Raw genomic sequence first — 72,089 nt, 5'->3', positions numbered from 1 at the left:
ATAAAAATAAAAAATATCAAACATGGAAATCAAATACTCAAAATTCTCACAGTTTGGAGGAGAAATAAACTAGAAAGAGGCATATTGCAATTATTTCACTATCCCTCCAACAAATAATATTTTATTATGTTCTTAATCATGCTTAAACAGTGAATGCCATATAAAAACTCATTGCACAGAAATCCTAACTCGATAAATGACAGATTCAAAACCATTAGGTTTAAAAAATGCTAAACTAACTGAGACATCTCCAAGTTGATTCAAGAGGAAAAATAAACTGAGGGAAGGTCTGTAACGAAAACTAAATAATATTAAAATAAAACTCATGACCATGAATCACTAAATAAACAAATTGGGAATTAGAGATGACTTTAGACACACAAAAAAAAACACCAGATAAGAGAATTTTCAGATCAATAAAGGACAGACCACAGTTAAACTTCACATCAGAATCGATTCAACATTCGATGGACGGAGAAACATGTTAAAACAAATACTTTAAAGTCCCCAGGCTCAGAATCTTCAACTTTTAATAAGATTACATAATAGTCATATACAAACATCACATAAAGTAGAAGAAAGATTCATAACTAATATCAATTTATGCACAAGGATTCCAACATATAAAGATACACACTCTTTAGAACACTGAATTAAAACTCATAAAGAAGACTAAAAACAAACGGGAAAAGGCTAAGGAAAATTTACCTCTTTCGGGGCAGCAAACGGGACAACGAGAAGGTGACGACTTCAACTTCCAAACACCACGCGAAAGCCTCAAGAATTCCTGCAAAGTTCGCAACCACGAACAAGAATGTAAAAAAATGTATATTGGGTGTTTCTTTTTTAACAACCTACTGTAATTTCAAGTTTTATAAGATGTGCCCTTTCTACCTTTTCTTATATTTTTTTTCCCAACTCAATATTAACTATCTCCAAAACACAGAAATAAAGAGAAAATGACCTTAAATAGAAGAAGAAAAAGGTTGATTTGGGGGGAACGGATGATTTCCAAAAATTTGAAATTCTAAATCTATTTTAAGAGGTAAGGTTACCAACTCGAAATTGTACCAAATTGTACAATTCTCAACGGATTTGAGAGGCTGGCCGTTCGATTCGGAACAAGGACACTTGAATCGCGGAGATCGGGACACGTCGAGAGGAGAGAGAGAGGATGACACGAGCTGTGCGAGATGGGTCGGGTCTGCGATTCTCGGCTGCGATAGTGGACTGTTTCTCACATTTTCTGGGTTCTGCTCGTTCTTTTTTGCGTGAAGGAGAAGCTGCCAGCAATGGGTCGGCTAGTACTGTTGTTGTTGTATGTATTATTATATGGGCAAATCACATAAATATGATATATTAAGAAAATATTTACCATCTATGGCAATATAATTTTTCTAACTTAATATAACAATTTTTTGGATTAAAAAATTGTACCGCTTCGCCTCTTTCTCTGTCCTTTTTCTCTTCCTCATCTTCTTCTTTTTATGTTTCTTCTTTTCGTCTCTTTCTGTGTTATTCTCTCTTCCTCCTCTTCTTTTTTTATTCTTCTTCTTCTTTTAAAATTTTCATTTAAATAATTATTCTCAAATCAATTTTTATCCATATTTCACTATTTTTATCCAAAAATACGACGAGAAGAGAAATAAAAAAATAATATTTTTTTTACAATATCATAATCTCAAACAAAAATTTCAAATCTCTAAAATTACAACAACAAGAATTCACCATTGATGGTCACTATAAAGCTTCAAATTTTGAATTCATTTTATGAATCTTACGAACTCGTGATTAGTTTGGATTGGTTGATCCTAAAAATAATTGAAAATGCAGTTTAAAGTTTATATCTCAATTTTAAGAGGGTTCAGTTAAGTTTATAATTGATTTTAGGAGAAATATAAGCTTGAAACTCAAAAAAGGTAAAGTTTATGGAACTATATCGCAATTGTATTAAAGTTGAATTAGATATGTTTTATAATTGTATTAAAATAATGAACAATATATTTATAATACATATTGCAAACTTTACTCTCTTCTTAGTGAGACCAACCAAATGATTTAGGTAACACACTTAATAATACATTTATAATACATGCACACTACATTTTTAATATATATTGCAAACATCACTCATGTTCTTAGTGATACAAACCAAAATAATTTATAACACATATAATACATGTTTTATTCATGAATAATACAAGTTTAATTCAGTCTATAGATTATTGTCTTGTCTTTCGTTAGTTACGTTTTTCATTTATTCTTAATTTTCTCTTGTAATTCAACTTTAATATTGTGTATACACTTTTAATACAAATTTAATTCATTTTGTAGTTTATTATGTGTTACTATTAGATTACTTGTTTAATTCATTTTTTTTATATAAGTTTAATTCACTTTGTAGATCATTGGCTGCTCTTTCATTAGTTAAATTTTTTATTCGTGCTTAATTCTCTCTTCTAATTCAATTTTAATATTTGTGTAATACACTTTTAATATAAGTTAATTCATTTTGCAGTTTATTGGTTGATTTGTTACGATTGAATTACTTGATTATTTCATTATTGATACAAGTTTTATTTAGTTTACAAATCACATAATGCTCTTTAGTTTGCTACATTTTGCATTCGTGTTTAATTCGCTTCTAATTCAACTTTAATATGTGTGTAATACATTTTTAATTCAACTTTAATTCATTCGGCAGTTTATTATGTTTCTTCATTTGTTATGATTAGATTACTTGTCTTCTCTTTCGTTTGCGATTAGTTTGGATAGGTTGTTCCTACAAATAATTGAAAATATCTTTTGGAGTTTATATCTCAATTTTAAGAGGGTTGATTAAGTTTAGAATTGATTTTAGGAGAAATACTAGATTGAAGCACGAAAAGGATGAAGTTTATGGAACTATATCGGGTTTGTATTAAAGTTGTATTAGATATGTTTCATAATTGTATTAAAATTGTATAAAATTCATGAACAATACATCCTACATTTATAATACATATTGCAAATTTCACTCCCTTTTTAATGATATCAACTAAAACAATTTAGGTAACACACTTATAATATATGCACAATACATCTTTAATACATATTGCAAACATCAATTACGTTCTTAGTGATACAAATCCAAAATAATTTATTAGACACATATAATACATGTTTTATTCATGAATACTACAAATTTAATTCAGTTTATAGATCGGTGTCTTGTCTTTCGTTAGTTATGTTTCTCATTCATTCTTAATTTTCTCTTCTAATTCAACTTTAATATCGTGTAATACAATTTTAAAGCAAATTTAATTTATTTACTTGTTTAATATTTGTGTAATACACTTTTAAATACAATTTTAATTCATTTTGTAATTTATTGATTTGTTACGATTGAATTACTTGTGAAATTCATTGTTGATACAAATTCATTCAGTTTACATAGAATGCTATTTGGTTTGCTACATTTTGCATTCATATTTAATTCTCTACTAATTCAACTTTAATATTTGTGGAATACATTTTTAATGTAAATTTAATTCATTTTGCAATTTATTATGTCTCTTCATTTGTTACAATTATATTACTTGCCTAATTAATTAATTATTGATACAAATTTTATTTAGTCTACGAATCATTAACTACTCTACAAAAGAAAATAGAGAGAGAGAAAGGGAAAAAAAGTAAGAGAAAGAGCAACAAAAAAAAGCAGCAAAAAGAAAAACAAAAGAGAAAGAACAACATAAAGAAAAAAAAGGGAGAAAGAGCGAGAGAGAAAAGGGAGAAAGGGGCAAGAGAGATAGAAATCTAATAAAATATATAGTATTGTTATTTATTGCTATAAATGGTAATAATTAAAGAGTATATTTAAAATAAGTAATTATTTTTTAAAAGGGATCCACTCAAGTAATTAGCCCTTATTATATTGTTGGGAATGGGCTGGCAGCTTTTGTTAGTATATTGTTGCATGTTATTGTATTGTAGAGGGTCTTTTGGTGTGGAATAGTGGAAATGGGCTGGCAATTTGCTGGAATTAAGGCCCAAAAGTTGCCTGAAAGAGTTGAAATAATTGGCAAGGAAGGGATTGGGTTTGTAATTTAAAACTTGGCCAAATGAATTGCGAAATTAACCAACTTAAGTAAAAAAATTAAACAAATTGAGTTTAACTACTGAATTTGGCTAGAATTTAAATAAGACGAATTAATATAATCAACTATTGAGCTTCTTAATTTCAACGAAAAATAAAATAATAATCTCAATTACACTTAAATTACTCAAAATTAAAACCATAATTTAAACAAACTAATTCAAACAAAATATATAACTAAAAAATAAAATCTTTTGAGATGATTTTCAAATATCCATAAAATGACATAATTATATAGATAATTGTAAAAATATATACATTAGTTTAAAAATCATAAAAATGACGGAATTACTTAAAATGACTTGGAAAATATCTTAAATTTTATAAAGTCAATTATTTCAAATCGTTGGGAATTTAAGAAGTTCGATGATTAATATATATTGTAGAGATCCAAAATTGGGTGTCAACAATAGGAACTATAAAAATAAGCTAGAATGTTTCACATATGGAAGTATAGAACACCTAGCAAATATATGTCCTAAATGAAATAACAATAGAGCTAGAAACTCGCAGTTAATAGAGGATTTTCAAGAAACGTTGATTAATGTAGATGAATATATGTCAGATAATGAGAGTATATATTCAATAGTAAGTATAGAAATAGCAGAAAAGAACCAGTCTGACGATTCGATTCAGATAATGAAGAATTAATAAAAGAAATTGGTTTAGAATTGAGAAACATGGATTTAGAAGAAATACAAATAAATACAATGATGAATATTTCACAAGAATGTAATCATGAATTCCAAAGAAATAAAGGAATAGATAGTAACCAATGTATTCTATGTAGATGGTATCCACGTAGAGATAAAATGGCAAAATGTAAGTTTTGCTATGCTGAAGGATGTATCACATGCATAGAAAATTTATTAAAAATTAAAGTAAAAGAAGGGCGTGAAAATAAAGAGGCAAGTAATGATACAATAAATTTACGAATGATAACATTAGAAAGCAGGATGAATGAATTAGAACAGAAGGTGATGTTGTTAGAAAAAGGAAAACAAAAACTGGAAGAAAATAGGACAGAATCAGTACAAAGAACAGAAGAATGGAGGATGTGCAAAACATCCGCCCAAGAAGCAGAACTAATGAATATAGAGCCAATAGTAAATCATTATGAGAATTTGATATGTAACGAAGATAAAAAATTTACTATTATAAAAGTACTAGCTAAACTCAAAATATAAAATATCGAATTAGAAACCTTAGTGTTGGTAGATACAGGATGTACATGAGGTAGTATAATAAGCAAAAACATCTTACCACAAGAATTAATACGAACCTTAGATAAGCCAATTGCAGCAATGCAAATGGACGGAACGTATAATACATATCAACATTATATTGGAAAGACTAAGGTAAGTTTTATAAATACATGTAATAAATTTTGTAAACCAATTTACACCCTCGACAGGGTATGGGTAAGAGACCTAAACATAAATGTAGATTTTGTATTAGTATTAAAATTCATGATACAAAACAATGGAGGAACATTGATTACAAGAGATGTGGGAATATTCTTTAAAAATTTAACCTATACACCAGTACGAACTATCAATTTTGAAACAAATGGAAGACAAGCTAGTATATCTCCCAGCACCCCAGACAACTTACAGACATGTTGTAAAGACAGTAAAAATAAAAGTCAATGTTGTAAAAACCAAGTACATAAAGAACAATACAAAGGAGAAGAGGAATAATATGATATAAGGGAAAAAAATTATACCCTGATAGAAATAGAAAGTGAATTCTATAATTTTCAAACAAGAATCGACAAGATAGGAACAATTAGAAGTCCTAAAGACTTAGACAATATAGTAAAAATATTAGATGGAATGGAGATAATAGGAAAAAAAACCCTTAAAACATTGGGAAAATAATAAAGTAGTCTGTAAATTAGATATCATAAATCCAGAAAACATAATAAAGACAGCTGCTATTGAAGCAACTAACCAAGATCTAGAAGATTTCGGTGTACAAATAAAAGAATTATTAAATTTAGGAGTAATACGGAGATCTACTTCAAAACATAGATCATCAACATTCATGGTGAGAAATCATAGTGAGATAGTAAGAGGTAAAGCAAGAATGGTAATTAACTACAAAAGACTTAATGATAAGACAAGAACATATGCATATAAATTACCATATAAAAATGAATTAATCGACTGAATCCAAGGAAAGAAGGTATTTAGTAAATTCGACGGTAAGTCATGATATTGGCCGGTTAAAATGCATGAAGAAAGTATCGAGTGGACAACATTCACTTGTCCTGAAGGACATTTTGAATGCCTAGCCATGCCATTTGGACTAAAAACTGCCCCGCCAATATTTCAAAAAAAATGGATACTATATTTGGAGATTATAAAAGGTTTGTTTTAGTATATGTAGATGACATTTTAGTATTCAGTAAAGACATCAAAGATCATCTAGGACATCTACAGACAGTATTTAGATTATTTGTACAAAATGGAATAATAGTAAGTAAAAAGAAAATGGAATTATGCAAGAACTATATAAATTTTTTAGGAGTAATATTAGGTGACGGAAAAGTTAAATTACAACCACATATAGCAACAAAAGATAGACATGCCTGATAAATTAGATAATACAAAAGACTTACAAAAATTCTTAGGATTGGTAAATTATGCTAGAAACTTTTTAAAATACTTGGGAAAAATAGCCGGACCGTTATATTCAAAAACAGGAAGCAAAGGGGAAAAATATTTTAACCTAGAAGATATAAAATTAGTACAACAAATTAAAGGAAAAGTTAAAAAATATTCCAGAACTAAGTATACCACTAGAAACCGATTATTTAATAATTGAGACAGATGGCAGTATCCAAGGATGGGGAGCCATATTAAAAGCCAAAACAAATAAATACAGTGATAAGACAGACGAAAAGATTTGTGCCTATCAAAGTGGAAAATATAAAGAGAAATGAAATATGAGCAGTATAGATGTAGAGGTTTTAGCAATAATATATGGTCTAAATAGCTTTAAGTTATATGTTTTAAATAAAATGAAGTATTAGTAAGAACTGACTGCGAAGACATGGTTAAATTTCATCAAAAAATAAACCAAAAAGCTAGTAGCAAGAGAAGATGGCTAAACTTTATTGATATCTATCTATCCAAATGTTATATTTGAATATATAAAAGGAAAAGATAACAATCTATCAGACCAGTTAAGTCGACTAAATATAAAAATGACCTAACTATACATTTGTTTCAGCATGAGACCAGCAGGTCCAACTCCAATAGACAAAGGCAAAGGAGTAGCCTCAACATCAGACACATACGCTCAGACTCTATTAGGTAATATGAAGTTTAGACCCTAGACAACATCAGTAGAAATGATGGAACACATGTATTTAGGTAAGCACAATTTAATTTGTTATCCAAAGTCAAATTTATCATTTAGAAAATTGCCAGAATGTGTGTTAGATAGACCTCAGAAATGTTTGGTAGACAACTTATGGATGACATATAATAAGAAAGACAGTAAATATTTCATAGCCTCATTAAATGAATTATGTCAACATTTTACCTACAAAAGTAGAGAGAATAAATTTAAATATTATGTTGTAATACATGGCAAAACTAATGGTATTTTTTAAACTTGAATAGAAGTATTAGACTCCATAAATGGGGTAAAAACCCCTCTTTTAAAAGGATTTAACGATTTTACTGAAGCTCTAGATTATGCAATAGGGATATTTGGTCCAAACTACTATATCTCCCAATCCCTCAGGCAAAATCCACCAAATACTCCTCAATACAACATCCAAAAAGACACCGATAAAATAATTTTCTGTGACCACTGTTCCTCGATGACCGAAGCCTTCAAAAGATTAAATGGAAAAGCCGAAGCCTGACTCCAAAAAAATGCCAAATTAATGGAGCAGGTAAAATTATTTAAAGGTAAGGATTCCTCTCAAAAGGCTCCCACTGATACACATATTTCAGCACCGAGTTTTCCATCTCAAGATAAAATGAATAAGAAGGGTGTGCATTCCCCAACGAATGCAATAAGATCTACCATATCAGATGAGAAAGATACGATTAGTCCGGTTCAAACGGTAGCGGGTAAAGACACTTCAAATCCGTTTGTGGCTGTCACTTTGCCAAAAAGTGAAGAAGAAATTTCTTCATCCAGACGGCGACTACCCATATCCTTTATCCCAGTAGAGACACTAAAAAAGAAAACTATGCTCCACAAAAAGAAAAAAATGATAAATTAGAGAGCATAATAAAACAAACTTTAGAGAAGTTTTTTCAAAAGGGACAGGACAAACATGTAATTACTACAGAAAATTCAGATCCAAGTGAAGATAGACTGATACCAGATACAGACCGAATAAATACAAGCTCGAGAAGAGACAGTCCAACAAATAATAGTCATAGATCCCCTAGTTCCGGAGAAGAAAATTATGGAGAACATTTATATTACCAAGACGCCCAAAATCCGAATGAAGATGATGATTGTGGAATGAGCTTCGATTCTATCGCTTTGCACAACTTGGATACCTAAAGACGAAGAACGCAAAAAGACAAACAAGATGAAGACAATAAAATAAAGTGTGAATAAAGGTGTGTGCCATGTGGGTATGGCCACATTTGTCGTGTGAGTGCTTACTTTATAACTATCCTCTAAAAAGGAAAAAACTGATAAACACGCGTCAAATAAGTGACAATAATGCATGTGACAATGGGTCCCAAATGTGTACCCGACGTGTATTATTCGATCTTATCTTTACAGTGTCGGCTAATTTTAAGCCACTACTTTTTATCTTTTTATCTTTTTATCTTTTTATCCTTAGAGTGTTGGCCAAATTTAGGCCACTACTTTATTTCTACTTTAAACCTTAAAACCTCTATATAACGAGACTTCGAGGAATAAAAGAAGGACACACAACAGATTCCCCTTACTAATGTTCCGACAAATTCTCTCCACGACCCAAAACAAAGACCTCTAAAAACCCTTTTGTAATATTAAGTTTGTATAAAAGTGTGCATTTGAGCTTGTAAGAGTCAGTCGGGGTTCCCAAAAGGGAAACCTCTCTCCGTCCAAATCATGTAAGTCTCCTATGTTTACCTATATTTTTCTCAAAAAATCAATCTTCTATGTAAATTATGTTTGTATTATACCATGTTATTATGTCTTGAACTACCCTTAGTATATGGTTAAGCTCTTAATTTCTTGATAATAACGATGGAATGACCTGTAAATTCCTAGAATGTTTTACAGGCATTAAGAAGTCCGCCATGATTAAAGGACATTGTGTGCCATTTCTGGGGTAGGATTAAAGAAGTAGTTATCAGGAATACAGGTTAAAAGAGAGATACGAACGGGGTTATATAAAAAGGGGAAATATATATATATATAAGTGGGAGAAATATAGCAAAAAATCCACGACAAACATGATAGGACACAGCGTGAGAGGGAGTACTGAGTATGATTTAAAAAATCAATCTGCATATTTATTCATATTTATCCAAAACTCGTTAAACTCGTTATTTTTAGTTAATTTTAGTATCAGAGCGAGAAATTTTTGGAAAATTAACCATCGAGAAGACCTCTACGAAATACACAGATACATCTAAAAACAAAAAGAAAGTTAGAAAGCATGTATCTAGAATATAAGATACTACAAAGTAATAAAAGAATACAATGTAATTCTACCCAACAAGAAGAACGTCTTAGATTAGATCATTTAATTGATATAATATCTAGATTAGAATACAAGTTGATTACACAGCTAAAATCTAGATAGATATAATATATGAAAAACTCCCTTTTGCTAACCAATTAAGATTAAGGTATTGGTATTTATATAGAGAAAAACAGATAAAACTAGAGTGGCTAAAATTAAAAAAGGCATTAAGCATATATTTAAAAGTACTAGAAACAAGAGATTTAGTAGAAAGACTTTGTAATCATGGAGGTTTATACTCATCAACTAGGCCAACATTAGTCAACCCAGAATTATTAAGTGCGATAAAGTGGGAGTTACATAACATAGATAGTGATATCCAAAACGCAAATAAACGCATACTAGTCCAAAATAAATATATAACGGAACTAGCTTTTCCGCTAGGATAAGAATAGTAACTATAGATCCATTAAAACAATTAGAGTACTTAGATCTAAGAATCTACCCTGAAAAGAAATATAGAATATTAAAGGAAAACACAATAATAAGATGCAACTTTAGCCAGAACATCTTCTACATTCAGAAGACAAGCAATATAATACAATAATAGATCTCATAATAAACTTTAGTGAAAAAACATAGGAACAAGATAAAAATATAGTAAAATTACTAGAAATAATAGAAATAACTCAAAGTAAACACAAAAAGATACTGGAAAAATTGGAACAGAACTTTGATTTCGTAAAATCACAAGAACTAGAACTAGATAGAAAAATTCAACACTTGAATAATAAGTTTAATATAGAAAAGATACATACAAAAGTTGAAATAGAAAAGCTAATAAAAACCATAATCGAAAAGCCTAAAAAATTAGAAATAAAAACAACTGAATTAGTTACAAAAACAACAAGACAAGTAGAAATAGTAACTACTGAAATTAACGAATTAAAAAAGACATTACAAAGACTAGAAGAACAACTCCTTTCATGAATGACTTATGCCAAGATCCAGCATATACTAAAGCACTAAAATTTACAGCAAGCATTCAACCAGATCTGTAAGGATTGTCTGATCACCAACCTGCAAGTAAATCAGATCAAGTAATAATCAAACAAAATAATACTATAAGGGCTCGTTTGGTGTGAGGTATAATAACAAATAGTCCCGGGATTAAATTATAGTACCGCTTATTTTGTTGTTTGGTTGGCAAGTTCGGGATAACTTATCCCGGGATTAATAATTAGTACCGGGATAAGTTATCCCTCTCCTTGGGTGGTATAGTAATCCCGGGATAACTTATCCCGGGATAAAATAGGTAAATGACAAAAATGTCTCTTTCAACCCTTTTGTTATATCACTTTTTACATTAATGAAGGGCATTTTTGTAAACAAATAAATTGTTCTTAAAATTTATTATTTTGAATACAACAAACCAAACACTCAATAAAAAATAATCCCAACACAACTTATCCCATCATAACTAATCCCAACATAACTTATCCCAACATAACTTATCCCATTATAACTCATTTTCAAACCAAACGACCCCTAATAGCACTACTGTTAGATTTAAATAAAAAATTAGATAAAATAATAAAAGAAAAAGAAGTCTTAAAGGAACAACCTAAGAACTCTGAAATAGAAGAATTAATAACACAATTAAAAAATATTGAAATCAGTCCATATAGAGAAAGACAGATAACAGCTAGAAAACCTCAAAAACGAACTTTCTTTCAGGTAGAAGAACAATAGTCGAAGAAAGACCATGAGTAAATTTTTCTGATAATCGAATAGGAAATAATCTTAAATCAAGAATATTAACATGAAACAAACAAAATGACAAACAAATTCAGGAGTTAAACCAAGTAATAGATATAGATAAAAACCTAAAAATAATTCAACAAAATCAGTTAAATTTACTTAACCCAAAAATACTATATGCTACAGGATATTTTGCCAGAAATAATTAGCTATATAGACATTATAGAGAAGAACAAATATCAGCCATAGGGAAAGAAATAGCTACTATGAATCTAGTAAATCTAGAATGCCTAAGAGGAATAACACATAACAGAATGACATTAATGCACGTGGGATTAATAGTAGTAGGATTAAAAGGATTAACTAGAAAGAATCTAGAAACTAAAGTATTACTAATAATATACGATGATAGATGGTCGGATGTAAAGAAATCCATTATAGGATTAACAGAAGTAGATATGACAAATAATAGAGGAATATTTTACATTAGTCCAGATTTTATGATTAATCTAGCATAATTTGGAAATCATATAAAAATAGGAATACAGACTAAAGGGTACGAAGAAATGAACAACAGAAATAATTTACTTATGTGCGTAGGTTTCATTGGGAAAATGGCACTAAGTAGTAATACAAGGTTTAGAATAAAAGTGGAAGATGTAGTGGAAGTAATGGGAAACAAAGGCATAAAGTTAATAAAATCAATAAAAATAAATCCAGAAAAATACGCATGATTAGAATGGAACTTAGAACAATTTAACGAAAAGAAAGTACTCACACCAGACTCTCATCTAATGTACACTAATACAAAAGGAGAAACATCTATAAGATTTACAAATTATAGCTACTCTAACCAAACAAATTTGGAAGACGAAATAGAAGTAGAAGCAGAATAGAGCTCATGAACATAGAAATAATACAAAAAGGATATGAAGTAGATGAAGCTTTTCAAGAAGCAAAAAAGAGATATAGAGATGATGAAACAATAACATTTAAATATAAGGGTGTAGAACAGGAAATATGGGTATAACAGAGGTAGAAAGACATTTTAAAACATGCAAATTCAGAATGGATAATTTAGGATATAGAGAAGACTATAATAACCAAAAGAAATTAGCAAGCCTTGATGAGATAATGGAAAACATATATGTTAGCGAAGATGAAACAGAAAGAAATTCTATAATAAGTCAAAAAGAACTCATGGAATCCACCAGTTCAAATGCTAGTCCGTTCCAAAGAACTGCCCAACCACATACGATATATACAAGTACAGGAAATGTACCAAGAAGAAAAGTATTTAGGGTAAATCCCGACACGACGATAAAAAATGTAAGACCAATGGGTAGAAGAATGCCTATAGAAGAACCTATTAGGTTACAAGAAGGGGGAAGTAAATGAAAAATATTAAATATAGCTGCACATGATCCGCAAATGTGGAACGTAGTGATAGACCTATGGAAAGGAATAGTAGTCGCAAACTATATAAAAACATACCAAGATGCAGACGCAGAAACAATGTATAAATACATGGAAACCTTTCTAGGAGAATCCGCAAAAGCTTTATGGGAAGCATATAAATCTAACTTCCCACAAGAATTCCAAGCATTGGTGATTATGGGAGCGAACCCATACAATTTTACTAATAAGATACATAGTCTAATTACAGGAGAAGACCCAAATAGTGGTTTAGTAGTACTACAAAGAAATGCTTTAATAAAACTAGAACAGTTAAGTATTACAATTTGGTTTCACATAAAAAACTTTCGAAAAGATTACTATTATTATTACACTATTAGCGGAAATTCTTTTGATGAAGAATTAGGGAAAAAGTTGTTTAATAAATTACCAGGAGCTCTAGGTAGAGAAATAGAAGAAAAATGGTATAAAAGAGACGGAGTAATACAAAACCCCAATGGTAGATGGTCTATAGGACACAAAGTACAACATATAATAGAAATATTAACAAAAAAATGTATAAATATACAAATACAGAAACAACTAAATCAGAATGAAATGGGCTTTTGTAAAAATGTTATATATACAACCCAAAGTTATGAAAAAGAACAAAGTAAACCAACTAAGAGATACAAGAAACGCCGACCTTACTACGATCATCACTATAATAATAGAAGATACTATCTAAGAAGGTCTTCAGCCAAAAAACTATATTTAAATAAAGATAGACATGTTAGAAAATATAGAAACGATAGGAACTATAAAAATAAGCTAGAATGTTTCACTTGTGGAAGTATAGAACACCTAGCAAATATATGTCCTAAATGAAATAACAATAGAACTAGAAACTCACAATTAATAGAGGATTTTCAAGAAACGTTGATTAATGTAGATGAATATATGTAAGATAATGAGAGTCTATATTCAATAGTAAGTGTAGAAATAGCAGAAAAGAACCGATCTGACGATTCAGATTCAGATAATGAAGAATTAATAAACGAAATAGGTTTAGAATTGAAAAACATGGATTTAGAAGAATTACAAATAAACACAATGATGAATATTTCACAAGAATGTAATCATGAATTCCAAAGAAATAAAGTAATAGATAGTAACCAATGTATTCTATGTATATGGTATCCAAGTAGAGATAAAGGGGCAAAATGTAAGTTTTGCTATGCTGAAGGATGTATCACATGCATAGAAAATTTATTAAAAATTAAAGTAAAAGAAGGGCGTGAAAATAAAGAGGCAAGTAATGATACAATAAATTGACGAATGATAACATTAGAAAGCAGGATGAATGAATTAGAACAGAAGGTGATGATGTTGTTAGAAAAAGGAAAACAAAAACTGGAAGAAAATAGGACAGAATCAGTACAAAGAACAGAAGAATGGGGGATGTGCAAAACATCTGCCCAAGAAGCAGAACTAATGAATATAGAGCCAATAGTAAATCATTATGAGAATTTGATATGTAACGAAGATAAAAAAAATTACTACTATAAAAGTACTAGCTAGACTCAAAATACAAGATATCGAATTAGAAACCTTAGCGTTGGTAGATACATGATGTACAAGAGGTAGAATAATAAACAAAAAGATCTTACCACAAGAATTAATACGAACCTTAGATAAGCCAGACTGCAATGCAAATGGACGGAACGTATAATACATATCAACATTATATAGGAGAGACTCAAGTAAGTTTTGTAAATACATGTAATGAATTATATAAACCAATGTACACCCTCAACAGGGTATGTGTAATAGACATAAACATAAATGTAGATTTTGTATTAGGATTAAAATTGATGATACAAAGCAATGGAGGAAACATTGATTGTAAGAGATAGGGTAATATTCTTTAAAAATTTAACCTATACACCAGTACGAACTATCAATTTTGAAACAAAAGGAAGACAAACTAGTATATCTCCCAGCACCATAGACAACTTACATACATGTTGTAAAGACTGTAAAAATAAAAGTCAATGTTGTAAAAACCAAGTACATAAAGAACAAGACGAAGGAGAAGAGGAATAATATGATATAAGGGAAAAGAATTCTACCCTGATAGAAATAGAAAGTGAATTCTATAATTTTCAAACAAGAATCGACAAGATAGAAACAATTAGAAGTCCTAAAGACTTAGACAATATAGTAAACATATTAGATGGAATGGAGATAATAGAAGAAAAACCCTTAAAACATTGGGAAAATAATAAAGTAGTATGTAAATTAGATATCATAAATCCAGAAAACATAATAAAGACAACTGCTATTGAAGCAACTAACCAAGATCTAGAAGATTTCGGTGTACAAATAAAAGAATTATTAAATTTAGGAGTAATACGGAGATCTACTTCAAAACATAGATCGGCAACATTCATGGTGAGAAATCATAGTAAGATAGTAAGAGGTAAAACAAGAATGGTAATTACTACAAAAGACTTAATCATAGTACAAGAACATATGCATATAAATTATCAGATAAAAATGAATTAATCAACCGAATCCAAGGAAAGAAGGTGTTTAGTAAATTCGACTGTAAGTCAGGATATTGGCAGGTTAAAATGCATGAAGAAAGTATCGAGTGGACAACATTCACTTGTCCTAAAAGACATTTTGAATGGCTAGTCATGCCATTTGGACTAAAAACTGCCCTGCCAATATTTCAAAGAAAAATGGATACTATATTTGGAGACTATAAAAAGTTTGTTTTAGTATATGTAGATGTCAGTTTAGTATTCAGTAAAGACATCAAAGATCATCTAGGACATCTACAGACAATATTTAGATTATTTGTACAAAATGGAATAATAGTAAGTAAAAAGAAAATGGAATTATGCAAGAACCATTTAATTTTTTAAGAGTAATATTTGGAGACGGAAAAGTTAAATTACAACCACATATAGCAACAAAAGTATTAGACATGCCTGATAAATTAGATAATACAAAAGACTTACAAAAATTCTTAGGATTGATAAATTATGCTAGAAACTTTATTAAAGATTAGGAAAAATAGCCGGACCATTATATTCAAAAACAGGAAGCAAAGGGCAAAAACATTTTAACCTAGAAGATATAAAATTAGTACAACAAATTAAAGAAAAAGTTAAAAAAATTCCAGAACTAAATATACCACTAGAAACTGATTATTTAATAATTGAGACAGATGGCAGTTTCCAAGGATGGGGAGCCGTATTAAAAGCCAAAACAAATAAATACAGTGATAAGACAGACGAAAAGATTTGTGCCTATCAAAGTGGAAAATATAAAGAGAAATGAAATATGAGCAGTATAGATGTAGAGGTTTTAGCAATAATATATGGTCTAAATAGCTTTAAGTTATATGTTTTAAATAAAATGAAGTATTAGTAAGAACTGACTGCGAAGACATAGTTAAATTTCATCAAAAAATAAACCAAAAAGCTAGTAGCAAGAGAAGATGGCTAAACTTTATTGATATCTATCTATCCAAATGTTATATTTGAATATATAAAAGGAAAAGATAACAATCTATCAGACCAGTTAAGTCGACTAAATATAAAAATGACCTAACTATACATTTGTTTCAGCATGAGACCAGCAGGTCCAACTCCAATAGACAAAGGCAAAGGAGTAGCCTCAGCATCAGACACATACGCTCAGACTCTATTAGGTAATATGAAGTTTAGACCCTAGACAACATCAGTAGAAATGATGGAACACATGTATTTAGGTAAGCACAATTTAATTTGTTATCCAAAGTCAAATTTATCATTTAGAAAATTGCCAGAATGTGTGTTAGATAGACCTCAGAAATGTTTGGTAGACAACTTATGGATGACATATAATAAGAAAGACAGTAAATATTTCATAGCTTCATTAAATGAATTATGTCAATATTTTACCGATAAAAGTAGAGAAAATAAATTTAAATATTATGTTGTAATACATGGCAAAACTAATGGTATTTTTCAAACTTGGATAGAAGTATTAGACTCCATAAACGGGGTTAAAACCCCTCTTTTAAAAGGATTTAACGATTTTACTGAAGCTCTAGATTATGCAAGATAGATATTTGGTTATATCTCCCCAGCCCTCAGGCAAAATCCACAAAAGACCCCTCAATACAATATCCAAAAAGACACCAATAAAATAATTTTCTGTGACCACTGTTCCTCGATGACCGAAGCCTTCAAAAGATTAAATGAAAAAGTCGAAGCCTTACTCCAAGAAAATGTCAAATTAATGGAGCAGGTAAAATTATTTAAAGGTAAGGATTCCTCTCAAAAGGCTCCCGCCGGTACACAGATTTCAGCACCGAGTTTTCCATCTCAAGATAAAATGGATAAGAAGGGTATGCATTCCCAAACGAATGCAATAAGATCTACCATATTAGATGATAAAGATACGGCTAGTCCGGTTTGTATGGTAGCGGGTAAAGACACCTCTAATCCGTTTATGGCTGTCACTTTGCCAAAAAGTGAAGAAGAAAGTTCTTCATCCAGACGGCGACTACCCAGATCCTTTATCCCAGTAGAGACACTAAAAAAGAAAACTATGCTCCACAAAAAGAAAAAAAATAATAAAATAGAGAGCATAATAAAACAGACTTTAGAGAAGTTTTTTCAAAAGGGATAGGACAAACATGTAATTACTACAGAAAATTCAGATCCAAGTGAAGATAGACTGATACCAGATACAGACCGAATAAATACAAGCTCGAGAAGAGACAGTCCAACAAATAATAGTCATAGATCCCCTAGTTCCGGAGAAGAAAATTATGGAGAACATTCATATTACCAAGACGCCCAAAATCCGAATGAAGATGATGATTGTGGAATGAGCTTCGATTCTATCGCTTTGCACAACTTGGATACCTAAAGACGAAGAACGCAAAAAGACAAACAAGATGAAGACAATAAAATAAAGTGTGAATAAAGGTGTGTGCTATGTGGGTATGGCCACATTTGTCGTGTGAGTGCTTACTTTATAACTATCCTCTAAAAAGGAAAAAACTGATAAGCACACGTCAAATAAGTGACAATAATGCATGTGACAATGGGTCCCAAATATGTACCCGACGTGTATTATTCAATCTTATCTTTAGAGTGTCGGCTAATTTTAAGCCACTACTTTTTATCTTTTTATCCTTATAGTGTCGGCCAAATTTAGGCCACTACTTTATTTCTACTTTAAACCTTAAAACCTCTATATAACGAGACTTCGAGGAAGAAAAGAAGGACACACAACACATTTCCCTTATCAATGTTTCGACAAATCCTCTACACGACCCAAAACAAAGACCACTAAAAACCCTCTTGTAATATTAAGTTTGTGTAAAAGTGTGCATTTGAGCTTGTAAGAGTCAGTCAGGATTCCTGAAAGGGAAATCTCTCTCCGTCCAAATCATGTAAGTCTCCTATGTTTTCCTGTATTTTTCCCAAAAAAATAATCTTCTATGTAAATTATATTTGTATTATACCATGTTATTTTTTCTTGAACTACCCTTAGTATATGGTTAAACTCTTAATTTCTTGATAACAACGATGGAATAGCCTCTAAATTCCTAGAATGTTTTACAGGCATTAAGAAGTCCGCCATGATTAAATGACATTGTGTGCCATTTCCGGGGTGGGGTTAAAGAAGAAGTTATCAAGAACACAGGTTAAGAGAGAGATATGAACGGGGTAATATAAAAAGGGGAAATATATATATATAGCAAAAAATCCACGACAAACATGATAGGACACAGCGTGAGAGGGAGTACTGAGTAGGATTTAAAAAATCAATCTGCATATTTATTCTAACTCGTTATTTTTAGTTAATATATATATATATATATATATATATATAATTTTCTCTCGCTTTATACAAACACAAACACATTTTATACATTTGCGTTTGTATGAAGCGAAAGAGGCGAGCGAGATTCACCAGAAGAGATACGATATAACAACAGTTTGCTATGGGGTACAATTAAATCAAACTATGGTTATAACATTTAATTTGAGTTAATAATTTGCTATTATATACAATTTTCCCTTTAAGAAAAGAGGGCTGACCCGATAAAGTCCGTAGCCCACGTACTTGTGGGCTAAACCAATCATTTTTTGGTCCACACCAAAAATAGGTTAGCCCGACCTGATCCGTCAAATTTTAAAGCCTGTATAAATTAATTCGAATTAGATAACCCAGCCCATATTGATAGCTCTAGGGCCTATGCTAGCACGGGGGACATGTGTCTAGTCCCATATAAGTGAGAGGATCCAAACCCGGATTTGTTTGCATGAAATAAACCGTATTTGATAATGAAGGATACATCCGTAATATTTGGTAGTAATCTGATTATAGGTTATATGAATTAAAGTCCAAAAGGTCGGTAATCTCAAATATATATGCGAAAAAGAGAAGCTAAATCGCCGTGAAGCAGCAGCTATTTGCTGATAAACCCTAGGTGATTTCAGGTTCATCCTGAAGGTAATTTCTTTTCTCATTTTTTGATTAATACTTCAATTCTAATTGTTGTTTTTTATTTTTTTGTGAATTTTCCATTTTATGATCGGTTTTTTATTTGAAACTTGCTAAGGAATTCCATTGAATTTTTTCTTTTTAGGATTTTGATTTTTTCTGGTAATAATTTGGATGTGAATTGATGTTTTCATGTGTTGTTTCTGGGTGAATTTGTGATCAGGCCACAACATTCTGTAGTGGAGTATCATCAGGCGTGTGAAAATGCTTAGCTGCAAGGTAATTAGGGTTTATCGAATGTCATTGATTTTTGTTTTCTTGCTCTGTTGCTGGCATTGATTTAATCACCTTTTGTTTATCAACTGTCATTGAATTGGTTGCTTTCTTTTATAGTATAAGTGTAAGTTAGAGTTATTTTCCTTAAAAAGGTGAGTTTTTTTTAATGCAAGAATGACATACATAATACATTGGTAAATTGATATGATAGTTGATTGATGAGGGCAGAACACCAATACTGAAAATAAAGCCTGTGCTAGTCAGATATAGTATAGTTAGGGCTCGAACCCCCACAGAGAACCTAACCTTTAAAACTAGGGCTGAAACAAATTAATTGAACTCATTTTCAAAGAAAGAAGACTAAAAAAGAAAGAAGAAGTGAATCACCTAGGAATAGGAAAGGAATGGATCTTCACATGTACAATTCATCTTTTGCTAAATAATAAGAAATAAATTATTCCCCAACAAGGACGTGTATTAGGTCCTTGCTGATTCCTTGCAACATGGTGCATCTCTTAATAAAGGGGCGTGAAAAGTGGAGACTTTGGGACTAAATAAGCTGTCAAATCAATTTATTCTTGGTAGTTGAAACTTGAAAGCAATTTAAATAGAATAATTTGTTCAAACATCATCAAACAAATATTTAAAGTGATCTAAAGTTTTTAGCTAAGACTAAAGAGATTTACTGAAGGAAGAAAGCAGAAACCTGATTTTAGATGATTAGTGTAGATTTCGCTCTTTGATTGAAAACATAAATATTAATTAGTTTCCACAGATATAATTGTCTATTTCTGTCCCCTATATGCTAAGTTTTCTCTCAAATAACTATAACTTAAAGATACCAGAAACACATTGAGAATTCAATTTATGTGTGTGTTTAGAAACGGCATATTTTAGATAACAATGAAGCTTCTCTCGAATACTCCAACTCTGATAACAGTCTCCTACACTTGCTCAAAAAAAAAAAAACCTTACTCAAAAAAACAGTCTCCTACAACCAATTCTTCTCTCAAATTAAACAGCTTGTTAGAGAACCACTAGTGAAAATACTTCAAGCACACGATTCCCTCTGAATTCCTCTCTTGAGTAAGTTAAGATACAATCTCGATGAATTCACCATAAAAAATACACAATAGGTATTAATTCAAGAAACTAAAATCTAAACTAATACATCATCAAGTTTCCATAAAAACCGTTACTCCATAAAAGAGTTCATATCATGAATCATAGAAATTGAACAGCTAGATTGCAAACCAATTAGGATAATGTAATTTCTCTTCCAAGTTCCTTGGCTGAAATCTGCAATATACAGTCCGTAATTAAGATCCCTAACTTGTGGAACAAATACGTGTACTTGAGGATATGTCAAAAGCACCAAAATATCCTAAACGTACAACTTCTACGTTGGTGCTTTGGTGCTGGATTTTGTACATTCTTTTCACACAATACTCCGTATGCGCCTCCATTTAATCCACCCCACTCCAATACAATGTGTGACATCCTCGGCGACCTCACCATTTCCAGGCAATAAGCATTTGGTCAAGGGAATTGGAATAACTATAATCAAAATATATGCAATCATGTCAATCAAGTTAAATAGCCAGTTTAAAATACTGATTTAGATGAAAAAATAATAGTTTTATGGCTTTTGAAAAAAAAAACTAACTTTTGGGTTTTTCTTAATCAATAAAAGTTCCTTCATAACATTTTAAAATAATTAATGTATCAATTTACCAACTGTATTTACCGTCTGCTGTTGCACTCTTATAGACAGAGCCCATAGGTAATGAGGCGCACACATTGGCACCTTAGTGTCCACACTGAAGCGCCACTGAAGCCAGGAAGCACACAATTTGGCTTTAAGTGAGTTTTCAGGGCTGTAGTGTGCCTCAAACGAGTCTTTAAGAGAATGATTGGTCCAACCTCTTCCCGTCTATGAGGAGCAAAGACTATGGAGTCTTGTGATAGTTGATCTCATCTCATCTTCTCAAGCAAGACAGTCTCCTCATTGTAGTCCAACCTCTTCCCGTCTACGAGGAGCGAGGACTATGGAGTCTTGTGATAGTTGATCTCATCTCGTCAGAGTTTGTTATAGTCTAATAAAAAAGTACTGCGACGTGAAGTAGGAAATTAATCTTGGCATTATCTCATATAATGTCCTTCTGGGGTACAATATGGTATAAGGGAACTGGATGCACCTGTCTTTTTTTATTGACAAATAATTTTCTCTTATAGGATAAATTGGCACATTTTCGAATAAAGGAGCTCAAAGATGTGCTTACTCAACTTGGTCTCTCAAAGCAAGGAAAGAAGCAGGTTTGAACATTTTATTTGATTGTTCGTGGTTTTATATGTTGAACTTGACTTCTTTTTAATTTCATTCTCATATTTCCTGATGTGCCAAACAGTTTCCTCTTACTTTGTTACATCTGTGTTGTGTTATAGCCATATTGTTCTGTATAAGTCCAACAATTTGTTTTTTGCTTTCTAAGTTATTTATATCATGATCTTTCTAGGGTTTCAATTACATTTTATTCAGTTGGTCCTTTTCATCAGTTGTTGACAAGAATGTGTAGTAAGACTTTGGTGTTGTCTACTATTCCTTTGAATAAGGCCTTACTTTTGGAATCTTGTTATCAGTTTTAGTACGAGTGAGAGTATGCTTCTTTAATTTTGTGGGGCTATTTTACTTTAATGATTCACAGGTTTCCTTTCTTTATAACAAGTTGGTTTTCACTGTAACCCAACTTTGAATTAGTAATTATTTTTTATTATCATGGGTATGTGTCTGACAGTCGTATTTGTCATGATGTAGGATCTTGTTGATCGCATATTAGCTATTCTTTCAAATGAACGAGGTGAGGAAGCCACATATCTTGCGTGGAGAAATTCCAGGGAACTGTTAGACCTATTCTACTTGTAGATATTGTTTTATATAGTTTTACTATCTATGTTTGTTCTCAACTATTTTTTCGTTCTTCATACCATTCCTACAAGTGATATGCACTCATTTTTTGGGTGACCTTGTCAAACTTTGTCTTTGTAGTAAATTCTTATAATGTCAAGAAATTCATTTTAGTGTATCTAGAACTGCCCTTCCTCCAAAGGCTAACCTTTCCTATTTCTTATGTACTTTTTTTAGTGTGACCTCATCAAACTTTGTCTCTGTAGTTCATTCATGTACATCAAAAGATCTACTTTAGTACGTCTGGAACTCTCCTCCTCCTAAGTGTAGGGATGATAAATGGGCCGTTTGGACTGAAGTTTGGTGGGTCAAGATGGGCTGAACCAATAGATGAGTTAATGCCCAACCTTGCCCGAAGCCTGTTTGTGCTTAAGATGATGGGTCATCACCCAATCTATTCAATTTGACTCAACTTTTATTATTTCCTTTTAGAGATAGAAATAAAATTTTCAATAATTCTATTGTTAGGAAATAATAATGTTGTTTTAAAATCAAATATAGGGGTTTAAATGGGTCTTGATCTATACGGTTCATTGCCTTAAGATTTTGGATTAGATATTCAGATTTTCACATAATATCAGGGCAAGACTTGGGAAACTTGTTCCTATGTAGTGTCTTTATCCTTCTAGCTCAAATTGTATATAGTCTCTACCTGTCCTATTGTTGTGGGTGGACTAGTACTTTAAAAAGCAAAGGCACAAATTATTTACTTATCATGGGACTAGATGGGAATCTTGAGGCCAGGGTGTAAGTCTCACAAATTTCTAATTTTATTACTTTTAGAAATAAGATTTTGAAAATATATAAATTAATATTTTCTTTTATCATTTATAGATAAATACATTCATATGTTTATTATTTTAAAAAATTAACATTAAAAATATACATGTTAATGTATAAAAGTAATAGAATTTGACATGTGAAGCTTTTCCATTTTGCCAATTGTGAGCCTTTTCATATAGGTCGGTGTTGTCTTTGTTACTATTTTGTTATATTCTAAAGAGTAATAAAGTGTTTCTATCTAGACATTGAAAGCGTGTTTAGAAATCCAGACTCCAGAAGCATCCTCTCGTCTTGCCTCTTCTATGTGACTCAATGCCCTCACTCTTCTCCGGGAGAGTTCTCTGGTGTCTCCTTTGCTTCCTTCAAACAATGGCTTCCTAGATTTTAGTGGTGTTCTTAGGTTATTCTCTTTTATACGGGCTTGTGAGGACTTGTCCTGTCTCCCTAACTATGTCCTCTAATTAGATTGAAAGATATTTTTAGATCAGGGTGAACTTTTGGTAATTAGGTTTTCAACCTAATGGTCAAAATCTATTGAATTAGATTGGCGCTAAATATCAATTAGGGAGATCCAGTAATGAAATTGGGAAGTGTTACTGGCTTTGCTATGTAAGTAATGTGCAAGGTGCCATTCGGTTCCACCTCAATAGTCTAGGCGTTCGCTTCAAAAAACACTGCGCTGGACTCCTTTCTATCAACTCATTAGAATTGCCCTTGGTTCATTTCTCTTTCAATTTTGGGAGCAACTCACTTTGCTTTTATCACACTTTTGCCTATATAATCTACACTCAGTGCTCTAGGCCCACTTTTAGCTTGTAGAATCACTTCAGTCCTCTAATAAAAACCAGTTGACATGCTGAAAGTAAAGAAAAAGTAAAAAAATGAGTTATTAATCCTTGTTAAGACTTAGAAGCCAATTACACATGCGGGAGGATGTCAGAATATATAATATTTCCTAGAGCGGATATATATGGGCATCCAAACAAGCTTATAAAAGTTTTACTACTTCATTTATTGCCTTAAGATTTTCACTGAGATGCTTACTCTGATAGATTTCTAGTTTACAATAATGACAAACTTCCCTTTTTGAAATTTGATTACTAAATAAACTATACCTTTCCTTTCAAAATTTAATAACTGAGTAACCTCTACCTTTCCTTGGACCCTGCACAAATGTCAGATGCTTCGTGCATTGGGTTGCTCTTTAAATTTTTTATGTACATAAGCAACAATGTTTTTGTGTTTTTAACAACAAACCCAGTGTAATCCCACAAAGCGGGGTCTGGGAAGGGTAGGGTATGCATACCGTACCCCTACCTTTAAGGTAAGAATTACCCACAATTTGAAAAAAGATTTTGCAATTACAAAACTCCATCAACCCTGAGTGAACACAAATACTTTGTTAAAGTTTTGTGACAAATAATTATGAAGAGAAAAGGTTACAAAGGTTGAAAAAAGCACCAATTGAATCTAAGTGTACGCCTTGGAGGTGGCTCCTGGTCTTAGCTCTCTTGACAAAGGTTGAGGGATTTGAGGCTATAAGTTTGAGTCCTACTCCAAGTGAACCAAGCCTAGTATTGAAGTGGAGAAGGGTAGAGGTGTTGGCCCACTGTGCTTGGACTAAGGGTTGACTCTAGATGGATTTCTCAGTATCAAAGAAAGAAAAATAGTATATGCTTGGAGGCACTCAATGACAAATTAATATATGTCCACAAGGGGAAAATGGGACAAGGAAATAAGTTTGTCTACAAATCCTTCTTCGGGGTGGCCTAGTGGTTTGAGCTTGGGACTTCCATGTTGGAGGTCTCAAGTTCGAAACCCCTTGCCAGCGAAAGCAAGGGATTTGCCTTCTGGGTCAAGCTCGTCGCACCAGGCTTGCCTAGTGCGGGTTACCTCTCCTATGTGGTTTGCGAGCTATTGCATAGGAGCGGGGGTTTTACCCTGTGCGCTCCCAAAGGGTAGCGGCTGCGGGTTTCCCTTGTCATCAAAAAAAAAAAAATCCTTCCATTGAATTTTGAGTTTACTCGTGCAAAAGAAAAGACTGAGATAGATACTACATTGATTGTGATTATCATGCTTCTTACTTAGCTGGGTCCCTTTCTGTGTGCACACAATTCGGGTTGAGAGTTCCTTCTATTTTGTTATTTTATGTTCAACTTTTATTATACTCGAATGTCCTGTTTTTAATGTAGGATTTAATTCCTTTCATATTTGTGCAACAAACCAAACCATATTTCTAAGTGTAGCCTATGAAACAACTAATACTAATTTTGTTACTTTTTGCTTGCCTCGGTTATCCTTTGAGTGCACAATTAGAGTAAAGAGTTCCTCCGTCCTTTTGTGTAGTTTTCTATGTGAAATGCTTGCTATACTTTTTTAGTATCCTGCTCTTAGTTGTGGTATTTGTTGACTTTCATGCTTGAGCAGAAAACCATGTTCTTAGTCGTACTGTTGTGAATAGCGAATGCTAACATATTTATGTGATTTCGAACAGTTTCAGGAATGTGTGCAAAGAAAAATAGTGTTGGAAAGGAAGAGGTTGTCAAACTTGTTGATGGAATTTACAGGTATAAAACAGCCCTGATCCTGAGTACACTTAAGTAACAGGAGTGAAGGTTCTTTTATAGGGATTTACCGGGAAATAAGCTTGTATTACTTCTTCATTTCAGACTTCCATTTGCATCAATGCGACATGATTATGTGTAATTCATTTTGTCTTTGTTAACTTAGATGAAACAGACATGATAATTTTTTACCTTGTACACTTTACTCAGGAATTCTTTGATTTTTTTCCATAGTAATATTTGTTGCTTCTTCCAGAAAAATGCAAGTGAATGGGGCAACTGACCTAGCATCTAAGTCGCAAATTGTCTCAGACAGCGGTAATGTAAAGTTAAAAGAGGAAATTGAAGATACTTACCAGATGGAGATTCGATGTCTCTGTGGAAGCTCGCTACAAGCTGAAACGATGATTCAGGTTTCTCTACTCTTCTGTGCTGATCCTTTCGTCAGCCCTAATTGTGAAAATACACTTGCACATGCAGAAGTATCCTGTGTATATTGCCCTGATTGAGGAAAGGCTCCTCTAATCTTCAGATTATCTTTCAAACAAAGTGTGTAGTAAATTTTGTATGCCAAACATCTTCAATTGTACAAGGTTTTTCTAGTCTAATATTGGCCTCTACCAATATTGAGATTTGAGATGTTTTATTGTTGACCTTTGTTATATTCTATGAGCATTATTATGGTTTGAATGTAGACATATTTTCATCTTCTTCGTCGCTGCATGGCTGTGATTTGTGCAGAAATTATGTGTTCATTATTCTATTTCTGTTGCAGTGAGGGGTATATGCGTTCCTTGTATGTGATGATGTATCAATATATGGTGTCATCCCTAGTATTTAAAGCTTCTGTTTCTTTTTATTCAATACATTTCATTTTTGAGTCTAAAATGGAATTTTTCATGCAGTGTGAAAATATAAGATGCCGCGCATGGCAACATGCAAGCTGTGTCATCATTCCGGAAAAACCCACAGAAGCGGGTTCTCCTCCAGCTTTACCTGAAACTTTTTACTGTGAATTGTGCAGATTGAGTCGCGCAGATCCGTAAGTTGTCACTTCTTATTCTGTTTACTTAGCTTCATCTGATTTTCTAAACCATAGGATGCTACAGTGCAAGTACAGTACATTCTGTTTTCTTCTTCTTCGTTAAACATCATAGTCCATACGGTCATGCATATTCAATTATACTTTCTTCCTTTGTTCCTTTTTGGGATTTGGTGGTTGCAGTTGTGGGAGACGGGTTGGAGAATTTGGCTTTAAAGAGCCTGCAGATTAATCTGTGACAGAGCAAGTTATTGCCACTTCATATTTATATCCTTGTTGTAGGTCTGATATCCTTAAGCATAGGATTTAGATGTTCAGGATTTTCCGAGCAGGGAGCTTTTCAGCTAATTTGGTTTTGTTAAGTCATCACTGTTACTAGATGTCGATAAGCGGTGTACAGAAGATGTGGGTGCTAACCTGGTGATTGCCAGTGTGGGAGTAAAATCTTAAAAGAGAGGCTGGCGTAGTGGTGTTAATTGTACCCAGAACTGACACTTCATTTTCTGTGCATATATATACTCAAGTGTTGCCTTGTTCTTTACATGATTGTAAGTGCTTTGACCTTCACTAATGGGATTATTTATATGCAGGTTCTGGGTGACGCTGTCAATGCCTTTATTTCCTACTAAGTGGGCTGTCACTAGTGCACCTTTAGATAGGTGAGTTACTTGTATCCTTTTAGTCTTGTGAAGCTATTATGTCTAGGAATAGGTCTGCTGCTGTTCCTTCTTGTTTGGATATAAGTTTACCTTGTTTGTGTTATTAATTTCTTTAAAGCAAGTCTTTTTTCTTCAAAATCCTAAAGCACAACAAAGGTGATAAGGTCATGAAGCAAAAAGCAAGAAGTGATGCACATAGTTTTGGACATTTTACAATTCGATACATATATGAATTTAGTACTACAGTAATAACATTTCAGTTAAAAAAACTAATCTCATCATCTGATGTCGATTTGCAATAATGTCAATATTAATCCAGCTTTTCAAAGTTTAGATTCAAAGAATTGACTGCTCTTGTTGTGATCACTTTCCACGTCATTGTTTGGAACACACACTTGTGTAAAGTGCATGGCTTTGCCCATGAAGTGATGACCGCTCACTTCGTATTGCTTCGTTGTTTGAATCGACGAACTTATGGCTTTTAATTACACCGCCTTGAACTGTGTCAACAAAGTCAGAGTAGACAGTTTTTAATGCCTATTTTGGTGGTTATTAGAAAGGAGAATTTTGTTTCTTTCCCTCGTACAGATGGGATAGGTTGGGGTTTTTTTCTAGCATAACAGGGTACTATTCTAGTTGTCTGATGCAATAGAGAGGCATAAAGACGGAAATAATTGGACACGATCTTATCTTTATCTCTCCCAGTGATGGGTTTGGTATTTGAGTGATTAAAGCACTTTGAAATGGGCTCATGACACGGGCTTAATCTTGCATCTTTTGTGTATGCATAGTTAGTATATTATTAAATGACAGATCTTCTGTTTGTATTTGTATCTACACCATGTCAGGTCCGAAGTACCAATTAAACATGAAAAATATCTGAAAATGTAAGATTGACATCATCTAGAAATATGTTACTAATTTTAATCACATTCAGTTACATCCAAGTCATGTTGTGGCATTTAATGTTACTAATTTCAATCACATTCAGTTACATCCAAGTCATATTGTGGCATTTAATGTAGGGATAACACATACATACCCCATCAACTTGTCCCGAATTTTCAACTACATACCTAAACTTTGCAGGGATCTTATTATCTCCTTAGACTTCTCCGAAGTAGAATAAATACTTGCTTTCTATGGACAACCAGATTTGGTGTTGAGTGTTGTAAGAGACGGCAGTCACACATGTATTTTACCATTTAAAATTTTCCCCATTTTTTCTCTTCTTTAAGACCTTCACTATCACAACAATGCCCATTTTTTCCACGCACTATATGCAAATGCACAAGGCACCATCTTCATCCCTCCACTCTCGACACATCACAACATCTCAACCACCAATTTTCTATACCTAAAGCCCCATCCCATTCGTCTTCCTATACACACCCATTGATGAGTGATAACCATGCACAATAAACCACCCAGCAAAATGCTCATTGCCATATCCACCACAATATCTTCACCACACCCCAGCAACCCATCTCTTATTTCACTTCAAAGCTGCACCTTTTCCTTCACTGTCATAACCAACATCCATCCACACGTACAAAGACACTATTCACAAGAGGATTCTTCCCATTTCCATACTGGAATGGAGATCCTTCTATAGAGTTTTCTGGCAATTGATTTTCCATTTGACCAAGTCTGCAGAATCATTTTAGATCCGATTCAAGGGAGTTTTTTGAGGGGTGCTGTAGAGAATAAAAAGGAAGGAAAAAGGTCTCGCAGGAGAAAATTTTTCTGGTCAAAGTTTCTTTGTTACAAATCTGTGTTAAAGGGGGTATTATGAGGAGTTTTTGAAAATAAAAAGAGATAGGGACAGAGGAGATAAAAGAGTAATCGCCAGAAAACCTATTACAACTAAGCTTTGTTTCCTTTTCTCAAAAGTTTGTGCTGCCGACAATGGGAGAAATAACACTAATTTAAATGGAGAGAAATAAGAAAACAGTGGGAAAATATATTTGATGAAAGGAAATGTTGTAGATAATAAAATTTTAACCTGATTTTGCTCTTTACACGCCTAAATGGAGTGAATGGACTCTTTATGCCATTGCAGCAAAAGATGGTGTGATTATTCCACTTCAGAGCAGTCTGGAGTCATAGGACTGCCACAAACTTTAGGTGTGTATTTGAAATTTGGGACAAGTTGAGGGGGTGTTTGTGTCTTATCCCTTTAAGTATATGACTTCCTTTGCTTCGTTCCCACTCTTTATGCTGGTTTGTGATATGTATTTGTGTACGTTATTAAGTTGTAACCACAAAATATGATGGGTGTATGGAGTATGAGGAACAGCGCATCTAATTTTTGGTGTGGAATTGGATTGAATTCTTAGCTTTTTCAAAATTAGATTTACATTTACGAATCTGCAAAGAATACAATTATCACAATTTATTATGGTTAAAACATCATATTTGACAATGACGGTCAAAGAAAAATTGTTGATTGCTCAAATAGTAATAATGATGTTCTTTTGGGGCAAATGGGGTATTCTGTAGAACTTATTGTAGACATATTAACTCACTGAAAGGATCTATTATGTGCTTTCTGGGCATGGTTTAAAAACTCTTCCTTGTCCTCTTCATGCTATAATTTGAAGAGTAGCATGCTTAACCCAATATAATTCGCAGAAGAAGGGAAACCATGTTAAGTAATAGATGTTATCTTTGTGAAGAGAATCTGGAATCACTCGGTTTAACGACTCTTCTTTGTCCTCTTCATACTATAATTTGAAGAGGAGCATGCTTAACCTAATATGATTTGCAGAAGAAGGGTGTTTCATGCTAAGTAATAGATGTTATCTTTTTGAAGAGGATCTGGAATCACTCAATCACCTATTTATTCATTGCAAAGTGGCTAAGCTGCTGGGAGCTCCTCCTAAATCTGTGCCGTGTAGTCTGGGTAATGCCTTCAGATGTTAGAAGTCTACTGGAAAGCTGGAATGGGCATAAGATTACAAGTATCCAGAAACAGTTATGGAAGACCTATCCCTGTGTATTTTCTGGACCATTTGGAATGAGAGAAGAACCATATTTCTGGAGTCAAGAACTTGCATCTTCAAAAACTGTTACTTTTGGTGTGAGGGGAATCTGCTAGACAATATGGATCAGAATATGGATTTCTTGGATTCTCTTGGGAATTATGTAACTTGAACTTATTGTATGATGTTTGTTTCTGTACTTTTCTGCACCTTCTTGGTACTTCTATTAATAAAACTTTTACCTTGTAAAGAATTGATTCTGCCCTTTTAAACTGCCTGTTCTATTGTGAACATACTGCCTTCTTCATATTGACGTTATAGTGTGTTGATGCAACTATAATACCATTTATGAATCACTTTTAACATTTTAAAAATTTTCAGCACAAACCAAATGCAAAGGATTGAGAAATTATTTCAGCTCAGTAGAGACGACATGGAGTTATTGGCGAAGCAGGAATACGATGTTCAGGTTGTTCGTTGAATATAATAACTTGCCCTTGAGTAGCTATTCTGTATTCATGGTGTTTGTTTTGTTAAATTTCAGGCTTGGTGCATGCTTCTCAATGACAAGGTAGAATTTAGGATGCAGTGGCCTCAGTATGCTGATTTGCAGGTCAATGGTATGCTCTACTCTGTCTTGCTTCAGTTATATAATCTTGACCCATGCAGAATTAAGTGCTGAAAATATATCCTTCTCCAGTAATTCATTCTGGGTCCGGCAACATATTCTGTATATTATGTGTTAAATATGTTTCATCTTTCCGATGCAAAGGCCTGGTCAGCCTTGTTATAGAATACGCAGTTGTAGAACTCACAGGCACAAGCAAACTTGAAACAGTGTTTTTGACTTTTATTTGTACCCTTCTCATGTTAAATATATTTTCTGTCTTTGTTCTTGTTTATTTTCTCCAAAAGCAATCTCCATAGACATGATAAAAACTGTTTCACTTCTAATTTTGTTTAGGAATTTTTTGCCAGTTCAGTAATTTTTATTATATTTGAACCAACAGGAGTTCCAGTACGTTGCATAAATAGACCTGGCTCACAATTATTAGGTGCAAATGGTCGAGATGATGGTGCAATAGTGAGTATTTTATTTATGCATACCTTTCTATCTTCCTAGTTTTTTGGGAGGAGCAGATTAGTTGTACGTTTATGTGCTGCTCGTGGTTGCCTAAGGCAAAACTATCTGTGACTATACTTTGTAGTTGTATTTCATGCTTGCTACTTGCCATTTTTTGGTTTTTGTATCGACATATATACAGGACAGCTTTTGTTTTCCTGAATGTTCCTCTCAAGTTAATGTCTTGCTGTTTTGACAGATCACATTATGCTCCAGAGGTGGAATGAACAAAATTTTGTTAACAGGATGTGATGCTCGTATCTTTTGCTTTGGAGTTAGACTTGTACGGCGTCGTACTCTCGTACAGGTAGGCAAATTTCTCCAGTTACACGTAACTTATTTGTTTCAAAGGCTGTTGCATTTTAAGTATTTCGCAGAAGCTTGTGATTATATTTTTGGGAACAATTTATTGTGTATGTTATCATTTCATCTCATCATCTTCTCTCTTTTATAGTATTGCACCATAGCTGCTTTATGTGTTTCTAAGAATTGTGCACTATATCTTCCCTAGTGAGCAGTAACTGCTTTTATTTCTGAGATTCTCAAAAACGAGTCAGAGAACTTCTGTTTCTCAGACATGTCTTGAAGTAGGCTCAGGCAACTGCTTGCTATTCATCTCTTGAGCAAAGTTCATCTGGGGGATGTGGAGTTTGGGCATATGTAGTTGTAATTGAGTTTTTTTTTTCTAAATTTTTTTTAAAGCTATTTTCTATTATTACTTTTATTCCCCTGCTTGTAGTATATTTCTGATCACTTTACATCTAGTTTGACTATTAATAGACATGTACATGCACCTGGTCCTGATGTATTAACCCTTTATGGTGGTGTCTGAATAAAATTTTGTTTTCTTTTTAGGTTCTCAATATTATCCCTAAAGAGCTAGATGGTGAGGCATTTGATGATGCTCTTGCTCGCATTCGTCGTTGCATTGGTGGGGGAACTGCCACTGAAAATGCTGACAGCGACAGTGACCTCGAAGTGGTTGCGGATTTTATTACAGTCAATCTTCGATGCCCTGTAAGCAAATTCCGACATTGAAATCTTCTTTTTTTTCCACTGCCCTTTTCCAATGTTCTAATGTTTAATTATTGCATAATCTCTGCTCCACTTTCCTGTGGTGTTGGTCTTCTCTTTCATGTATTCTCTCTCATTGCCAAAAGAAGAAAGTGATTGATATTTATTTAAAATTTGGCATTTTCCTGATGAGTTTCACTATCTTCACCTTCGTAGCCTGCTTTTATGCTATGGTTGCATCACACATAGTTTTCTTTTTATGGGGTATATCCTTACACTCGCTCTCTCTCCCCCTCTTCCTATTTACCTTTGGTTTAAAGTAGACAGTCAAGCTGCAAAGTTGGCAATAGCTTACTCCTAGAAATCTTCCTCACATGCAATCAGAGCAATTGTAATGCACATTTTTCCAGCAGTATGCATGATTTAGGTTTTGATTTGATTGTTGAAACAAGAAACAATGGGGTCTATTTCTTCGAAAAAGCGTTGACTTTTCTGTTTTTGAGGCATCACCTTATCAAGTCAGATGATGAACCACAAATCAGCAGAGGGTTTAATAGATGCTGTTGTTTCTCCAGCAGCCAGAACTTAGGCTTAGTGAAAAGAACACAACATGCGATGTCTGGGGTAGGTACATAACTCACATCATGAGTTCAATCCTGCCACGGATAAGTTGGTACTTAAATGGAGGACAGTTTTGGAGCCCCCCCCCCCCCCTCCAAAAAAAAAAAAAAAGAAAGGGAAAGAGATTTATTGTTGACTCGCCTCAAAATTCCAGCTCCTGTTATTATCTGGAAAAAAGAGAGATAATTGTTCCTATCTTAAATTTGTATAATTTGCTTCCATTGGATTTGGTTATTTTGTTTGATGGTTTCTTGCATGTTTACCACTTTGTGAGGCAGCATGAATCGCATTATGATTTTCTCATGTGCATCTATGTGCAGATGAGTGGTTCAAGAATGAAAGTTGCCGGAAGGTTCAAACCTTGTGTACATATGGGCTGCTTTGATCTTGACATTTTTGTTGAAATGAATCAAAGGTCGAGGAAGGCAAGTAACTATGCCCCAGGTTTACGTGTCTGTCAGGCTTAGATAAAAATCTCTGTTGTGTCTGCTGTTATTTAGTAACAAATGTTATTGATATGATGTAGTGGCAATGCCCAATCTGTCTCAAGAATTACTCTCTGGAGCATATCATTATAGATCCGTATTTCAATCGGATCACTTCTCAGGTATGTGTAGTAATTATCTGTGATTTTACACTTTCTTAGTCTTGTTATTTATTATTCACTTCCCAGGTATGGCTAGTTTTGCTTGTGATCTAACTATGTTAACCTCATTATTCTTTTTTTTGTTTCTTTTTGGCTTTTCTGGTGCAGCTGCAAACTTGTGGAGAAGAAGTGTCGGAAATTGAAGTGAAACCTAATGGTTCTTGGCGTGCAAAGGCAGAAGGTGATCGAAGGAGTATTGGTGATCTCGGACGGTGGCACTTACCTGATGGTACTCTCATTGAATCTCAAGATATAGAGTCAAAACCCAAGCCTGGAATTCTTAAGCACGTTATACAGGAAGGAGGCTCTGAAAGCTGTGGACTTAAAGTTGGGTTGAAGAAGAATAGAAATGGTTTGTGGGAAATTAACAAACCTGAAGATATGCAGACATTTCCACAAGGAGATGGAGTAAGAGAGAACGTAGAAAATCATGTTCAAAATATCATTCCCATGAGCAGCAGTGCCACTGTGAGTGGCAAGGAAGGTGAAGATCCCAGTGTTAATCAGGATGGTCTCGTTAACTTTGATTTCCCTACCAATGGGTTTGAACTTGAAACCATTTCTCCAAATTTTGCCCCAGCATATGGTTGTAATGACCGGAACCCCCCAGCACCAGCTAGAGGTGCTGAAGTTATTGTCCTAAGTGATTCTGACGAAGAAAATGAGCCATTCATCTCTTCTGCATCCATTTACAATAACAACCATACCAATGCACCTGTAGTCTCTTTTGCGGGTAGGCCTAAAGGAATTTCAGCTTCTTGCCATGACAACCGAACACTTGTTAATGATGGGAATTCATGCCTGGGGCTGTTCAATGCAAACGATAATGAATTTGTGATGAATATGTGGCCTTTGCCTACTGTTAACCAGGAGGGCCCAAGCTTTCAGTTATTTGGTTCAGCTATGCACCAGGGTTCTATCAACCGTGCAAGCTCTACCAATGGCTACTCGTTGGCTGCAGACACTGGCATTGGATCTTGTACTCTTCTTCCTGAATCTTCTGTTGATCATATGAATGCTGTAATGAATGATGGTTTAAATAACAATACCGTATTATGTGACGGTATTCAGGGATCACTTCATATATTTCTTCCTCTACCATTAAATGTATCAGTTGAGGCTGATGTGCGTCAGCCAGGTGTGTCAACTGGCGTTCACACTGAGGATTGGGTTTCACTTAGGCTTGGCGCAGGTGGGGGTTCTGCAGTTGCAAATGGGTTGAGCTCAGGGAAGCCGCTGCAAACCAAAGACTCTTCCTTGAACGCATTGGCTGACACTGGTATGTCCCTATTTATAGATATTGTGTTGGAGATTAGAAAGAGAGAGCTGAGAAATGTCAACATTCACATTATATATGCATTTACACTGTATTAATACTTCTAATTGCAACAAATATTATTTAGGGTAAATAGACCACAATTATTTTTTCTGTGACTAGTCATGTTTGAATGCATAATATGATAAGTTGAAAAACTCTAATATAAGGACATACATGCGCCTACAGTAGCATTACGGAACTCCCATCCTATTATTACTTTTTTGAAGTAGTTCTCAATGTGATGAAAGATGTTATAAGTGAGATAAGATATGTTGTCACAAGTATTCTTCTCCTTTGTTCTTCTGTTGAAGTTATCTGAACCTATTTTTAATGATGCTACTTTATGCACAGCTTCATTGGTTGTTGGTGTGAATGACGAAGTATCAATGACGAGCAGTAGGAAAAGATCAGATGGTCCATTTAATTTTCCTCGCCAACGTCGTTCTGTTAGACGGAGATGTCTAAATAATGATTCAGACACTGAATAGGGAGCCAATTGCACATATGAGGAATAATGATACTTGCTGCAAAAATGAGGATCCAATCACATGATATCTTGTTTGTAAGATCGATCTTGTCTGAATCGATCTTTTTGTCTTGGAGATGAACATGCATCTACCAACAGAGAAACTACCTTCAACTCCTGTGCTGGAAGTTCTCCAGCTTTTGTATTCTATTGTCTGGACTCGGAATCCCCCGCTCCCATATCCTGCCTGGCCATATTCTTCATTTCATTTTGTTGATGATGCAAGTGAATTGTACATTTGGATAGCTTGAATAGGGCAAGCTAATAGTACATTTTGATAGCTTAGCTAGGTTTAAAAAATACTAGCAACAGCAGTTGGTAATTACTGCTGGATGTAAAGTAGCAAAGGAATAGGGGCCTATAGCCTGTAAATCTTACTACATTGAGTAATTTATAGACTATAGCATTTTGGAATTTGTGTTTCTCCTGTTGAGTACTCTTATAGTTAATCATTGAGATGATGGTTAAATCTCAACCATAATCAAAGGCTAGCCCCAACCAAATGTCAACTTCCTCAGATTAGGGAACCTTGGGAGAGCTGTAGAGACTCCAACTATCATTCCCTAGATCTGACAAACTCATTCTGTTTTTACCTTGAGATATTCAGATTATGAGTTTTAGCAAAACTTCATCATGATGGTAAACTTTTATCTCCAAAAATCACTAGTTTTCAACTCAAGTATCCGTCCAAACTATTCAACTAAGTCCTGAATAACCCTAGAGACCTATAGCAATTTTCAAGCCTCGACTTCGACTATGTTAACCCAAAATATTGACATTAGCCAAATTCCAACTTTTAACTTTTTTGGTTTTGTCTACGAAACACATGGATCGACTAGTGTCACCCATCCCACAAGTCATAAAACATGTATTATGCCTATGGAAAGTGCCATTTTAAGGGGGGAAAAGTCCTAATACTTGAATCATTGCGCGGATTGTTAGACTTCTTGACGTTGTTCACCTTTAAATTTTAATTAGATCAAGCTTCAAATCCTTGCACCATATTTTTTTAAAAGAAAAATTTGCACAAAATTTGTTCATCATCTCCTTCAGTAGTTCCTGATTGAAACATCTAAGCATTGATGACCTGGGGTTTAAAATATTATGCATGTTCAAAGACTTAAATCATCTTTAATTTTAAAAAAGAAATATAAGACTTAAAAGTCTTATTCTTGCACTGTGTATCGGTCGGTTCGGTTTGGTTTTGAACTGTGTATCGGTTTGACTTATTGGTTATCGATTTGTAGAGATGCTACCATTAAAATATTGACATATCGGTTATTGATCATTATCGATTTAACCGTTAAGATTTGACACAAAAATAAATTAATTAAAAAATCACTTAGAAACAAGGTGACAAATCAAATGAATCATGTACATGAGTACACAAGTTGCATCTTGCTCAAAAACAAACACTTTTACATTGTAGAATAACCAAGATTTTGAGATAGCTAGAAATCTTTTTAAATATCGATACGGTTTAAAAAAATCTTGCATACGCCACTGCCATTAGGAATGATGATAAAATAAGTTAGCTAGCTACATCACAAGTGGTCATTGGTAGCTCTGTCTTAAATATTATATTATTGTCTGCTGCCATTTCTTACTCGTCTAGATGATTTTGATCTGTAAACCTATTTGTAAATTAATTAATGATCCACTTTTTTCAACCCTTCTCTTTATTATGATCATTAATTTTAGTCTAGAAGAGAAATTATGTTTGCATGTGTAAGCAAGATTGGATGAATTTTACACTATAATCCTTGCATACAAAATCAAACAACCAAAAACAAAAAATAATGGCTTTCTAGAAATTTTGACCCTAGTTTAATAATTTTTGAGCGACGATTAGAAGTTCAAAATCACTTATAGAATTTACTAAACAAATAGAATAGGGGTAGAATATACATGGTATACCTGGCAAGTCAGCCATTTATATAAAGTGTTATATTATACTATTTTTAGTCAATCAACTCCCTCCAAATTGTGGAATTCAAGTTAAAGTCAGCAAAACAACTACTTCAAATGCCTTTATCTGGGACAGTCATATCTCATCTCATAACCCAGTCAAAAAACCATAATAAGACCTTCACTAGTATTGTTTTTTCTACAAGAATAAATAAAAATTTTCCAACGTATCATATGATTTTCATTCTTTAAATTAAAGTAGTTATTTTTTTTCTAAATTTAGAAAACAAACGAAATTCTAGAATTCTTCCTGGAAGCAAACAATACTTGTGCTAGTAATTGGTTAGACCATTAATAAAAACTTAGTTAGAAGCCTAAGTCAAGAAACTACGAACCAAGTGATGGACCCCTCTACAAGATTGTGGGGAAAATCTTTGTGATAATAATTGCAACATCTCAATATCATTTTTTCTATGTCCAATTAGACTTTGTCGTCATTTGATCTCTTCTACTCAACCCCGTCTGTGATTCATTCAACCTCTTTAACCTATAATAAACCGAAGATAAGATTTGCTTCGTCAAAAACTATATGGCTGGAGGAGGATCCAGTTCGAGTCCTTCTCGCACTCTTTTAAACACTCCAACTTGGGCTCTGGCTACTGTATGCTTCATCTTTATTTTCCTTGGAATTTTCATTGAACACTTGATCCATCTTCTTTGTCATGTAAGCAACTTAGATTTTAGTTTAGTTTATATTGCTCGTATCCTTTTAAAAATATTGTTGAATTCTCTAAATATACATAACGTTTGGATGATATCTGACAGACATTTAACAATATTTTTTAAAAGAAAATAATATAAAGTATATGAGATTTAATTATGAGTTACTTAATTTGCATTTGCAACGTTGGTGAAGTGGCTCAAAAAGCATAGGAAGACCGCTTTGTTCGAAGCTGTGGAGAAACTCAAATCAGGTCATATATCTAATTTTACATTTCTTTAATTTGCTTACTCCAAAAAGTGAATAAATTGACTATTTATGTGAGAGAATTTTTTGCATCTTTTTTTTTTTTTTTTTAATGTGGACAAGATAAAGAAAAAGTTTCTTAGTCTATCATTTTTTTGATGATATCTATGTATAAAAAATATATATATTCGTCAAATATTTTAATCGGTTGAACTAGATCATCTATTTTATTTTTCAGATTACTTATTCCACTTCTTAAATGTAGAGATTATTACCCTATTTGGCCATACTTTTGAAAAGACAAAAGTGTATATTTTCTTTACAAAATCTTTATTTTATATTTGGAGTATCAACTATCAAGGTGTTGACTAAAGCATTTAAGTTGGAAAATGAGTAGTAATTGTTTTAATAGTAACATCAGTTGTTTTTTCAAAAAGCTTAAAAGAGGTAATGGTAATTGCTTTCAATTTTTTTTTTTAAAATCTTGATCAAACACAAAATTTATGTATTATGGAAATTGATAAAACTCTTTGACCATTTAATTTGTTTTTTATGTGCAGTGTTGATGCAACTAGGATTTTTATCTCTATTATTAGCAGTAATACAAAGGCCAATATCCAAAATATGCATACCAAATAGAATAACAAACTCCATGCTTCCTTGTAATCGTGTTCTACTCGATTCTACAAAAAGCATCAATTCAGAAGATCATTGTGGCTCCAGAGTATGTGACACTTTCCAAATTTCGAGAGTCAAAGAAAAAAAATCATGATTTTTCATATACTCTTATGTATTTTTGATTATCAATTCTTATGAGTTTACACAGTACATTTTATGCAGTATAATAAAATTTAGAATTTTCATGTCTGAATTCACAATCGACACATTAAAGAATTTGACTATTGACTTAATACCAACGATGACGTATAAATTATAACAAAGATGGTATATGTTTTGATTGTTTTAATTTTTGAATAAACATGTTCTCTTTCTTATTTTAATATTTTTTTTAAAAAATTATTTGATAATTATTTTCCAGGGGATGACTTCTTTCATGTCACAAAGTGGAATTAATCAGCTAAACAACTTCATATTTGTGCTAGCAGTCATGCAGATTGTGTACAGTGTTGTCACAATGGCTTTAGGAAGAGCCAAGGTACACTATTTCTAAATAATACTCCTTCATCTCATGAAAATATTATTATTTAGAGAATCTAATATATAGTTTTTTTTTTATTATAATTATAATTTTTTCAAACTAAAAAAAATAAAAATCATTGGCTATGTCTAGTTATACTATTTTTTTGTGTAATGTTTAAATATATAAATTTTATTTTAAAAAAAATTTAAAGGATATATGCTCATTATACATATTAAAATTAAGTATTTTAACTCTTATACTTTGAATTTTTTCGCATATATTAATATAGAATATTTGTTCTTCTTAGTTATTGCACTTTGCAATTAATTGGAAAAATCAATATCTAAGAATTAAATGTTTTAGTTATTGCGCTTTGCAATTTTCAATTTTTATTTTGGAACGCATACTTTCCTTTGTAATCATAGGGGAGACGAGAAAAAAAAAAAAGATTAGATAGTTATAGAGTAGATTTAGATTTTACCAACACGGTATACATTCTTGAACACTTGATCAAATTCTTAATAAGTTGATATTTTGCATTGATCTTATATATTTTGTTTTTCTTAACTTTTGATTGATCATGCAAAAATATAGAGATAGCGAAATTGATCTCAATCAATCAATTTAAACAATTAGAGTCAGTAATATTTTGAACAATTCTAAAAAGAAAATTTTGTGAATCAAGTATATCCATTAAAAAAAACTCAAAATAAGGGGATATGAAAACCAAAAATAAAAATAATAAGAGCTAGGAATTGGGACTATAGTTAATGGGTCGATACATTAAATTGTCTGGACCAGTTGATTAATTCAGCTGTCAAATTAATTTTTAATATTGATTGATACTAAATCTGTCTGTATCAATTTATTTATGTTACTTTACTTTTAAATCTGTTTCAAACAATTTTTTTTTGATAATTCAATTCTAATTTTACATATGATATATTTAAGATCACAAATTTAAAAAATATTTTAATATATTCTAATATCTTTATTTAATTTAGAGTCTGTTTGACATTACTGTTAGGAGCCTAAAAGTGTTTTTTTGAAAAATAAAATATTTTTTTCGAAAAATTGGATGTTTGACGAATCCTTAAAACTTCTTTTAAATTGAAGTTGAAACAGTTTTTTCTGTTGTGGGGAAGAAGCTTAAAAATTCTGCTTCTTAAAAAAAGCAGAAACATAAGCAGAAAATTATTTTTTTGAAGACTAAAATACCCCTTCATATATACATATTTACCAATATATCCTTCATTAATTTATTAGCATATCTCATAAGTTTGGTAAAATTTCATTCAAAAAAAATATTTTATATTTTATTTTATGTTTATATATTATTATTTTATATTTTATGTTTTATGTTTTATATATTATTTTAGTTTTATTTTACAGAATTAGAAATAAAGGTAACAATAAAATTTTGTAGGATTAAAAATATGAAGAACTTTATTTATGTTTGTGGTAAATATTCGTATATAGTGTTTTAATTTGTGGAATGATTTTTAAATTTATTTTGCTGGATATTTTTAATTATTTTTAAATCATCATCTTAATATTTAATTAATTAATTTATGTATGTATAATATTGATCAGAAATTTGAATATGTACATTTTAATTAAAATTTATGTAATAGATATTTAAAATAGAGTTACCCTTCTTCGTAATTTGACTCTCAAAAATACTTTTTCAAAAAGATTAGCTAAACACAATTTGTTTATCAAAAACACTTTTCAAATGAATTAGCCAAACACAAATTGGTTTTTTTCAAAGTCATTTAAAAAAAATCATTTTAAAACTTCTAGAAATAAACAACTTTTATCAGCAATGTCAAACATGCTCTTAAATTCATAAGATTTAAAATATTATTTATTTTATCAAACTTCGTGTCAAATTAAAATTAGACAAATAAATTAAAACATACAAAGTAATTACTACTAACAAGTATTAATATTTACTTAAACTTCTATCTATTTATCATATATATTCTTTTGATTAATTAATAGATGAAACGATGGAAAAGGTGGGAGGACGAGACGAAGACCATAGAATATATGGCAGCCAATGGTATGAATCTTCTACTTGCTTATAATAAGACAGATCGAAAATTTTAAAAAAACTTTAAATTTTTGAATAAGTTATATATTTGGTTGGTTAGTCAAAATATTTATAAATTAAAAAACTTGCTAAATATAGAAAAATACAAATTTTTAAACCAATCAAGTAGAAAAGTAAAAGATTTTAATTGAGATAGAGAGAGTATAACTTTTGATATATATATATATATATATATATATATATATATGTTTATTGTGTTTTATTTTATATCCATTCTTTATCCCATTTCATTGTTCTTAATGTCTTGTTGATGTTTTTTCCCCCACGTGTTTAGATTGCACGAAGTCATTGAGTCGAAATTCATTTATGAATCATCGTAGTTGAACCATCTTAGTAGTTGAATGTTACAACAAATTAAAGTTCCAATTTAAAATATAGTTACTATCTCAAAGGGTTACTGAACATCAATAATTTATCTATGAAAGTCAATAAATTTTATTTTATATTATTAAAATCACTCAACTTAAATATTTATATCAATAAAATTATCCGACTAAATTTATTAATAAAAAAATGTCATAACCAATTTTTTTTTTTTTTTATGCCATGTAATATGAAGCCCAAAAATAAATAAAATTAAAGAAAACTCACTAAGAAGCCAATAAGAACTAGAACAACGTGGAGAAGGCAGTAGTAGAAGCAATTCTCATTTTGCTATGCTAGATTTGTTTTAATGACAAATCTAGTTAGTGATTTTATTGATATCTATGTTTAAGCTGAGTGATTTTATTGGAGTTTTCGGCTAAAATCATCCCTCAATTATGACTCAAATCTAATGTACACCCTTATATTATCTAAGTGAGCAAAAAATATTCTTATACTATCCAAAAAATAACAAGAATCATCCTTCGGTCTATTTTTGTTAAGAAACTGATTGAACCAATAACATTTTTTTTTATAAATTTGGTCATGTCTTAGCCACGATGAGAAGATCAAAGTTACCTAAAAAGAATAAGGATATGGATAGAAAATGAATATTTTATTCTCATAATTTAAATTTTGTATGATGTTAGTTTATATGTTTTTGCATCATCAAGTAAATTGACCTGCAACAATACATAAGTTTTGAAATATTTATACAGTAGGTTCCGATGGTTAGAAAGATCATGTAAAAAAATTAATTTTAAAAATATTACGTGCAACTATTTAGAGATTTTCTTTAGTAAAAAAAATATATAGTACGTATATACTATATATACAATGCAATTCACATTTTGTACAATATACAAAAATACTGGAAATTTAGTGAAATTGTGTAGGTATTTTGTTGTTAAAATTAAATAATACTAATTACTTTATTTGAAATTTTTGAAATTGGAGTTGTATTTGGCCATATTTTTTACAAAGAATATTTAGAATTTGAATATATTTTGTTTGAGTATGATTTAAACCCTCAATATCTAAAAATTGAACAAATCACCCAACTTGACTAGCTTAACCATGTGTACATATATTCATTTGACTTGACACATTTTTTTTTGGTGGCGTGAGTTTTTTTTAAAAAATAGACAGAAGGATGAATCTTGCAACTTTTTGGATAGTGCAAGGATGTTTTTTGTTCACTTATATAACACAATGATGTACTTTAGGTTTAGGTCATACTTCAAGGATGATTTTAGCCAAAAACTCTATTTTATTGATACAAAACAAAGTTTAATGAGTTTGCTAGATAAACTGTAAAAGTTGAATGAACTTTTAAGCTATTAACTCATTTAAATATTAGTATTTCAAAGTTTGAAAATAGAAAATGACTTCTTGATTTGATTAAATATAATTCATATCTGATTTATATTGTTGAATTCTAATTTTGATACATTTATGATCAAATGTAACCATACATTAGATCCTAATCGATTCAGATTTACAAGAGAAACCACATTTGGTCGACGCCACATGAACAAGTTTACAAACACTTCTTCTCTGCTTTGGATTGTAAGTATAATTTATTTATTTATTTGACATTTTATTAGGCAAAAAGAGAAGCATTTTGGGTATTAATATTTCTGATTTGGACAATAAAATGACAAAAATGATCCCTTAGGTTTGAGTATTAATTTTGAGTGTTTTTTTTTTAAATGTATTTTTTGCTATTTTACCATTAATACCATTATTTTTACCAATGGGACAGAAATGTTTCCTGCGGCAATTCTTTCATTCAGTAGCCAAAACTGACTATCTTACATTACGCCATGGCTTCATTACGGTCAGTATTCCCTTCTTCTTCTTCGATTTTAAATATTAATCGTTTTCATAAATTGAAATTGTTTAAAATATTTAACCAAGTGAGATGTTTAAGATGATTAAAGATTATGTTAAAACATCGTTCTCTTAACATTTTATCAAATCAGAATGATTGTTATATAGTAAATAAGACTCTTGATTCATTCAATTCAGTCGTCCATATGTAACGGAAAGTCCTCAAAAAAGATTTGATTGCGATCAATTATTATCAAATCATTAACCCTATTGTCTCACTAAGTATGTATTTTCTTTTTATTTACTCAATCAATCAAAATGTGTAGGCACATTTACCTTCCACCAACGCCTTGAATTTTCAAAAGTACATTGAACGATCTTTAGAGGATGATTTCAAAGTCGTCGTTGGCATAAGGTAATAAATTAATAACAAGCTTCGACTCCAACTTTTAAAGTTGTGAATTAATTTCTTCCTTTTATATCTAGATAACTGACGAATAATCAATTATTATGATCTAAAGTAAAATTTTAACCAATAAAAATCAATTGCTAGAAAAATTATGACAATCAGTCAAACTAATATATGCAAAATCTTATATAGACCTCTTGCATAATAATAATTAGTTACCTCTACACTGAGATCTCCTCTTATTTATTTATTTTTACTTGAACAGTCCTTTCATGTGGTTAATAGTGGTCATCTTCTTGTTAGTTGACGTCCATGGTATGTAACTAATAATTATTATTTAGCCCATCAATAATTAATACTTGGACAAATTTTCCACCTTACATATAATTAATTCATACAGGTTGGAACATCTATCTTTGGGTATCATTTCTCCCACTCATAGTAAGGAAATACAAAATTCTACTCTTAATTTCACTAAAAATAAATAATAAATATTGGTGATATATTTTATTCATTGCTAATTCTATTTAGCGAAAAATTATTAAATTTACTAATGGTTGATTTTATAGACAGTGTTGGTGATTGGGACTAAGCTGGAGACAATTGTGGCCCAAATGGCTCTTCAATTGGAAAATCAAGAAAATGTCATCATAGGATCCCCATTGGTGCAACCTAATGATAGTCTATTTTGGTTTAATCAACCTCAATTTGTTTTGACCCTTCTCCACTATACCCTTTTCATAGTAAGCAATTTCTCCCTTCAACTCTTCTTCGTAATTAGAGGTGTCAAATAGATGGATTGAGTTAAATTTAGACGAATTAAAATGAATTGAGTTAATAAATAAACAGATTAAAAATTATTTGAGTGAAATGCGCTAAAAGTGGATCATAGCTCAACCTGCCTAATCTTTACCAATTTAAGTACTATCTTAGTTTTATTAGGTACAAGTTTAAAAAATAAAAAAAGACTATGAATTTTGTGGTTTTTAATCAAAGATGTGAGGTCTTTTAAATTTTGTCCTGTTAGACTTGTTATGTACAATTTTATAATTGAAAAACTTATTAAATATAGAAAGAGACATTTTTTGAAACAAATTCTAAAAAATGCTTAAATTGGAATGACTTTTTTGTTCGTTATTTATAATTTTTTAATATCTAATATTATATGACTATATATATCAGTCCAAATTTAGATGGACTGAAATAGATTAGGCTAATTAGATGAGTTGAGTAATAAATAAATTTTCCCAATTTTCAATAGATTGCATAAATTATATTTTTATGACCTATTTTCCACCTTTACTGATAACTTCTCGTACTTTCTAATTTATTGATCTCACCACTTATGTTAGAACAAGTATTAGTTATCTTTTAAATTATTTGATCGTTCAGATATTTTTTTATATTATCAATATATAAAAATTAAATTTTTCATTTTATTTTACAATATGCTTATAAAAAAAATAAAATATCATTTTTTTTCTCCCTAACAATTAACTCACCTATCTATTTACTTTGTGTTCCATGACTTGATTGTAGAATGCATTTGAACTGGCCTTCTTTATTTGGGTGACGGTAAATCTCTACCCTAATTGAACAAGAAGCAGAATAACTTGTTCTTATAATTAATTATTAAACTAACAACTCATTTTCTAATTTTTTTTTTTTGTGAAAAAAATAAAAATTTCAGTGGCAATTTGGAATAAGCTCTTGTTATCATGAGCATGTGGAGATCATTGTTGTCAGGGTAGTTTTGGCGTAAGTCATAATTCCATCCTCAATTTCTTTATCAGAATTATTTTCTCTTAATATTTTTAGTATCTAAAGGAGACATTTTGTCAAAATAGAATTATAATTTATTTGAGACAATATAGTTAGTCTTTAGGTGATCTAGTAGGCGTTTGATCATGAAAATTGAATATTACATATTTTATTTAGAATGTTTAAAGTTGGAGTTGTGTTTGAGCCTTCTTTTGCAAAGAATATTTAGAATTTGAATGAACTTTTTCTAAATATAGTTTATACCGCTAATTTGAATAAACTAGCATAATAAACCTACTTGATTAATTTATCTTAAACATATAATTAAATCTGCACTAAAAGAGTAATATCTCATAATAGATAATCAAATAATATAATGTTATAGATTAAATATTAGATACAACTATTACAAATATTTTTTAACATATCATATACATTCTTATATATTGGAGCGTCCACAATTATATTTGATCAATCGATCAAAAATAAAAGAATCCTAATTCTTTGCACATATGTGGGACATGCAGGCTGATGGTTCAAGTACTTTGTAGTTACATTACTTTGCCTCTCTATGCCCTTGTTACTCAGGTTTGTACTCCATAAATCATACTTCCATAATGAATTGATTCACTTTACAAACCCATTTTAGTTAATTAAGATTTTTCTTTTAGAAAATTTAGGAATTAATTTAATTGATTGATAGGTTTATCGATGGAAGAAGAGATAAGACATAAGTACCTCCCTAAATTATGACCGAAATATCAGAGACACACTTTAACTAAACTAAGGTCCTATTACCTCCTGAACTCATTTGTTTTGTAATTTTGTACGCCTTTTAACTTACGTGGCACACTTCGTGACTCTATGTAGTTGAGGCACGTGGGAGATGTTTGGATGCCACGTAGACCAAAAAGATGTACAAAATTACAAAAAAATGGGTTCAAGGGTAATAGGACCTTAGTTTAGTTAAGGTGTGAAACTGGGATTTCGGTCATAGTCTAAAGGGGTACTTGTGCCTTATCCCATGGAACAATAATGAAACTTTATGATGACTTTTATTTGTGCACCACTGATTAAGTTGCATCACAAACGATTTCTTTTATTCCAACGTTGAAACAAATTTTTTAAGAGCTTGAAGCATGTATATATAATAATACTATCCTTAAGGATGTTTCATCGGTTACGTGACCTGATAATAATATAAAAGTTCTATTTCATGATTTATTTAACTTTTGTCCAGATGGGTTCACATTTCAAAAGTGCATTGTTGGAAGAACACATAACACAAGCCATAAAGCATTGGCACACAGAAGTGAAGAGGAAGAAAAAGAACAAGCTGCAGGGATTAGAGTCATCAGTTGCTACGACACAAATTACTTCTCCAGAAATAAAATTAAGTGCTAGTGCTCATGAAATTCAAGAGATCTCTGAAGAATCACCAAAAGTAAATATAGTCCATCAAAATGAATCACAAATAGGTGTTGATTGAAAGAGCAAAATTAAAAGAAAAAATATAAGTTTTTTCACTATCTAGGAATTAAATACTTGGGGTTGTTTGGTAGGGTGTATACGAAAAATGCTAAATAGTGTGTATTAGAAATGCTTACATTATTTCTTATGTATTATTTGGTTTGGTGTATTAAAAATAACACACAGTGCATAACATTTTTTTGAAAATAGTATTTACAAAGATACCCTCCACATATATGGTAAAAAAGATGTAAAAAAGGTTTTGAGGGGCAATTGGGTCTTTAATCATGTACACTCCTCAACACACAATCAAGTGTATACCTAATGCTTGCATTAGTTATACATATGTTGAAATAGTGTACCAAAAAGGTACTACTAATATACAAAGTTAATGCATGCATTATTTCTTCTAATACACTCTACCAAATGACCCCTTAATCCCTTCCATTTGTAATACCTCTATTACAAGTCAACTAAACAATATCCCAACTGTCCACAATACAAACTAACCCTAGATGACAGGCTTCAACGACTACCTCTAGTCACAACACACCATGGCTACAACACACTATGGCTACTTCTATCCACAACTCGAATCTAGAAGATACGTGTAATGACACATTTTGTCATTTTTAAATTTTTTCATAAAATTACCATTGAGCCCCTCCTGATATCGACCCCCCCCCCCCCCAGTCATTTTTGATTGAATTTTGAAAGTTGGTTTCAAACTTTGAGGGTAAGTTGAGAAATTTGCAATTTTTTTAATTTAAAAGGCTAAATTTCTTAAAAAGTGATTTCGGTGTCTTTTGGAGTTCAAATGTTGGAATGAAATTCCGTCGATTCCATCCGTTCTGAAATGTGGAAATAAGACTAATAGAGTTGTGATTATTAAATTCAGAATCCTTTTGAGAATTTGAGGTCCTAAATTGGAAATTTGTGAAATTTTTAGCCATTGGGTTGACTTTGGTCAACATTGGGAGTTTTGGATGCTCTGATCGGAATTCTGAGAGTTCCATGGGATTTGGGGGATGATTTTAGTTCTAAGTGAGATCTTGGTTGAATTTCAAAGGTCCCGACCTTGATTTAGCCTTTCTAAATACTGTGTTCATTTCATGTGACTTTCACGAGTTTCGGGTCAAGAAGACCTCAAATTCGTATTTCGATGGTGGTTCCATTGTGTCCGAAACATCGAGTATAGTCTAGTTGTATATATGGTTTATGAGTATGGTGTTCCAAACGAATCCTGAGAGTCCATTCGATGATTTTTGAGTTGGATGTTTTTTTCTGTTCTATGTTGCTGAGGCCAACCCCTCCGCGATCGCAGAGAGGTGACCGCGTTAAGGGTGCGTTTGTGGAGCTCTTTTATGAGCTATCCATCCGCATTCATGGAAAGGGGGGCTGCGTTCGCAGAGGACCCCTAGACATAATATTTCTAAAAACCAGGGTTTCAACCACCATTTTTGAGTTTTGAGAGCTTTGGTGTGACTATTTGAACAAGAATTTTGAAATAAATATTTGGATAATGATTCCTAATCTTAAATCTTCATTTAATCATTATTATTTATGATTATAAGTGTTCATCAAGGTTTTGAAATGATAAATTGAGGTTTTTCTTCAAGAACCCAAGAACTTAGTAAAATAATGATTATGAACTGATTTTAAATCCTTTTTTGAAATGATTTTCACAAATGAGTTCAAAATGCCTTGGGTAATGTTTTCAAGTAAAGATTTTTTATTCAAACCCCATTTTCAAAATTGGGGTTTTGGGTTGATTTGACCCATTTTGCAAAATGTATGAATTGGGTGTTGTTACTTTCAAAATCTTATTATGATTACATGATTGAAATAGATTCTGTGGCTTTGGACGTTGTTCGAAAAGGAAAGACTCAATTCTTGAATTGACATTCTGATTGAACTGAGGCAAGTGATCTTCTAAAACTTGTAAAATTAGTAGAATCGTGTATTTTCCTTCATTGTATGTGTTGGGGAGTAATGAGAATGAGGTGATGGGTTCAATTATTCCACTTGATTGATATTAATGAACAAAAAAAGGGATTAATGAAAAAGGCAACTTGTCGATTATAATGCTTTGTGTATTGCCTTCTTGTGGACCCTATTTTTTTGATTGATGAAATGCTTTAATGGCATTATTTAGGACTTGAATTGCTTGAGTTGTTGTCTCTTTCTTATGGTGTGAAATTACTTATTTGCATTGATTGTTGTGCATCACGATTAGACATGTGATGAATATGTCGAAAGGAAATGTTTCAGGCAAGTGATATGATATAAAGCCGAAGGAAAATAGTTTTGGTTAGTGATATAATATCAAGCCGAAGGGAAATGGTTTTGGCTAGTGATATGATATAAAGTAGAAGAGAAATGGTTCCGGCTAGTGATATGATGTAAAGACAAACGGAAATGGTTTCAGTAAGTGATATTGTATAAAGCTGAATGGAAATGGTTTCGGCTAGTGATATGATATAAAATAGAAGGGAAGTGGTTCCAGTTAGTCATATTGTGTCGAAGCAAAATGGTTCAGGTAAGAGTTTGACTATTGTGATTTGATGCATTTCGTATACTTGTTACTTATGGTTAATGCACTTGATATTTGTGATTGATCCGTGTGACACTTGTGATTGACATACTTGATACACGTTGCTTGTTGAAATATGACTATTGAACTGTCGTTGTTAAGCCTTGTGAGTTGTATATAGTAAAATTATTAGGTTGAAGTTTTTCTATGCATGTTGTAGTTTGAGGAGGTTTGGTCAGGATGAAAGGAGTACTCGTTTTCTAGCTAGTTTTTCCTTGTTTATTTGATTACTTGTTGAGTACCGTGTTGGTTGGTACTCACTCCTTGCTTCTATACTTGTGTAGGTTCCGAGCCCAGTAACGTGTCATTGCTCTTCTTCTTCTCCTATTTTCGAGGCTTGTCAAAGGACTTTTGAGAGGTAGCTGCTTGTCATCCCGGTGGGACCTCTGATTTCTTATTTTATGCTTTGTTCTAAATGAGAAACAAGGACATTGAGACTTGTAATTATATTTTAATTCCGCACTTTTATATTAGTGGCTTGTACACGTGACAACCATATTTTAGGGTTATGTTTTTGTCAGGACCCAAACCTACACCATGGACTTGGCCGATACTTGATAATCATTGCTGGTCCCCAAGCAAACCCTTGGACTGGCTGACTACATAACAGAAGACTTACTCAAGCAATGATAGACTTAAAACAAAATTAAATCAGTTAAACTCAAATACTTATCTCATAAAATATGGAAAATACTCAATAGAAATACTTATAGTTTGTAAAACAACTCAAAGAGAGTAAATACTGAGAGACACCTTGACTTTATCTATCTATGAAGCCTCTATTATTAAAGAAGGATATCGAGATAAGACCCACGACACCTCAAAACTACTAACTAGAAAGTAAATATGAAGTCCTCCAGAATGCAAAGAGGCTCACCAAAAGCTAGCTGGAGTATAGAGTGATCTCAATAAAACTCCTATTGATGATCCTGAACACTTGTATCTGCATCATCAAATGATGCATGTCGAATGACATCAATACTTTGGATGTACTAGTATGTAATATAGCCGAATGAAATAACTAGATGAAAGGACTATAATAGATAAAATATACTCAAGCTGGATGTAAAGAAATACAGGATTTAAATCATTTAAAGCTTTACGGAATGCTTATTCATGTCTGAACTCACTATAATTGGTGATCTATTAAAATACACTTTAAATCTATTGGGAGATTCTCTAACTGACAACCATCACTATGAGTTATGCGATGATACAGTTTCTCGCCGATGCTGCTAGAACTGTCCTATACCGTGCCGGGGTATAGAACCTCTCAACTAAGTGGATTCAATAAGCAATAAGAATTCATCTAACAAGTATGATCCTTTACCCATGTTGGCAGACATGGTTTATGAAAATTTTGAGTTGTCTGAACTCATCCCTATATCGGTGCTCAATACTACATCCAATAATATACTCATGCTCAAATGTATATAACATACTCTTTCTCTGTTTTGAGGTAATTACTCAAAATACCCTCTTAAAAGAGGTAATGCTCTAAAGTATCTTTGAACTCTTGAACTCATAAACTCATTTAAAAATCAAAGTTTCTCTTTCTCAATGTAACAAAATGATACACTTGGGACTACTTAGTTCCCTTATACTCTTTCTCAAATCGTTTCTCAGATTCTTTTTCAAGAATCCTCTTTCCTTTCTCAGAACTCAGTTTAAAACATTTAGGTTTGTTTAATATTCTCAATAAGAAATCAATGAATACTCAGAGATAGGGTTCATGCTGAAGAAAAGACATAAGCGATCAACTCAAAAAATCTCAATGCATAATATACAATAACTCAATAAGTAGGAATAGAAATTCAATAATCAAGAACTCAAGAACTGAGAACTCAACATCAACTCATCTCAAGAATACTCAAATCGAAAGATAAAACCCTAGATTACTCTTTTACTAATTTGAAAGTAGATATAGGACATGAGGAAGAGCTAGTTCAACACTATGATACCCTTAAATACCTAGGAAGAACAAAATTCTTGGTGAAATTGATGGAAACTTAAAGAACGCTCAAAACCCTAACTTTTGTTTCTCCTCTTGGAATCCTACTCTAATGATTTGATGTAATGATCTGGATGGTCATTTTTTGCAATCCTTGTAAAATTGCCGTTTGATCTCGAGTCTTCTATGATTGAGTTTTGAAAGTTGGTTTTGAAATTTGAGTTAACAGTTCAGAATTTGGTAAAATTGTGTTGTTGAAAGGCTAAGTTGCTTAAAAGTGGTTTTTGGAGTCTTTTGGAGTTGCGAGTGTCAAAATGGAATTTCGTTAATTCTATCAGTCATAGAATGTGAAATTTGATATGTGAGAGTTGTTGGTTTTTGATTCAGAATCCTTTTGAAGATTTGAGGTCCTAAGTTGTGAATTTGTGAAATTTTAGCTTTTGGATTGACTTTGACCAACATTTGGGGTTCAGATGTTGGGATAGGAATTCTGAGAAATCTGCTGGATTCGGCGAATGATTTTACACCTAAGTGAGGTCTTGGTTGATTTTTTCAGGTCTCAAGCTTATTTAAGACTTTTAGGCGTTGAGTTAGTTTCTTGTGGGTTTTCACTGATGTCAGGTCAAGGCGACCTCATATTTGTGTTTTGACTGTTCCATTATTGCATATGTAGTTTGTGTGTATGGGGGTTAGAACAAATTCCGACGGTCCTTTTGATGTTTTGAGAGTTGGTTGTGTTTTCTGGTGCTGCAGGTCTCACTTTTGCAAAGGTCCTGTCGCTTAAGCAAGCTCCGCTTAAGGGAAAGGCCTATCGCTTAAGAGACCTTCACTTTTGTGATGCCCGAGATTTTGCAGGGTTCACTTAAGCGAACCCCTGGTCTCTTCCGCGACATCTGAGAAGGGTTTTGACCTGCCATATTCTGGGTTTAAGCTCTATTTCACTATTTTTGAGTTTTTGGAGCTTTGGGGGTGGTGATTTGAACCAGTTTTTTGAGGAGAAACTTTTGTGTAACAATTCTTAACTCTATAGCTTCAATTACCCATCATTATTTATGGATTTAACCGTTCAAATCAAGCTTTTAAAATGAGAAATTTGGGGTTATCTTCAAGAACCCAAGAACTCAGTAAAATGGTGATTGTGAACTGATTTTGAGTCCCATTTCAAATTGATTTTCTCCATATGAGTTCCTAAAGCCTTGACTAATGTTTTCAAGTATTAAATTTTAGATTCAAACCTTTTTTTCAGAATTGGGTTTTGTGTTGATTGACCCACTATTCAAGAGAATTTATGTGAGTATTATTGTTTCGGGAAAGTGATTGTGAATACTTGTTTGTGTATAGATTGCATGGCTTTGGAAGTGGTTCAGAAGGGGAAGACTCAACTCTTGAAGTGATTATTGGTTGATTTAAGACAGGTGAGCTCCTAAACCTTGTTTCTAGTAAAATTCGTGTACTTCATTCATTTCTTGTGTGCTGGGAGTAATAGGGATGATGTGAAGGGTTTAAATGTCCACTTTATACATCTAAATGAATAAAAAAGGGTTGAAATGGTTCTGGCTAGTGATATTGTGCCGATGGGAAATGGTTCCGGCAAACGATTGATTATTTTAACTTGATGCATTGCTTATGCGTGACTTGCTTGATACTTGAGATTGATGCACTTGTTGCGTGTGACTGAACTACTTGATTTTGATATTGACTTACTTAATTCGATTTATTGTTGATCATGATTGTTGAACTGTGGATATTGGGCCTTGTGAGCTGTGTATTATAGATCTGTTAGGTTGGGATGCTTTTTGTGCAGGTTGTAGTTTGAGGAGGTTCGGTTGGAGTGTAAGTGGTATTCAATTTCTAGCTAGATTTCTTGTTTATTAGGTTGCTTGTTGGGTACCGTGTTGTTGGTAATCACCTGTTACTTCTATACTTGTGTAGGTTTCGAGCCCATACCAGCGTGATCTCTTTCTCCCTCTTTAATTTCGAGGCTTATCGAGGAATTAAAGAGGTAGGTGCTTGTCACTTTGGCGGGCCCTCTTTTTCCTTTTCTATATATTTGTTGTTCTATTTGAGAAACAAAGACTTAAACTTGTACTTGTTTCTAAATTCTGCACTTTATGTATTTTGTGGCTTTTACACGTGACAACCAAATTTTGGGGTATTATTTAGAATGAATAAGTTTTCCGCCTTTGTCTTGTTCTAGTTTTATATTTTCTGCATTTCTTTCTTTTTTCATTGGGTTGAGGCTGACTTGTCAATGGACAAGTGCCATCACATCTATTTTTGGGTCGTGACAAATTGTATCAGATCCCCTGGTTCATCGATTTCATGTGTGTACAAGCCAAGTCTAAGTAGAGTCTTGATGACCGATACAAAGACATTTGTACTTATCCTCAATAGGCTACAAATATTGGTAGAAAACTTCCTTTTATTTATCCTTTCTTATCATGCGTTGTTACCTTCGCTAGTGCTGAGTTGCCGCATATTGTTTTGGAAGATCTCAAGGATGAGAGCTTCTATTTCCAGTGGTAAAGGAGAGGCAGTCCCCGAGCCTGTTCTTGAGACCGCAACTACGGGTATAGGTAGGGCCCGAGCTAAAGGCCGTGCTCGTTGAGTAGCACAGGCTAGAGGTTGTGACCGTGAGTAAAATGTCACGCCTCGAGCCTACACCCCGGATGTGGTTGGCAGTTGAGAACCATTGCTGGCCCCAAGCGAACCCTTGGCCTGTCTTACTTACGCAGCGGAAGACTCTAAGCATTATTAAAATGATCAAATGCACTTACTCAATTGTTTAATAAAATAACTTTGAATGTTTAAAAGTCAACATTCAACTTGGCCAAAATGACAACTCAAGTCTTAACATATGAAATGATAATGTAAAGAAAACTAAACTACTAACTGTCTATGCAGCCTCTAAAAGAAAGAGGGATGTTAGGACAGGACCCCCAATCATCATAACAACTAAAAAACTTATACAATTATGAAAAGGACCATACGGAAAACAAGGAGGCTCACCAACTGACTCCGAGTGCTCAACCTGATCAACGAGGCGCTGGATGCTGATCTTGGTTACCTGTGTCTGCATCATAAGACGATGTAGGCCAATTGGCATCAGTACATTAAATGTACAAGTATGCGAGTTGGAATGCTAAACACAACATAGGCTTGAAAAGAATCTGAAAAAAACACTTACCTTGGCTTTACTCAACTCCTTAATAACTTAACTCAATATAAAGCAATAAACATATGAAATATATAGAAATCTTGTAAAATAGTGGAAAACAACTTAGTTCATTAAAGAAAATGTAATAACAAACTCAGCTTTACTCATATAATAAAGTAATATAGCTTCTGTGGGAGTTTCTCTAACCGACAACCACCACTATGAGCATAAGTGGTGATACATCATCTTGCCCATGCTGCCAGAACTGTCCTATACTTTGTCGTCATATAGAACGCCTCAACTAAATGGATCCACTAGTTTATGCTAAAAACATCTTATGGAGTCATCTAAAAAGTATGATCTTTCACTATCCATGATGACTACATGGTTTATGGAGACTTGAGTTAATATGAATTCGCATCACCATATCGGTGCTCAATACTACTCCCAAAATATACTTATCTGATATGTTTTTAAAACAAACTTCTTTCTTTGGTTTGAGATAATTACTCAAAACTTAGCTTAAAAGCTCTCTTGGAATCAATGTTCCCTTTCTTGTTCATATGTGAAAACATTTTAAACTCTTGGGAACACTTAGTTCTCATTATAACTTTTGGAGAAATGAACTCAACTCTTTACTCTTTGCTTAACATAAAACTTAAGTCTTAGAACAAAGTTATAACGTTTGTGAAAGACTTTTGAAAAACTTTAATGAACTTTTCTTGACTTGCTTCTTAACTTCTAAACTTGACTCTCAACTTTCCTTGAATTGAATTATGGATTCAAGAATTGTGATTTGTAATAGGAAAGATCTCATGATGTTTAAGAGTGTTTTTATATAGCAAAACATGAGAAAAGATAAAAAATCACTTTCTGAGGGCAGGTCCACGACACGGAGATATATGTAAATTTTGGTCGCGAAAATACTTTTTGAGGTAGAATGGTCTGTGACCGCTTCGCGATGCAAAGGAATTTTTCTCAAATCTGGGGAGCAGGTTTGCGACGCGGAGCCACTGCCCAGATTTGCCCGACTAATTTTCTTCTTCGTTTTCCAGTCCCAATTTGCCCAAAGTCGGTTCTTTTTCCCAAATTCATTTTAGATACAGATACCCAACAAATGTACCTAAGAACCTAACTCCAACCAACTCAATAATTTGACGTAATGATCTCAGAAACTTCTTAATCTCACCCGTACTAAAAAACAACATGAAATTCAAGAATACTTATCAAGAACACCAACTTTCAAACTCTTTTAGGATGAATTCACGCTGAAATAACAGGTTTGGCATGTGGGTGGACGAACCCAACGTTATGAAAGCTTCACATACCTCGTAGGATTAAATCCTTGGCGAAATCCACATGAAATTCTCTAAGAAATCGACGAACTTTGAACTTTTCTTCTCCTTTCTCCTCTTTTCTCCAAGCCTTAGAGTATTTTGGTAAAAGATTAAATTGATCTAATTCTGATTAGACCCTAACTTAATTACCAAAAACAAAATAAAACAATTGGGTAAGGAAAAGACCAAACTACCATTTCAAAATCGGGGTTGGACTTTCCTTATTTGAACAACCCAATGTCCAATGGGTATATCTCACTCATACGAACTCAGAATCGCACAAACTTGGCGGCGTTGGAAAGATAATTCAACGATATTTCCTACGGTATCTGGAAGCACATCAAAATCATCCTGAGATAGGAGTTATGGTAGTTTAAAGTTTACCAAAAACCTTACTTAACATAACCAAATTTTCAGATTTTTCCATTCTTTCCTAAAATGACTATTTCCAATTTTAACTCTTCCTAGTTCTTTCAAATAGTGAGATGCTACAATATCTCCCCCTTGGGAACATTTGTCATCGAATGAGATTACTCTTAATAGGTTGAGGGTGTAACATCTAACATTCAACTCAATACTCAACAAGCAATGCAAAAACAACATGCCAACTTATAAATGAAAGAGTGCTAAGAATATAATTCGTACCTTGGTCTGGAACTTCTCCGGTTTCAAAGAGATGTGGGTATCTCTTCTTCATATCTTCCTCAGATTCCCAAGTAGCTTCCTCAACAAATTGATTCCTCCAAAGGACTTTGAATGATGCTACTTCCTTAGTCCTCAACTTGCGAACTTGGCGATCAAGAATCTGAACAGGAATCTCCTCATAAGATAAGCTATCCTTTATCCCAATATCTTCGGGTTGTATGATCAATGAAGGATCGCCCATGCACTTCTTCAACATGGAGACGTGAAATATCAGATGAACTGCTGCTAAATTTTGTGGTAGTTCTAACTCATAAGCTACAGTACCTACCCTTTTCGATATTCTATAAGGGCCAATATACCGGGGACTAAGTTTCCCTTTCTTACCAAATCTCATAACACCCTTCATGGGTGAAACTTTTAAGTAGATCCAATCATCCACTTCGAACTCTAACTCTCTTCTCCTAACATTGGTGTAGGATTTCTGATGACTCTGCGCTGTTTTCAACCTCTCTTGAATCACTTTCACTTTCTCCATAGCTTGATGAACCAAGTCTGGTCCTATCAACCCAGCTTCACCAACTTCAAACTATCCAATAGGAGATCGACATCTTTTCCCATAAAGAGCCTCATAAGGAGCCATCTGGATGCTGGAGTGGTAACTATTGTTGTAAGCAAATTCGATAAGAGGTAGGTGATCATCCCAATTACCCTTGAAATCAATCACACAAGCCCTCAACATATCCTCCAAGGTCTGAATAGTGTGCTCTGCTTGCCCATCTGTCTGAGGATGAAAGACAGTACTTAAGTTCACCTTTGAACCTAGCCTTTTTGGAATGACTTCCAAAACTGTCTAGTAAATTGTGCACCTCTATCTGATATAATCAAAACAGGGACTCCATGAAGTTTACTACCTCTTGAATATATAACCTTGCATAATCCTCTGCTGAATGGGTAGTTTTTACCGGCAAAAAGTGGGCTGATTTGGTCATTCGATCCACAATCACCCATATAGAATCATGCTGTCTGCGAGATCTTGGCAAACCTGTGATGAAATCCATAATAGTCATCTCCTACTTCCATTCCAGAAGTTCTATATTCTGAGCCTAACCACTGAGCCTTTGATGCTCTACTTTAACTTGTTGTCCATTCAGACACTTAGCAATAAACTCTGCAATGCCCTTCTTCATGCTATTCCACCAATACACTTCTCTCAAGTCACGATACATCTTTGTGGAACCCGGATGAATGGAATATATGGAGCTATAAGTTTCCTCCATGATCCTCCCTTGGAGTCCATCCACCTTTGGTACACACAATCTACCTTGATATCTCAATACGCCATCTCCCCCTTGTTCAAAAGCTAATACTTTTTGCTTATGACCATTTGCTTTCAATGCAAGCAAAATAGGATCTTGGTCTTGCTTTTCTTTCACTTCTGACACCAATGAAGATTCAGCCCCATTCATTACCACTACTCCTCCTTCTGTGGAATCCATCAGTCGGACTCCTAAGCGTGCAAGTCTATGCACATCTTTCGCTAACTCTCTCTTTTCTTCCCTAACATGGGCGGTACTACCCATAGACAACCTTCTTAAGGCATCAGCAACAACATTAGCCTTACCTGGGTGATAAAGAATACTCATGTCATAATCCTTGAGTAATTCCAACCACCTCCTTTGTCTGAGATTAAGCTCTTTCTGAGTGAACACATACTGAAGACTCTTGTGATTAATGAATACATCTACATGAACACCATATAAATAATGGCACCATATCTTTAAAGAAAATACTACAGCAGCCAACTCTAAGTCATGGGTTGGGTAATTCTTCTCATGGATTTTCAACTGTCTGGAGGCATAAGCTATAACCTTGCCATTCTGCATTAATACACCACCCAAACCAACTCTAGATGCATCACAATACACTACAAAACCTTGAGTACCTTCTGGTAAGGTCAAAACTGGGGTAGTAGTCAACCTCTTCTTCAATTCCTGAAAGCTTTTCTCACTAGCTTTAGACCATTGAAACTTCATTATTTTCTGAGTCAACTTCGTCAAAGGGGATGAAATAGATGAGAACCCCTCTACAAACCTTCTATAATAGCCGACTAAACCCAAGAAACTCCTAATATCAGTTGGAGATGTGGGTCTAGGACAATTCTGTACTGCCTCAATTTTCTTAGTGTCAACTTTAATTCCGTCTCCAGACACAATGTGGCCTAAGAATGCCATAGAGTCAAGCCAAAGCTCACATTTCAAGAACTTAGCGTACAACTCTCTATCTTTTAGAGTCTGGAGAACTATTTTGAGATGACTAACATGATCTTCTTCATTCCTTGAATAGATTAGTATGTCATCAATGAAGATGATATCAAACATATATAAATAAGGTTTGAATACTCTATTCATAAGGTCCAATAATGCTGTAGGCACATGGGTCAAACCAAAGGACATGAACAGAAACTCATAACGACCATAACGGGTCCTGAATGCTGTCTTTGGAATATCACATTCCCTTACTTTCAACTGATGGTAGCCAGATCTGAGGTCTATTTTCGAAAAACAAGAAGCACCATGAAGCTGATCGAAAATATCATCAATTTTCAAAAGAGGATACTTATTCTTGATGATAACCTTGTTCAATTGGCGGTAATCTATACACATTCTAAAGAACCATCTTTCTTTCTCACAAATAAGACCGGAGCACCCAAAGGTGAGACACTTAGTCGAATGAAACCCTTATTAAGGAGATCTTTCAATTGTTCATTAAGCTCTTTCAACTCTGCTAGTGCCATTCTATATGGCGGAATAGAGATAGGATGAGTATCTGGCAGAAAATCTATACCAAAGTCTATCTCTCTCTCAGGAGGGTCTCTGGGTAGATCATCTGGAAAAACTTCTGGAAACTCTTTTACTATAGAAACTGACTGAATAAGAGGTATCTCAATACTAGAGTCATTAACTCGGACTAAGTGATAGACACAACCCTTTGAAACGAACTTTCTTGCCTTAAGGTATGAAATAAAATGACCCTTAGGCACTGTTGAACTACTTTTCCACTCTAAGACTGGGTCATTAGGAATTTGGAACTTAACAACTCAATTTCTACAATCTATTGATGCATAACAGGCATGAAGCCAATCCATACCTAGAATGACATCAAAATCTACCATGTCTAACTCAATTAAATTCTTTGTGATTGATGGAAATGACACAATCACGATATACTCGCTCAACTAGAATAGACTCCCTATCAAGTGTAGAAATACAAAAGGGTTCACATAGTTTCTCAGGAATAACATCAAACTTATTTGCAACATAAGGGGTTACAAAAGATAAACTTGCTCCTGGGTCTAGCAAAACATAAACATCAAAAGTAAAGACTTTGTTCATACCAGTGACCACATCTAGAGAGTTCTCTTACTCATGACAACTAGTGATTGCATAGAGGCAGTTTTCTCCTCCACCAGTATCAGAAGTAGCTTCTCTAGGTGCAACCCTGTCTGGTGGAGCAACTGATGCAGATTGGGCTCTATTGCCCTGATTTCCACTACCTTGCCTGTTCTTAGGGCACTCTTTCATGAAGTGACCCTTTTGCCCACACTTGAAACAACTTGACTGGCCATCACGACACTTACCTAGGTGGGTTCTACCACACCTAGCAAATGAAAAAGTCCAGTTACCTCCTTGTGCCACACTACCTTGAGACCATGCAGGTCTAGCTCTGAAGTGTTGGGAATTCTGACCATTATACTCATTTTTGTTTCTTACTATATGTGCACTAGCAGATGATGGTACAGGTCCCTTTTGCTTTTGCTAAAAAGACGACCGATTCACATTACTTTTCTACTGCCCGGACTCATTCCCTGTCTTAGCTTTCTTATTTCTGAATTCCTCCCTATCCCTCAACTTCTTTTCTTCAACCTACTGCACATAGACCATCAACCTTGATATATCCATGTCCCTAATTAGCGTCGCTGCCGTGCCCTCCCTGCTTGATAGACAGGACAATCCAACAATAAACAAACTCATTCTACTCCTCATATCCGCAACCATCTCTGGAGTATAACTGGATAGTTTGGTGAACTTCAACCCATACTCATGAACACTCAAGGAATCCTTCTTAAGGGTAAGACATTCTCGTACCTTAGCCTCCTTCAGTTCTGGAGGGAAGAAATACCCCAAGAAGGCCTCCTTAAAACATGCCCAACTCGCAGGTGGTGCATCCTAATCTCTACCCTCTTTCCACTGGTCAAACCAAGTCCTAGCAACATTCTTCAATTGATATGCAACTAGTTCAACTCGCTCAGTATTGGCAACATGCATAACCTCAAATACCATCTTCAGTTCCTCAACAAAACTCTCTGGATCCTCAGTAGTGCTTGAACCCGTGAAACTTGGAGGATTCATCCTCAAGAACTCTTGGATCCTCGAAGTATCAGTCACTTCCTGTCGAGTTCCTCTTTGTTGCCCAACCTGGTTAGTCACAACTTGGATCAACATCCGGATAGCCTCACAGAACTTAGCACTGGTAACTTCTCCTTAGGGTTGCACTTCAGGTGCATTGGGTACCCCTTGCTCCTCAACATTACATCTAGCATGACAACCTTTGATAGCTCTTCATGGAGGCATGATTGTCTGAAAACACGCGCAAGCATGAATTAGAAGGAAACTTTTTAGAGATCAAACTCTAACGCATGAAATGAGTGTGAAAGAAGTGATAAATTTTCCTAAGTGTTGCAGCCTTATAATTATAGATGTGGCTCTCTTCACACCGATAACTAGGACTCTACAAATACGACTTCATGGACTCCCTAGGGCTCTTGAATGTGCTCTGATACCAAGTTTGTCACGCCCCAAGCCTACACCCCGGACGTGGTTGGCACTTGAGAACCACTGTTGGCCCCAAGCGAACCCTTGGCCTAGCTTACTTACTCAGTGGAAGATTCTAAGCATTATTAAAATGATCAAATGCACTTACTCAATTTTTTAATAAAATAACTTAGAATGTTTAAAAGTCAACATTCAACTTGCCCAAAATGGCAACTCAAGTCTTAGCATATGAAATGATAATGTAAAGACAACTGAACTACTAACTTTCTATGAAGCCTCTAAAACAAAGAGGGATGTCGGGACATGACCCCTGATCATCATAACAACTAAAAAGCTTATACAATTATGAAAAGGACCATACAGAAATAAGGAGGCTCACCAACTGACTTCGAGTGCTCAATGATACGCTCAAATTACACCTCTTTTCAGAAGCATAAACGATCGTTATCAAGTAAAGAACCCAACTTGTAGGTTGGGATCGATCCCACGAGGAAAATGGTTTAGACTTTACTTTTAATCGACAATTATATTCGATTAGTCAAATTATTTCCAGAAACAAGTAATAAAAAGGGGGGTTGTGCTTGTGTAAAACAAATAGTAATACGAAATGTTGTAATCAATAATTAAACTCAACTTTGGTTGTTATCAAGATAAAAGAAATAACTAGGGTATACGTGTTCCCCATAATCTCATAACGCAGTAATTCTAGTAATAGCAATCCTCTTCTAGTGTATTACATGCAAAGTGGTAAGTTAGGTATCTCTAAATCCTTGGTCCGGCATCTAGAGAATTTCACCCCGCACCTTGGTCCGGCTACGTGTGTATAATTTACTAACCCTTACCTTTACCTCATATTAGACATCATAATCGATGTTTGGCTTAGTTATTACTTCGCACCAATCGACACTAGCCTATTAGATAGTATCACACTAAATCTATGTTGATAATTCTTTTCTTGTTAATTACCTCCTTGGTCCGGCAAGTAGTAACAAGGCGAGTTCTAACGTTGGCCACCGTTAAAAAAGACTTCTAAACGAAAGAATTATCAATGCATGCAAAATACTAGTCAAGAATTGCTTATTTACTATTCATACTTCGTTAATTGATCATGGTTCCCACAACCCTAGTTGTGGATTTAGTTACTCATATTAGCAAGAACACAATTCATAATTGTAGATAGAGAAATCATGAACTTACGTAAAGAGAATAGTAAACCCAGAAAATTAACTTGAATTGCAAAGCCAAAATCTTCAAAACGAACTTGGGAAATCAATAATTGCTAGGGTTGCAATTTAATCTCCAAAGTTACACAACAAAAATAGAATAATAGTGTCTAACCCCCAAAAACGAGGTTTACATGTCCTATTTATAGAAAACAAATCCTAAATAAAAAAGGAAACAAATTAAGGAAAGTTTTGTTCAGGTACGCGTCTTCGATCCACGAGACTGACTTACGGACCGTCGATTGATCTACGGTCCGTAAGTCCCTACCGTCACTCGGGACTTAGAAAATATTTCGGCATCCAAAAATCAGCTTCTCTGAAGCAAACGACGGACCGTAGATCGATCTACGGTCCGTCAATCCCTTCCGTAGCTCCATACTTAGAATCTTAAAAATCAGGTACTAGAACCCTCACAGTCTCATCCTACGGATCAACAGTACGGTCCGTAGATCCATCTACGGACCGTAAATGGGCACCGTGGTTCCACACTTGGTCAAATTTCCCTGATTTATCCTCAACACATTCCTGCAGGTCTACGGTCATCACCTACGGACCGTGAATGGAACTACGGTCCGTAGATGACCTCCGTGGATGCCTTTTTCTGCATTTCCTTCAGCTGTCTCTAAACTTCCGCGCCTGAACACCTTTCCTGCAAAACATGATAGAATACATAAAAACCAATATAAAAAGGCCCTAGACACACACAACTTGTAAGTGAAATGTATTAGAAATACCGTAAACTCACGGTATATCAACACCCTCAACTTAAATTCGTTGTTTGTCCTCAAGCGACGCACTAGAACTCTAAACGACACTTGTATAGAAGCAAGAATTTCTAACTCAAGCAATCACATGGCTCTCAACCTCCTCATTGTTCGGGTGCACATTCGTTCTTTTAGACTCGATAAGCCAACTCATGTGGATCCCATCATGACACAGACCAACCAACTAATACACAACAGACACCTTCTCACTGTCACCCAGATACCAACTTTCCAACAATGGAACTAGTGCCCTTACTTCAAACGAAATCCTCTTTTAGTAAAAAAATTCGATTTCATTCATGGTACAAGGATTTATTCAACACTCACGCTCAAAAGTAATTTCAAATACAGTTTGTGCTTACTGCCATAAGCTTGCCCTTATTTTCACTGCTCAGACTTTTCAAACTAGACTCCAGGATCACTATAGGACTTTATTGGCTTGTAACGTAGGCTCAGGGTCAGGTGTGGTACTTTTGGGTACTGTTTAGCGACTTTCTGCCCTCCTTGTCATGTTATTGCTTTACCGCTTTCCTTTGATTTTCTTCAATCACGGAAATGACTTTAAACTTTGAAGCTCAATTCCTTTTAATGGCTCCTTTCTCTTTGAATAATTCACATCCTTTCCTTACGTTTCCCCAAATTTATTTATTTATTTTTCATTCTTTTTATTTTTTATTATTATTATTATTTTTTTTCACTCTTTTCATCCCCATTTTTCTTTCAGTTTCCTCTTGCATAGCCACCCTCAACTTATGAATTTTCCGTTAGTTGAGGTTCACAATACCCGATGTCAAGTCAGGACCAAGATTGAAGTTACTTTTTACATTAGCCACCCTCAACTTAGGCTTTTGGCCTAAGTCAAAGTGCACATGTCCAAGGAGGGACCGGGGCCAACATAGTAGATTATGGGAAAGTGAGTTCGGGGCTTTAGAAAGAAATGATTTATTTTTAGGCTCAAAGTGGGATCAAAGGGAACAGTTATTTCATTTGGTTGGATCCTTCTAGGCACTTTATGGATTTTTTCAGAACAACGGCCTATGATCACTTCCTATCCTCTGGATTGAATTGTCTTAGCAGGACTAACCGGGCAAGTTCTAGTTTTGCACAAAACTGTATGAACAGTCAATGATCTCACCCACTCTTGGCACAAGTTTTTTTTTTGTTTCTTAGGATTAGTTTAAATTAAATGTGAGGCAAAATAATGATTAAAAATATGTATTTTGACCTCACATCAACCCCCACACTTAAACTTTTGTTCGTCCTCGAGCAAACATTAAAGCTCATCCCAAAAAAAATCATACTAGCAATGTCATCACTTTGGTTAATACAAACAATTAGGCCATACCAATTTCAAAACATCAAGTAGACTTCTCAATCATTATGCAAGACATCCAAATAAACAACCTCTAACCTCCTAACCTCAAGAAGGACTTTGAACTCATCAAATTTAAGTTGCTCACCTACTCTCATCAAAGAAAGTTAATAAAATCACCTATCTATCATGAAACAAGTGCCCTCACAAGAAGAAATAGTCCACACACTCAAATCAAAAGATTGAATATAAATTAAGGACTTGCATCAAAGAACACTCTCACACTCACAAGAAAATTCACATGTATGCACAAAGAACCATATGCTTGCCCATTATGTACATCTCCACTAATTAAGCATGCTTGAATAGAATCAAATAGGACTTTAAGGGTTGTAATGTAGGCTAGGGTAGGGAAAACTATATAATAGTGACTTACACTTCCTTAAGCACTTTGCAATTTTAGACTTCATAACCCATTATTTTCTTCTCTTTATTTTCAGCCCTCTCTTCAACAATTATTTCACAAGTAATTCTCATCTCTCAAAATGTTTTAATCCTTTTTTTTTTTTTTTTTTTTAAGTTTCCTTCATAATAGCCACCCTCAACTTACGTATTTTACATGCGTTAAGGTGCACAATGTCCTTGGAAGGACCAGGGCCATCATCAAGGTAACTTTTTTTTTTTTTTATGTCATTTTTTTTCTTTCAAAGAGGGCTTTTAAGCACTTTGTAGCTATCATTGATTACTTTTCAATCATCCCTTTTTTCAAATTGATAATTAGAATAAGTCTATGCTATAATGCTCAAGGAAGCAAGGTGCAAAAACTAGGGATTCAACAAAATAGTCAAGGGCAAAATATGGCTACCAATAAAAGGCTACAGGCTCAAAAGGGCTAACTAGTGATAAAATATCTGAAAAGGCAAAATTTACCAGACAAATCAAAGAAAGCCTATTATCATCTCCTAAACAAAGCAACACTTTTTATTTCGTTTCAATAACATGCAGGGCAAGTTCTAGACTAAGATGCAAAACATGGAATAAACAAAGTCTCACCACACATGGCACAAGTATCAATCAAGATGGATCAATTCCACTTCTAAGAGAGACAATCATAACAAACTACAAAATAAAATAAGCTATATACAAAGTCACAACCATGAGCTTAGATGTCAAAGAGTCTGCATTTTTTTTTAATCAAGCATTCACAAGAAAGTACTACTCAAAAATTAGGCCCAAATAGTAAGTATCACATAACTCAAAAGGGTCTTTTCTTTTCTCTCCAAAATAAAATAAAATTTAAAAAAAAAAAAATAAAAACACTCGGTTCAAAGGGACTATCCTCGGAAAAGAACCGAAAACAAAAGCCAAGGAACCCATCCTAAAAAAAAAAAGACTCAATAAAGCAGTAAAAACTAGGAATTTATTCCTCCACCCCACACTTAAAAAGATGCTATGTCCCCAAAGCATTAAATAAAATTTAAAACAAGGGTTAGAAAAACTCCCTGAGGTCTCATGACCTAGCTAGTAGCATGTTCTCTTATTTTCATCAAGGGTCCACACCCCACAATTAAGCTCAAACATGTTCCTTGGCTCAGACTTACCCTAATCTGCAAAAACAAGAAAAAAAAATGATACTAATAAAATAAAATAAGAAGTTAAACTACTAATTGGGTTGCCTCCCAATAAGCGCTTAATTTAACGTCGCGGCACGACACCATCAATTTTACTATTTTTCCTTCCACTTTGAAGATATGAATTGCACCCCCAATTTTGAATCAATTTTTCTATTACTCAAGAGGTGGTGGTATAAAAATAAAGGTCCCAAGCAATAGATATTGCATTATGCACTTCTTGGATCCTAAGTGAGGAATGTAATTCTCCGATCTTGGAACAATAAATTCAAGAATATAGACACATTGTTCCTCCTCCATACACTCTTCTATAGGCTCAGATGGCTCGATTAATTTCTCATCATCTAAACATAATGTAGAAAAATGATTGGAATGAGGTCCAATGCGCCCTAACTTATGAATTGCATTATTTTTTACATCCTCATATTTACACATACTAGAGTTTTTAAAAATAATATTATCTACTTCATTACATAACTCTAGTGCACTCTTCTCAACAGTGACAACATCAATAACAGTATATCAAGCAATTGCCCTCCACTCTTAGCTCTTCAAGTTGACTTATAAGTATTTTTTCTTCCTCACACATATTATTACTAAATTGTTGGGTTTCATATGATTTAATCTTTGCACTCAACTCAATATCTAAATAATAGAGATCAAATTCAAATTTATATTCAGAATTGCGCTTACATATTGATTTATAGCAAAGTATTAACAAATCTTCCATGTCCCCATACAACTCATCTAGTTGATAAAAAAAACTAACTTATACGAACCCATAAAATCAGAAGGGCAAGAATTGCAAGAACACTTTTCACTACATATTTTTTCAGATGACATCTCAAGAAGAGTAAAAGAAATATGATAATAATAATAAAAAAAAAATTTAAACTAATCCTAAGAAACAAAAAAACTACAAGTCAAAATAAATACTAAAGACAATTTCTAAGCCATATTCCCCGGCAGCGGCGCCATTTTTGATAACGTTCAAATATACTTCTTGAAAAGAAATATAAACGATCGTATGCAATATATTTACCCAACTATGAGTCGGGGTCGATCCCACAGAGAATATGGAAGAATATTGTCAATAGTAAATATTTAACTCGATAGTCGTTATAAAAATGGGGGATTTAAATTGAAATAAAATAAAATAAAAATAAAAAGATAGCTTTGAACTAAGTATTTATTTATATTCAGATTATTAAAAGTAACTAGGAATGTGTTCCCCATAAGCTCATAACGCAGTAATCCTAATAATAGTAATCATTTTCTAGTGTATTACATGCAAAGTGATAAGTTAGGTATCTCTAAATCCTTGGTCCGGCATCTAGAGAATTTCACCCCGCACCTTGGTCCGGCTACGTGTGTATAATTTACTAACCCTTACCTTTACCTCATATTAGACATCATAATCGATGTTTGGCTTAGTTATTACTTCGCACCAATCGACACTAGCCTATTAGATAGTATCACACTAAATCTATGTTGATAATTCTTTTCTTGTTAATTACCTCCTTGGTCCGGCAAGTAGTAACAAGGCGAGTTCTAACGTTGGCCACCGTTAAAAAGACTTCTAAACGAAAGAATTATCAATGCATGCAAAATACTAGTCAAGAATTGCTTATTTACTATTCATACTTTGTTAATCGCTCATGGTTCCCACAACCCTAGTTATGAAAGTTAGCTACTCATTATCTCAAGAAACACAATCAAAATTTATTAAAATAAATATGCTTGTGTTAATCATAAAAAGTTAAGAACAATAGCTAAACTATCTTTTATTAATCACGAATACAAATAAATAATAAAGGAGAAGAAAAATAAACCACAATTCTCCGGCCTCCACGGCGGCTCTTCCAAAGTTCCTAAGCTAGAAGAAAATTTATATTATGTCTTGTATCTTGGTTCTTGGCCCCCTATAATTATTTCCATGCCCTATTTATAGATGTAGGAAACCCTAAATAAAATAATTGAGTCCAAACAAATTAGGAAATCAAAACCCGAAAGGAATTGGATTCCTTTTTCTCGGCGTGTAGCTTCCAATTTTGTGCGTGTAACTTCTTCGATGTTGCTGCCTGATACGTGGACCAGCAGGTAAGTTTTTCTTTCCTTATTTGCATATAAATTATATTAATATTATATTAACTTTTTCCATTAAGCTGTCTGCTTAATTTCCTTCTTCAACTTTTCATCTTTAATTCGTTTTAGCTCCAAACATCTCCAATTTTTCCATCAATTTAATCTACCAAATAAAAATACACAATTTAGCACAATCCATAAAATTTATGCTCATAAAGGACAAATATAAATACTAAATGTGAGGCAAATAATGATTAAAAAATATGTATTTTGACCTCACATCAATAGTTAAATTAGTATGATAATTAGATTCACTACGAGTGTGTTTGGGTTATTGTGTTTATTCCAATGTCTCTGTTAGAAAATCTAAAATATTTAAGGGTGCATTTTTTTTTTGTACATACTGAAGCTATCTAGTTGGATTCATATTTAATATGATAATGAATTGGTCTCCCACTGTTTATCTTGGATGAAGATTGTTCCTTTATAGCTCTAACATATCAGTGGATTAGGATATTTAAGAGGTCCGTCTTTTTTTTTTAGATTATAATGTATTCGTGTATATCTTCTGTATGGATATGTTTATTTCATGTGTTATGGCTATCATGTTACCCTTTTTCATAGTCTGTATTTTAAAAAATACGTCCATCATGCTTAAGTGATTAGTGGTCACATTATGTTATAAGTTCTTATTTTTATTTTCTATTTTTCTTTTATTTTTATTTTTTTGACGCTATGGGTGTAGTCTTCAAGTCAAAGTTTGTAATTTAGGTTCCTCATTTTTCTTACGTGTTCTATTTCCCATATTGATGGAAATGAATATTTTACACTTGAAATAAGTTGCATAGTAGATTAAAATGTTTACTTTGTTAACAATAAATTTAAGTGTTACTTTCTTGTTTACATTGAGATCCTTCATTGCTCTTAATGCTATTTAGCTATGCTACTTGATTGTTTAAAATACATATTTGCTAGACTTTACGAAGTGAGGTCCCACTAATTTATTTATTTCATTTTTGTTGCATGTGATACCACCGAGTCCTCTTGGACCCCAATCTTTTTCCCCATATTCCGGATAGGCCATAAAGGCCCAATTACATTTTTTTTCAATCGAGTAACCCCCATTTCCGAGTGAAAGAAATTGATGAACAGGTGGAAAGTAATACAGGTGGCTGGAAATTTAATTTGTAGGCCTCAAAAACCCAAAAGAGGGTAGTATACACGATGTATACAAGTGTATACACAAGTATACATAGAAAGAACAGCGATATACAGGTCTGAAATGACGATACAAGTGTTGGAAGTTTGAACAGACTGTCTATGTTCGATATACGGTCCAATATACACGAAAATAGACCGAAATGTGACTGTATACATCAATATACACTTGGTATATACAGGTTCTGAAAGCACCAAATGAAGTTACAACAGGCCCAAATTGATTAAAGGCTGATTTTTATAAGATGGGCCAAAGCCCAATTTAATTGGATTTGGGTAAAAAAAAGGCCCAAGTTCAAATACTTCTTCCTTCTCCCCCATTATTGTTTAGAGTAACTTACAAAAATGACTATAATTATAGGGTTATTGAAGTTCAATAGCTATAAGTATGTTATTTACCAAAAATGGACTACAATTTATGTCTATATCTAGCTGTATTTTTAAAAAAAAAATTTATTTATACAATAATACATTTATAATTATAATGCACTAAATAAGATATTTTTAGATATGTTAAACAACTAAAATCACTCCTAAAAATCTTGCCAGTTTGAATATGTAGTCTAAAGTGACAGTCTAACATTGTTTATTTTTGAAAAGTCAAAAAAATTAAAACCGAAGATGCAAACTCTGTACAAAAAAAAATGAAAAAACAAGAACACTTGTATGTTGAAAAAAATATATCTCAAAATTATTTTTGTATATATAAAGACATGTAGATGAAAATAGTATACAGATATAAATACATATGAATACAATTATGTAACAGTCAACTAGTCTTTTGTTATGTTATATTTTATACTTGCACTTGAATAAAAACACACATGAATACAATAATATAAATAGTTAAGTAGACTTTATTTATATTGTATTTGAAATCTATATTTGAATACAGATACAAATGAATCTAAATTTATAACTATCAATCGACTTTACTTTATAATGTATTCGATACTTATATTTGAATACAAAATATAGAGAAAACACAATTATATAACTATTAATTTGCTTTCATTTATAATTATTTAGTACTTACATTTGAATATAAATACAAATGAATACATTTATGAATACGTTTTACATATATACACATTTGAATACAAAATACAGATGAATACAAATATTTACATTTGAATACAAAATACAGATGAATACAAATATTTACATTTGAATACAAAATAAAGATGAATACAAATATTTACATTTGAATACAAAATACATATACATTTATGAATACGTTTATATATATATATATATATATATACACACACATTTGAATACAAAATAAAGATGAATACAAATATTTACATTTGAATACAAAATAAAGATGAATACAAATATTTACATTTGAATACAAATAAAGATGAATACAAATATTTA

At 33.0% G+C, this 72,089-nt stretch overlaps 2 protein-coding genes across 2 annotated transcripts; both read left to right on the top strand.

Annotated features, from left to right (window-relative positions):
- The first annotated feature begins 19,386 nt into the window (after positions 1 to 19,386).
- On the top strand, positions 19,387 to 36,407 carry LOC125829210 (E3 SUMO-protein ligase SIZ1-like). The gene is made up of 17 exons (XM_049508455.1): positions 19,387 to 19,481; positions 19,696 to 19,751; positions 21,984 to 22,064; positions 22,564 to 22,606; positions 25,991 to 26,063; positions 26,317 to 26,473; positions 26,966 to 27,102; positions 27,693 to 27,761; positions 31,127 to 31,214; positions 31,290 to 31,365; positions 31,756 to 31,829; positions 32,068 to 32,175; positions 32,724 to 32,885; positions 33,824 to 33,928; positions 34,030 to 34,110; positions 34,258 to 35,428; positions 35,819 to 36,407. Exons 2-17 carry the CDS (start codon positions 19,737 to 19,739, stop codon positions 35,953 to 35,955), a joined length of 2,577 nt encoding a protein of 858 aa, XP_049364412.1. The 5' UTR covers positions 19,387 to 19,481; positions 19,696 to 19,736; the 3' UTR covers positions 35,956 to 36,407.
- A 2,083-nt stretch (positions 36,408 to 38,490) lies between these two features.
- LOC125829215 (MLO-like protein 3) lies at positions 38,491 to 48,070 on the top strand. The gene is made up of 15 exons (XM_049508459.1): positions 38,491 to 38,625; positions 38,818 to 38,875; positions 39,429 to 39,592; positions 39,908 to 40,024; positions 42,014 to 42,074; positions 43,969 to 44,057; positions 44,254 to 44,328; positions 44,648 to 44,736; positions 44,996 to 45,045; positions 45,131 to 45,171; positions 45,300 to 45,473; positions 46,270 to 46,305; positions 46,421 to 46,488; positions 47,019 to 47,079; positions 47,732 to 48,070. Exons 1-15 carry the CDS (start codon positions 38,491 to 38,493, stop codon positions 47,978 to 47,980), a joined length of 1,467 nt encoding a protein of 488 aa, XP_049364416.1. The 3' UTR covers positions 47,981 to 48,070.
- The last annotated feature ends 24,019 nt before the right edge of the window (positions 48,071 to 72,089 follow it).

The sequence above is a fragment of the Solanum verrucosum genome, unplaced genomic scaffold (genome assembly GCF_900185275.1).
Source record: "Solanum verrucosum unplaced genomic scaffold, falcon-dt-bn FXZP01000043.1, whole genome shotgun sequence".
Lineage (NCBI taxonomy): Eukaryota > Viridiplantae > Streptophyta > Magnoliopsida > Solanales > Solanaceae > Solanum > Solanum verrucosum.
The sequence above is the reverse complement of the archived record's forward strand: the minus strand, read 5'-3'. Positions and strand labels throughout refer to the sequence as shown.

Coding starts and splice junctions, on each gene's coding strand:
- LOC125829210 (XM_049508455.1), top strand. Junction 27,762..31,126: donor ACTAGTGCACCTTTAGATAG/GTGAGTTACTTG, acceptor AAAAATTTTCAG/CACAAACCAAATGCAAAGGA. Junction 33,929..34,029: donor TGAATCAAAGGTCGAGGAAG/GCAAGTAACTAT, acceptor GATATGATGTAG/TGGCAATGCCCAATCTGTCT.
- LOC125829215 (XM_049508459.1), top strand. CDS start 38,491: ATGGCTGGAGGAGGATCCAGTTCGAGTCCTTCTCGCACTCTTTTAAAC. Junction 38,626..38,817: donor TGATCCATCTTCTTTGTCAT/GTAAGCAACTTA, acceptor ACGTTGGTGAAG/TGGCTCAAAAAGCATAGGAA. Junction 44,329..44,647: donor TACGCCATGGCTTCATTACG/GTCAGTATTCCC, acceptor CAAAATGTGTAG/GCACATTTACCTTCCACCAA.